The sequence below is a fragment of the Colossoma macropomum genome, unplaced genomic scaffold, assembly GCF_904425465.1.
Source record: "Colossoma macropomum unplaced genomic scaffold, Colossoma_macropomum, whole genome shotgun sequence".
Classification (NCBI taxonomy): domain Eukaryota; kingdom Metazoa; phylum Chordata; class Actinopteri; order Characiformes; family Serrasalmidae; genus Colossoma; species Colossoma macropomum.
The window spans coordinates 10,977,075-11,038,656 of NW_023494795.1; the positions used below are offsets into that span (position 1 = coordinate 10,977,075).

The 61,582-nt window shown below is 39.7% G+C and overlaps 2 protein-coding genes across 2 annotated transcripts in view; one reads left to right on the plus strand and one right to left on the minus strand.

The window, feature by feature from the left end:
• Positions 1-4,761, minus strand: part of mettl11b (methyltransferase like 11B) — an 11,502-nt gene extending 6,741 nt beyond the window's left edge. The window contains exon 1 of the mRNA XM_036582652.1: positions 4,587-4,761. Coding sequence (XP_036438545.1) covers positions 4,587-4,761 — 175 coding nt within the window. The remainder of the gene's footprint in view (positions 1-4,586) is intronic.
• Positions 4,762-13,843: 9,082 nt separating this feature from the next.
• On the plus strand, positions 13,844-60,523 carry kifap3a (kinesin-associated protein 3a). Its single transcript, XM_036581431.1, has 20 exons — positions 13,844-14,025; positions 14,485-14,616; positions 15,857-16,002; positions 16,766-16,824; positions 19,359-19,500; positions 24,450-24,549; positions 24,960-25,084; positions 26,833-26,931; positions 27,035-27,213; positions 29,707-29,869; positions 41,301-41,401; positions 42,884-42,992; positions 43,438-43,550; positions 43,638-43,803; positions 45,133-45,258; positions 45,367-45,465; positions 45,582-45,667; positions 47,672-47,858; positions 48,447-48,540; positions 57,513-60,523. Exons 1-20 carry the CDS (start codon positions 13,994-13,996, stop codon positions 57,622-57,624), a joined length of 2,370 nt encoding a protein of 789 aa, XP_036437324.1. The 5' UTR covers positions 13,844-13,993; the 3' UTR covers positions 57,625-60,523.
• Positions 60,524-61,582: the final 1,059 nt, after the last annotated feature.

Genomic DNA, 61,582 nt, shown 5'->3' on the forward strand with positions numbered 1-61,582 from the left:
TAATGCCTCTAAAGGCTACGTCACAGAAAGCTAGTACATGAAATAATTACAAATACTTTGCATGGTGCATGAGGGTTAGTTTAATGATAACTATAATATAAAAGATTGAATATTTTGTTTTCAGATTTTACTATTATCTATTATCATGTGGTATGTCAGGAAGTGCCTAAACATTTCTCAAAAAGTCAATGTTGGTGTCAGTGGAGCAATTTAAGTGTGACCTGGACCGCATGCTTTAAGCTTAGATAGACTAAGACCTTAGTTAGGCCATTATAATCAAACCGTGCACATTATCACATGAAACGAATCAGTCCAAAATGCTGTACATTCATTAGTAACAATTTTGGATATAATATTTTTTGGAAAGGTTTACCAGCTGAGTTTTACTGGAAAATGCAATTTCAAGTCTTCAGTATATTATACATGTTAGAGATACTTCAGTGTCATTTTAGTGTCTCTCACAAAGGTGGCTTTAATTATAATATAGCATTAATATCTCTTGTATGTGTAAAGGCCACTCCCAGAAACGTATATATTAAAGAGAAAGAAAATTCTTCAAAGTGGTCTATAATGTGTTCTGGAACTAAACCATTCATATTAACAATTTAATGTAGACAAAGACTAAATCACTGGTGTGCATGCAAACATAGTTAACACTGTTATAAAATGAAGACAAGTAAAAGTAGGTTGCATCACTAAAACCATTTAACTGTAGTAGCAGCCAGTAGGCTGTAAACGTAAGATGAAAAAATATTTATTTGAAAATAGTGAGAACTTGAACAACATGTCCAAATCTAGAAGCACTTGCAGGGCTGTTCTACAGCTTAGGCGACTTGTTCACAGTTGACAAATGGACTGAAACAGATGACCGGCCTGTTTGGGTGTGACTGTAAGAGAAGGAGCTTTGCCAGCAAACACCGAGTGGTGATGCAAGCTTCAAGACTCTCTTAGCATGACACAAAGACAGCAATATCAGCTCCAGCTGGAAGCTCTTCAAAGCTCTCTGCAGTCGTCTCCAAAATGGCCTGTTGCCCAGGAGTCCAGTGGATGAAAGCAGGGGTGGAAAGGGTTAAGTCAGCAGACAATCGAGCCAAAAGATTCTAGCCAGACGTTGCAAGAGTGGATAAATTGGTGAGGAGATGAGAAGTACCAGGTGACAAGACTGGCAGTATGAATGAAGTGTGATACTGAAATGTGAGGAAGCTGATGTGGAGGACAGAAATAGTAACACTGGCTGAGAGGCCTACTGAGAGAGGAGCTTGAGCGATCACCTCTATCATTTTATTTTGGTCCATTTATAGATTTGCCTATCCTCGGCACATGACCCAGTTATTTGATTTTCTCGCATTAACCTACACTCTTAGCAAACAGGGTTCTATATAGTGCCAAAAAAAGGCAATACATTTGGCTGGTAACAATAGTGGAACCCTTTTTGGTCTTATATAGGACCATTTTCAAAAAAGCTCTATATAGAACCACCTACAGCATATTCTCCATCAATCTGAAGAACCATTTCACGACGCAAAGAACCATTAAATCATGCATAGGGTTCTTTGTGTATTCATGGTTTTATATAGAACTGTTTTCTTGATTAAAGAACCTTTGAAGAACCATCTTTTTTGAGAGTGTATATGTCAAGACTGTCCTGTCATATATTATAATTAAACAATAGAACACTCAAGGTTGTGTGTTATCACGAAATAACATCATGGCTGTGATTCGGTCACAGTGGATTATCACAGCCATGATGTTATCCGCGATAACACACAACCTTGAGTGTTCTATTGCTTTTATACAACAGTTAAATAAATAAAGTAAGAAATTAATAAACTGGGCTGTGAACGTGGCGTTTAATATGTTTTGATGTTCACAATTCCTTACGCCAAATTATAGTTCCTTAACAAGCAGTTTGTTGCTACGTCAGAGTAATGAACGTTCACTCGCTGCTCAGTCTGCTCTAAGCCTCACCTTTTGAAGTACAGACTGAGCCATAAAACTGCCACAATATCAAGTTCAGCTCAGTTTTGTCCATTTTTGCTGGATCAATATTAATGTTGTTTTGTTCCAGCCAGTCTGTAAAGCATCTTACAGCCTGTTTAGTTTGGCGAATGGTGTTGGGTTCATTTCTGGCTGATTCCAGGTTATTTAGCTGTTCTTCTGTCACAGCTGCCGACTGAAAAGCTGCTCAGTGGTGATGACAGTTTGGGAATTTAGTGTCATCTCATCTTCAGAGTCTGACCAAATCGGCTGTCGGTCAAATCTAATCTTAACAGTGTCCATTTTCTGTTTGTGGCAAAGTAAGAAGTAAAAACGTTCAAATGGCTTGAGCGTCTCCTACAGCTGTCAAAGTCATTGCCTAGCAACAGTGTTTTAGCAGAGCGATACAGTGTTTGTGAAAAAACTGTGCTGTTATGGCGAAATAACAGCACGGTTAGAACGCTTCTCAACCATTCAGCTTGCGTTTCCCAGAACAAACTGTTTTATAATATCACGCAGATTTCAAATGAAGAAAGGCTCAAGCAAACTAGCAATTCATATTGTGACTTATTTTGATAAACATTTGATCAATTATTAATTATTTAAATTATTTTAACTAAAAATATTAAATCTTTTTTTGGTTATCTGCCTTCTCGATGTATTCATGTGTTTGTCTAAGTAATCTACCAGAATATACGTGGCGTGTTAGTGAGTGTTGCGCTGGTATGATTGGATCAGGCATGCTCACTGCCCACTCTAATATGCACACCAACCTCATTGGTCCAACTTGTAGTTGATAACTCAACTGTTGGTGCACAGTTTGTGTTGGTCATCCTCTAGTCTTTCATCAGTGGTCACAGGACGCTGCCCACAGGACGCTGTTGGCTGGATATTTCTGGTTGGTGGACTATTCTCAGTCCAGCAGTGACACTGAGGTGTTTAAAAACTCCAGCAGCACTGCTGTGTCTGATCCACTCAGACCAGCACACCACACTAACACACCACCACCACCACATCAGTGTTACTACAGTGCTGAAAATGTTCCACCACCTACATAATACTCTCTGGTGGTCATGTGGGGGTCCTGAACATTGAGGAGCTTGGTGAAAGGGTTTTTTACCCACCCTTCCTCATAGAGTAGTTTTTTACCCACCCTTCCTCATAGAGTACTTCTAGTTCTGTGATATTCTTGGGCCATCTTGCATGCACAGCATGTTTAAGATCCACACAAAGATTTATAGTGATGTTCGAGTCAGGGGACCTGGAACCCAGCGTCCTTTCAGCTTCAGTTATTCGACTGACTGTGTCACATTTACTTCCAGAATTGGCTGATATTTAGTGGAATCTGTTCTTCCATCTACATGTGCTCTGTGATGCTGGCTGCAACACAACCCCAAACCGTACACTCTTAGCAAAAAAGGTTGTTTGGTTTGTAACAATAGTGAAACCCCTTTTGGTGCTTCATAGAAATCTTTTCAAAAAGGGTTCTACATAGAACCATCTACAACATATTCTCCATCAATCTGAAGAATCCTTTCCCAATGCAAAGAACTTTTTAATCATGCAAAGTGTTCTTTTGAGTTTTAATGGTTCTATATAGAACAATTTTCTTTGCTACAGAACCTTTGAAAACCCCTCTTTTTAAAGAGTGTAATAGATCCCCCCTTTATGCTCACAGTTGGCACACTGTTCTTTTCATCAATCATTCATTGAAGACAATGAATTTTCATCAGCTGACAAGTCTTGACCCGCCTAAACAGTCTAAAGCATCAATTTAGGCCTCATGAGGTTTTCAAGTGTAAAGGTGCCCATACTTTTGCACACGCCACAACCATTGCTATTTTATTTTTTTCACTCTTTTTTCAGTTGATCAAGTATTAAGAAGTGCAGTAACATTTGCAATATTTTGCTGCTGAGGTTGCTTTTATATCTTTTTCACTTCAAAAATCAACAATCAAAACTTTAACCAAACTTTTGAATACATCAATTCACCATCCGTCAATCACACCTCAAATGCAATAGAAATGCATGCATGTATAAGCTTTCATACTGTTTTTCATAGAATAAAGAGCTTTTGCTTTTGTTGTTTGTGTTTTTCTTTTTGTATTTGGAAAACAATTCTTTAATCATGTTGTCAAGCCAAAGTTTTAAACACGTAATATCAACATTCTATAACTATATTATTAAAGCTATATATAATAAACATTATTATTAGTTATTATTAAATAACTATATTAATAAAGCTCATACAACAATAATAAACAATAACAGCTATGTTGTACTAGTTCATATGCAATAAACCATAATAGCCATATTATACCAGCTCATATAGCACAAGAAGCCATAATACCTGTATTATATCAGCTTGTATATTGCAAGGAACTGTAATAGCTATCTTGTAAAAGCTCACATGGTGCAAAAAACTGTAATAGATATATTATAATAGCACTATAGTGCTGTGCATACAGTTTTCATGACTGGGACTTAGAACTACTGTTGTTATTGATTTTAGCATGCACCTGAGACTTCCCAGACACACACACACACACACACACACACACACACACACAAACATACACACACACACACATACAGCACTCTGTCTTTACCCAGAGGGGTCTGCTCCAGCAGGTAAAGGTAGCTGGCGAAGAACTCCTGTCTCAGCGTGTTGTGCAGGTTTAAGGACATGCTATGTCTGCACATGTTGTCATCTGTTTTGGCCCAGCGGTCGCAGAACGCCTGATGCGTGCCACTGAACTCCATGATGGATGTGGACTCAGACATTCTGAACTGCTAGTGTCAGAATCTGTCAGCAAACAGGCGTGGAGCTGGTGTGTGTGCCTGCACACCACGTGCAAGTTCTAAGCACCGAGGGCACCGCACCACAGTTATATCTGAGTGAGACGCCTCTGACAGCCCCGGCTCGTAACTGATCAGCTGAGAGCCCTTCTCTCAGGAGGGGGCTGAAAATGTCTGTAGGATTAACAGATCACCTGCTGCAGGCCTGGGCCAGAGGTGGGAAGAGTAGCATAAAACCATGCTACAGCTACAGCCTTATGCAAAACTTTGGGTCATATTATGGTTTGTTGATTTTCTAAGTGAAAATAATTGATGCACAATTATTGTTTATTTGCTTAATTGAATGAACATATTGGAAAAATAAACATAAAATGTGGACTAAACAAAAGCTATGGGACGTTTTTCCCAAATAAACAGAAATTGTTCACCAAATTTGCAGAAAACTACCGTATGTACATGTGTTCTCTGTAGAGGATATGTTAACTTAGAAAATCAACAAAGCATGTTATTTGATTGGGGATGTTCAAGCATCCCATTAGAAATGGCTTAACTTCAATGTAATAACGACTTAAGACGAAGTAGCAAAGCATTAAAAAAGTAATTTAGGAATAAAAAATAAGGTAAGTAAAAGAAATCTCAAGTACTGAGTTTCCTGTAGAGCTACAGTTCATATCCGGCATCTATCAGCACAGAAACTGAAGTATGTTGGATACTTTGCTTCTCTTTTTGGGATTCTTTTCGTCTATATAGAAGCTAGAAATTGACTAATGTGAGCAACAGCAAAAGCAGTCCAAATGCTTCACCAAAAGCAAAAAGAAAGACCCAAAAAGAGACGTAGTACCTCAATATGAATGGCTAGTGGAACTGAGCAAAGAGTATGTTAATTTAATCACAAATATGCATAATACAACCAAACCAGCATTCGATCTGTGCTGTTATTTGTGGTAACAGCGGGTTTTGTTCACTATAACTGTATGATTTATACTGTTTTACTGAGCTGCATTGCAGCTGTTACTAGATTTTATTGTAGCATGTATAAATACAGAAAATAGATGTATTACATAACTTCCTTAAGATAATAGTCAAGTCAAGTCAAATTTATTTGTATAGCGCTTTTTACAACTGATGTTGTCACAAAGCAGCTTCACAGAAATCCATTTAGGACAAAGTTTCAACATGAAATGTACATCCTCCAGGTGAGCAAGCCAGGGGCGACAGTGGCAAGGAAAAACTCCCTCAGAGCTGAGGAAGAAACCTTGGGAGGAACCAAGGCTCACAAGGGGGGACCCATCCTCCTCTGGTCAAACTACCTACAAAATTATTATACTACTAATATTAATAGTAGTAGTAGTAGTAATAGTTAGGAGTCCACTTCGGTGTAGAGTGGGCAGCCAGTCCAAGGCAGGTGGTGGTGACTGGGGTGTGGGCAACTGGTCTGAAGCGGGTAGCCGGAGAGCTCTACAGACAATCATCCAGCAGTGTCCGGCCGGACAGGTGGGCAGTCGTTTTCTCGGAAGAAAGGTAGGGAGATGGAGCTGGTTTTGTTCTGTATGGGTGTTTGTATAATAATATGTAAAACATTTCCAGAGTGTGGCTAACGACTCCGGCAGATCTGACTATAACAGCTTAACTAAAAGGAGAGAACCAAAAGGGCACACAGATACAGGAGCACCCTGAAATTTGGCATCCCTCCGCTCCACCGTCCACAAACCTGAGTGATCGTGTGCGAGCGGCGGGACGACAGCACCAGCGTCTCAGTTTACTATAATTCCCTGCGTCCATGGACCCCTGGATCTGCTGCCTTTATCCAAGGGGAAACATTAACTACCAAAAGCTAAACTAAACAAGTGAGTTTTCAGCCCAGATTTGAATATTGCGACTGAGTCTGAGTCCCGAACATTTTCTGGAAGATCATTCCAGAGTTTGGGGGCTTTATAAGAAAAGGCTCTTCCCCCAGATGAAGCCTTCTGAATTCTGGGAACTATTAAAAAGCCAGCACTCTGTGATGTGAGTAATCGTGGTGGCTCGTAATGGGAAATGAGGTCTTGTAGGTACTCAGGAGCGAGCCCATGTAGGGCTTTATACGTCAATAAAAGAAGTTTGTAATCAATACGGAATTTAACAGGCAGCCAATGAAGTGATGATAGAACTGGACTGATATGATCAAATTTTCTAGTTTTAGTGAGAACCCTGGCTGCAGCATTTTGAACTAGTTGAAGTTTACTTAAATTCCTGTTTACTTAAATTCCTGTTTACTTAAGTTCCATAATATATGGTCTGCAGCAATATCAAATTCTGAACCTGTTTTAAACAGGTTTTCTGGTCAGCAGCTGTGATGGAACAACTAAACAAACTAGAATTATCCAGAACCTCACAGGCAAGCAGCTGTGAAATGCCTTACTGGCTGGAGCAAAACAAGAAGTTTTAAAAACTGAGCTGAACCTGATATTGTGACAGTTTAATGGCAGAAAGGTACAGCATTTGTACACACTCAAAAGAATGTAAATCAATCAATATTGTACTTACAGTAAGTACGTAACTGAATGAGTTTAACCAGTTGCAGTAGCACGATAACACCAGAAGGAAGATGGTGCCATCTGTTCCAGAAGCTCTTTCTCTGAAGCACTGCACACTTCCAGAATTGCATCTTGACCTTGACCATGCATGCCAGCATGCTCGTCAAGGGGCTACTCCTTCACCTCAGACCTGACAAGCAACTCATACAGTGGCTATTCTTGGAATAGCCTAGTTGTGTTCATGTACATAGTGTCAATTATGCAATGGTGCTGTGAGGAGAATATAGACACACTAAGACGAGGCGAATGCTGGCTTTGTGCGCGGATTGGCACTTGAAAGTTCTGGTTCATTAAACTGCTTAGCACGTGTAAAAATATGCCGCTGCCTGTCAAAGGTTTGGGGACACCTAGCAGTTGAAAATGTTTGTAATAAACAAGAATGGCTTTTACCAAAAATGCCAAAAGGTAATATAGAGTGATCCCACAGATGCTGGGGTGCTTTGGCCTGCTTGTGGGCCCTGAGGCTACAGGCAATCAAAGGCCCTATGAGTCTAGTTACACACAGCATCCAAGAACCTTAAAACCTATGTTTTAAATTAAGGTGCAGAGAACACTGCCGCCCCTCAGCGACTTCTAGCACTGCCATTCATCATCTCTACACTACTGAACAAACCCAGAACCAAAGCACTAAAAGCTATAGACTGCTTGAACAATCAGTGCCCCTGGGCTTCAGCCCAGGTAAGCTCTTGCATTAAATCACACCTACATAGAAGAACCACGTTTGGCTCCCTAAATAACCTTCCAGTTGACAGTTCTTTAAAGATTTTTAAAAATGAGATGGGCAGTCGTGGGCTGGAGGTTAGGGAACCAGCCTTGCAAGCGGAAAGTCGCCGGTTTGATCCCGAGCTCACAGTACGTGACTGAGGTGCCCCTGAGCAAGACGCCTAACCCTCAACTGCTCCTCGAGCACTGCCGACAGGGCTGCCCACCACTCCGGGCAAGTGTGCTCACTGACCCCTAGTGTGTGTCTTCACTAGTGTGTATGTGGTGTTTCACTGCATGGATGAGTTAGATTGTGGCGGTGAAATTTCCCTGTTGTGGGACCAATAAGGGTCTCTTAATCTATGAGTGTAAAGAATCTTAATGAGATTTAAAGAACCTCCACCTAATGTAAAGGTTCTATAGTAATTTAAGGTTTTCCTACAGCTGTTCCTTTAAGCCAAGAAACATTTAGAAACCGAGTTTATCAAAAAGCCCATATACTACTTTGTTCTTGTCCACTTATAACATTTGTGTGGTTTTATGAACCAAAATGATCACAATTATTTTTTATATGACCATTTTCCAACCCCTCTTTAGCCTTTTTGAAACATCCTTTTTTACTGTGCCTTCAGTATTGACATAAGATAAATAAGCTATGCTCTGATTGGCTGTCCTGTATTGTGCCTCATTCAAAAAGCACTCTATCTCTCCTAGATAAGATCATTTTAAAGCTAAGGTGCTTTTGAGAAACTGTTTAGATCTTAACATTTTCCTTTACAAAAACTGCAAAACTTAATAAACAACTGACAATAGTGCTTCTTTGGGAATACTGACAAACCCGACACATTGCATACCCTTGTTGTGACGTCAGCACTTACAGTTTTTTTTTTTATTTCAAAATTTTCAGGTGTCCCCAGACATTTGGCAGTGCAAGTACATGAGCCAGCTATCAGTCAAGGGCTTCATCATTATGCCACCTTAAATCTAATGAATGATCTGTGCAAAGGTTATAATCTTCTTATTCAACCCTGTTTCCAAAAAAGTTGGGTCGCTGTGCAAAATGTAAAAAAAACAGAATGCAATGCAAACCCTTTATTTAATTGAAACAGTACAAAGACAACATATCATTTTTCAATTTCAATTTTTTAATATATGCTCATTTTGAATTTGATGCCAGCAACACAGAAAAAAAGTTGGGACAGGGTCATGTTTACCACTGTGTTGCATCACCTCTTCCTTTAACAACACATTTAAGCATTTGGTAACTGAGGAGACCAATTTCTGTAGTTTTGAAAGTGAAATGTTTTCCCATTCTTGCTTGATACAGGATTTCAGCTGCTTTAAAGTTCAGGGTTTCCTTTGTTGTATTTTTTTGTTTCATAATGAGCCAAATGTTTTCAGTGGGTGACAGGTCTGGACTGCAGACAGGCCAGTTTAGCACCTAGACTCTTTTACTACAGAAACATGCTGTTGTACAAGCAGAATGTGGTTTAGCATTGTCTTGCTGAAATATGCAAGACCTTCCCTGAAAAAGATGTCATCTGGATGGCAGCATATGTTGCTCCAAAACCTGTATATATATCATTCAGCATCAATGGCGCCTTCACAGATGTGCAAGCCACCCATGCCATGTGCACTTATGCTCCTCCATACCATCACAGATGCTGACTTTTGAACTGTGCACTGATAAAAAGCCGGATGGTCTCACTCCTCTTTAGCCCAGAAGATGCAGTTTCCATGATTTCCAAAAAGAATTTTACATTTCGATTCATTAGACCAAAGGACACTTTTCCACTTCACCTCAATCCATCTTAAATGACTTTGTGCCCAGAGAAGGTGGTGGTGTTTCTGGGTCCTGTTAATATACAAATTCTTCTTTGCATGGTAGAGTTTTAACATTTGTGGATGCAGTTATGAACTGTTTTCACAGACAGGAGTTTTTAGAAGTGTTTCTAAGTCCATGCAGTGATTTCCACTACAGATTCATGTCTGTTTTTAATGCAGTGCCACCTGAGGGCCAAAAGATCATAGCCAGCTAACATTGGAGATGTTTTCTGGATTCTCTGAATCTTTTAATGACAGGATGTACCATAATTGCTGAAATCCCCAAGTGTTTTGCCATTTTATGTTGAGAAATTCTTGAAGTGTTGCACTATTGACCTCTCCTCATCCTTACTTCTGAATCACTCAGCCTCTCTGAAATGCTCTTTTCATGCTTAATCGTTTTACTGACTGGTTGTCAATTAACCTTATTAGTTGTGAAATGTTCCACCAGGTGTGCATTGCTCCAATTTACCAGTGTTTTGTTGCTCCTGCCCCAACTTTTCTGTGTTTCTGCTATCAAATTCAAAATGGGCATATTTATTAAGACAACATTTCTCAGTTTCAATGTTTGATATGTTGTCTTTGTACTACTTTCAGTTGAATATAGGGTTTAAATGATTTGCACATCATTGCATTCTGTTTTTATTTACATTTTGCACATTGTCCCAACTTGTTTGGAAGTGGGGTTGTAGTAGAAATGACTGATCCTAGATCAGCATTCTTTCACTGAGACTCTGGGACCTCCATTACAAATAGTACAAGCCCAAGGAAAAGCCATGACCTAATTCTGCTCCCCAGTGGCACTTTGTTGTTGAATGACAAGATTTCCAAAGCTCTCAGTTTCTGTTGTCTCAGTTACTGTCACTCATATGACTGTTGGGTTTTTGAGATTTCCACCAAAACACAGCAGTCTGCCAGTGATGGTTGGTATACATCTGACATTCTACAAGCCAAAATCAGGCCGCTGAGTGCAACCAGAGAAAACTCGCATTAGCCAGGAAGTTAAACACCCCATTTAACATGAGTATGACAAATGATCAACCCTGGGTCTATTTATGGATCACAGAGTCCATGATCAAATTTACCAGTTAAGTTACAAACCACGATTCCAAAACAAATTGCCACGGTATGTAAAATACAAATAAAAACAGAAAGTAATGATTTAAATTCACTTAGACCTGTATTTAAATGAAAACAGTACAAAGACAAGACATTTAATGTTTTACCTTATCAACTTCAATGTTTTTTTTAAACTGATATCTGCAAAATCTTCCAAAAACACTAGGTCACTGTCTGTGATGCATAATATCCAAAGATTCAAGGAATCCAGAGAAATCTGTGTGTATGGGCAAAGCTGAAAACCACAGTGGAAAGTCCATGACCTTCGATCTCTTTAGACGGCACTGCATTGAAAACCAGCATGCTTCTGTGATTCAGATGACAGTGTGGACTCAAAACAGTTTGATAAACTGTTGTCAATGAACACTGTTTGCCTCTGCATCCACAAATACAAGTCAAGACTGTACTATGTACAAATGTCGCTGGCTTCTCTGGACTTGAGTTCATCTTAAATAGATTAAAGCACCGGTAGTTGGTATTGTGGTCTGATAAGTCAAACTTTTAGATTGTTTATGGAAATAATACCCAAGAAGGGCCAAGAAAAAAAGACCATTCAGATTGTTACTAGCATAAAGTTCAGGATCATGTTACGGCGCTGTACTAGTGAGCACGGCACCACTTGCACATCTGTGAAGGCACCAAAGATAAATATACATTTTGTAGCAACATACGTTGCCTTCTAGATGACGTCTTTTTCAGGGATGTCCATGCTTATTTCATCACTGGATGAAATGATGTCCCCCTTGCTGCAGTGACAGCCTCTACTCTTCTGGGAAGGCTTTACACTAGATGGAACATTGCTGTGATGATTTAATTGTATTCAGCCACAAGCACATTAGTGAGGTCAGATACTGATGGTGGATGATTAGTTCTGGATCATAGACACTGCTCCAACTCATCCCCAAAATATTCAATAGTGCTCGTCACTCCAGAGAACACAGTTCCTCTGCTCCACAGCCCAGTGCTGGAGGGCTTTATAAGCCTCAAGGTAATGGTGACATTGGGCATGGTGCAGTATGGTAAACTTAGGCTCATGTGCAGGTGCTGCAGAGAATCCCATTCCATTAGCAATGCTGTTCTATGGACATTATACAGGCTGTGTGTGCACAAACACCTGTGTCGGCAACGACTGCACCCTAAAGTAGCTAAATTCATTAATTAGAAAGGATGTCTAGATAGTGTCAGTCATATTTATTTCACTCATTGGAGATTTATATCATTTGAGGTGTAGGTGAGTGGTTTTGATGGACTATTCTCAAGTGAAACTTTCAGCAGGCCCTTATTTTGTCTGATCTATAGCTCATATACTCACTGAAAATACTGGTAGAGCTGAAAACACATGGTTACCAGATCAGACAAAATTAAAGACAGCAGAGAGGAAAGAAAGCCTGTTGAAAAAAAACATATAAAACATTAAGTTTGCCTGTTGGTTCCTGGTGGTTTTGTAATGCGTTCTGGCTTTTTAATGGGTTGATATCACAGGGTAAAGGATCCTAATGGTTTAACAGGTGATCAATGGCTGATTCTAAATGCATTTGATGGTTTCCTAATGATATCTAAAGGTGTTCTACAGGAAAGTAGTGGTCTCTGCTGGAAACCAAGCCAATTCTCATGAGACAGCAAAACCATTGAGTTTTAATCATAGATACATATATAGATGCCACGTAGTCTGTTGCTCTCTATCTGATACTTGGATACTTGGCTTCCTATCTGCCAGCTTCTCGTTCGAGTTTTCCTGTTCCACCTTAAATGGTGCAGCTGTCACTTTCTGGTGCCTGAAGCTGCATCATTTAAGGTGGAACGGGAACATTCAAACAAGAAGCTGTCAAATAAAAAGCTAACTTCAGGTTCGTGTAAGAAGGTGCCAACGTTAATCTATTATGAATTATGGATTAAGGAATGCTATAACTTACCTAGCTACAAAGCATTAACCATCATTGTAAAAAAATAACTGCTACATAAAGTTAAGATCCTACGGAGCCCCGCTGGTGACATCCTGTATAAATAAAAATAATGCCTGGCCACGCCTTATTAATGCATGGGAATGAGATCCTAATGCATGGCCACGACTTAGTAAGGTGTGGGAATGAGATGATTAAGTCGTGACTATGACTTAGTAAGGCGTGGGAATGAGATCACGGCTTACTAAGTCGTGGCCACGCATTAGGATCTCGTTCCCACACTTTACTAAGTCGTGGCCACAACTTAATCATCTCATTTCCACACCTTACTAAGACGTGGCCATGCATTATTTTTATATATGTATACAGGATGTCACCAGCGGGGCTCCGTAAGATCCCCTGAATAGACTATTAAATGAAATAAGCTTAATATAAGACCAGAGGAAAAACAATCATATCAACAGGTTCTCTGTGCCTCACCAACCTCACGGCCATGTCCATAAACATCACACAGACAATACAAATCACATAAATATGAGCGTGGATCACTGCGTTCCCTCCGTTATATAATCCTATCCCACTTTCTGAGAGCAATTTTCTTGAAATAGTGTAATTTTGGACAGTATTTTTCTTAAACTGCCGCTCTGTAATGGTACTGAATGCAGTCCAGCAGCGATGCTGACCGCCCCAAAATGGCGGCTCAGTTGACGTGCCTGGACCCAACGCGGCGGCTAGGTACGCATATGTATCTTTAATCATAATGTTTTTAATGGTCCCTTTTCAGCAGGGTCTAATTAATCCATATACTCCATATACTACTGTCCACTGTAGAGAACCGGCAGCAGGAGCTTCTTAATTTGGGATCCAGAGTGAGTTTAACTGAATCCTCCTCACCTACAGATGGCGGTGAAACCGGCTGTCGCCCTGCTCTGCATCATGGGAGATCGGTTATACGCCCTGGCAACACAAACATCAACATTTGTGAGGGCAGCAAACAAAATAAGATGATTAGTTCACAAAATTACTAAGGTTATAGAAGAGATATAACGTTAAAACAGTCGTCGCACAGTCTTGACAGGTTTGTTAATAAAAACAATGCAGGCAGACGACGTGAGATATTTAACGCGGTGAGTGTTTATGATGCTGTTTTGCTATTTCGTTATAACGGTGACCGGTTTTTGCTGCTCTTATTGCGGGTCGACTCGCAAATTGGGGATTAAAAGCAGTGGAATACATGTCAAATTGAAATGGTGGTTTGGGTGAACTAGCTAGGTCTACGGAGTGCATTTAGTGGCTGTCATAAGAAGGTTTCATGTCAAATGAGTGCCGTTATTTAGCTAACTAGGTTAGCTTAGCTAGCTTAGTCAGCTGAGATGACTCACTCGTTTATATGATATGCTCATTTATGTGATATCTTTTTATGGGTCGCTGTAATAAAGCATAAACCACATCACTCTGAACTGCCTCCCAACAACCAAGACTCTTCTTCAGGTTTTTGTACAACAAAACAAAATGAACTTCTATCAACCAATTATGTATTCAATATATAACTGAGTGTGTACTTGATGTGACTTTGTGTCCATTAGGAAAGTCAAGGGAGGCAGTCTGGATGTCCATCCTACGGAGAAGGCTCTTGTTGTACACTATGAAGTGGAAGCAAGGATTTTGGGACAGACGGGGGATGCAATGCTGGGAGAACGCAAGTCCTGTCAGAAAATGTAAGCAGTGTTATCACCTACTATAAAAGACCTCTAGGTGACAGATATTGTGGTGCCAGAGCTTGCTGTGGTTCCTATGATGCTTTATGCATGCTTACTGTATTTAGTTCATCTTTTAAACTCCTTGGGACCACCGGTGGTTCCAAAACGCACTTCGTCATATTCTTCATAACTTTCATATTTCATAAGCTACATTCAGAAGGTGGGGGTCGTATGAGAGCTGTAACTGTCTTCTTTCCAGTCAAATAGATGGGTAATGTATTTTTAAACCCTTATAATAAAAAAAGCTGAACTAATTTTTTTGTCTACTGAAAGTCGACCCATTTTTCCACAAATCTGGGCTATAAACTATAAACAGATGGCGTCTCTTCAGTGATCTGCTCTGTAAAAATTATTTGTATAAAATAATACAAAGAGCGTCTAAGATTTTTGGCTTTCGGCAGTAAATTGTAAGCATATAGCAATATGTGTGATCATAAAACACACGTTCTGTTAATTTGAGGGGAACTTTTACAATAAATAAATAAATTAAAAATTTTCATTTATTTCATGCAGTTACTGAATAATTTGCCTTACGATTTGGTCATGTGAATTCAAATGGAAAAAACAAAATATACCCACAAGCCTAAGAGGTTAAGAAAAAAACAGTAGAGGAAAAGGTTTTCGGTTGCATGTTCAGTATGCATTGTAATGTTTACGGGTTATGCGAACTGTTGAGCGGGTTGGGTGGATACAGGGTTGTGAGAGTGCAGTTAGTTGTTTCCTGATTAGTAACCCCAGTCAGGGTGCTGTAGCTGAACACGGCCGTGCTACAAGTTTAAAAAGCATATTTCCGTCTGAGAAATAAGAGGAATTTTTCTCTCTAATTCTCTGGCAGATGAGTCAACCTAAAGCCTGTGTTATTGGCATGAACTTTGAGTTGTCTAGAGATGCCACTGACAGAGATCTGACGACAGCTATCAGTACCGGCCAGTATCAGCAGAAAATGCTAGATCAGATATTGATAGGAAGAGAGAATGTATCCTGTCCAGTCTTTTAACATATCTAACCTGGAATAGCACACACTGACGTGATCATGTCGTGTTATTATGTATTTGAGTGTTTGAGCAATAGTAGATTTTAAAGAAGAAAAATCTGAAAGTTGTCAGGATTATTCGTCAGTATCAGCTGGTAGTCAAGAATCCTATATCGATATCAGAAGAGTAAAGGTATTACATGAGTACTCTCTCCCCTCTCTCAGCATTCGTCTGAAAAGCCTTAGTCCCAACACTGACGTTGGATCTTTAGCGCGGAAGGTGGTGGAGGAATGCAGGCTCATTTCCCCGTCCAAACTTCCAGAAGTGGAGCAGCTGCTCTTCTATCTGCAGAACCGCAAGTCTCCCACAGGTACGGGTCGGCTGGAGGAGTCTGTTTCTGTCACTGAGCGCGTTTACGTGCACTCAATAATCCGATCATAATCGGATTTCTGCAGTCATCGGATTATTCAAATTGTCATGTAAACACCATACTCTGATCTAGAAATCCGATTAAGAAGTCCGATAAAGAGAGCTGGATTTTACCTCAGTAATCAGATTTCTCAGTGCATGTATGCTCGGATTTCTATCGGATTTCTCAGTGTGCGCATGCTTGAGAACAAATGACGGTACCAGAAATAAGTAAGCAGCGTTGCTGTGAGACGCAGCAAAACACCTTTGGAGCGGCGCTGAAACCAAACACACAAAAAGGATTTAAATGTCCTTCATCTTCTAGATTACCTCATATTTTCAGGTAAAGTGGTGCGATGTTTTAAAAAAAGCCGCAGCAATGAAGTTCGAGATTTGCGTTACATTTACGTCACGTCTTCTTCTGTGAGTTTATTGGCTGATTGCAAAGCAGAAATCTGATTACTGTCTGACTCATGTAGACCTGGAGTTTCCCCATTATCTGATTACTCAAGTGCATGTAATTGTGTTGATCTGATTACTGAAAAAATCTGATTTTCTGCAGTTATCGGATTATTGAGTGCATGTAAAGCACTCATTGTTGTCAGTTTTACAACAGAGGGGAGGGAAAGGAAAAGAAAGTTGTTTCTTTTGCATGTGATAAATAAAACATGAACAAATGACCCTCTGGTTATAGCCTGTTTATATTCATGTTTTCAAATCTTCAGAGAAAAAGGAGAAGAAACAGATTAAGCCAAGGGATCCTACTCCTTTCGAAGGGATGGAGGTATGACTTTGAAGATTTCTGTTTTATGTGCAGTGTAAGGCCCAATCCCATTTTACCCCTCGCCCCTACTACTTCGCCCTTAGCCCTCTGTTTTGCGCGTTCACGTCTAGAGTTAGGGTGTCCTGATTTTGTTAAGATAGAGGGGGAGGGCGAAGTGTTACGGCTTCATGTCCCTCCAAACGGAGGTGTTCTAGAGGCACAGTCCAAATAGAGTTAAGAGGAAAAAAGATAAAACAGCAAGATGGCGGCTCGAGCGACCAAAGAAACCCACAAATGTGAGAATTTTCTTGTTAAAAATTACGATAACCACTGTATTATCTTAGTTTAATGTCGTTTCAGTGTATTATGGTCGTTTTCTTCATAACAAGCATTAAAAATCGCTAATAGTATGCTAATGTCTCGCTAGCTTTCCCGTTCTACCTTAAATAGTCCAGCAGTTCTGACACCTGAAGCGCCAGAATGTAACTGCTGCACCGTTTAAGGTGGAATGGGAAAATTCGAACAAGAAGCTGGTGAATAGCTGACTTCAGCTTCGTATCACCAAAGAATTAGCAGAGGGTGATGATTAATAGTTGTCCCCCTCTTTGAAAGCTACTGATGCCCTAATTGTAACTAAAGCCCAGCAGTGAGGAGCTGAACTTTTCCCTTCTCTGCTATCACTGAAGACGGGCTGGGTCGCCTACAGAGCAGCGCTAGTAGCTGTTAATGAAGCAGTGTGTTGAAGGTTGTCCCATTTTGTAGGGCAAGATTTCAGCCACTACCCCTTGTAACCCAGTTCCAAGGGATTAGGGTGACACTCGAAAACAAGGGGTAGGGGTAAAAAAAAGAAATGGGATTGGGCCTAAATGTATCTGCTACTCACCACCAGTAGTCATTCATTTCAGTAGTCATTGAACTAACTGCTGACATTATTAGAAACCCCTGTGTTGTAGATTAATTTTGCTAGTGCACAGTTAATTTGTGTTAACACTTGGATTGATGAATGAACTCTGGTGTGATTGCTGTGTGCTTGGTGTGGATTGGTTGCTGTATGAAAGTTACACAGATGAAAGACGACCAAATACAGATTCAGAACCATTATCTGCATAGCTTTTTTTGCCCATGGAAAATATCTGATGCTGTTTTGACATGTGCCTGTGTTTTATCAGCTCTCTATGAACCCTGAATTGGTAATTATGAAATGGATAATTTTGGGTTTTAAAACATGGCTGAGGCACATATGAAGCCATTAAAAGATACTGAGTATACACGTCTGACTGCACACATTAATTGTATTGTTAATGGACCAGATTTCCACTGTTTTATAAAAGCATTTAACCAGTTGAGTCTACAGTGTTGCTGTGACTTCATCCCTCTTTAAATCTTAGGGAAACCACCATAGTGCACAGCTTCTTGTGACGTATTGGTCTAATATGTCACAACACAGATAAACCAAAACATTCATAAATTCCATACGCTCATTTAGGCCAGAGTTACACTGTGGCTCAGAGAATCGGGTAGATATTAGCCCAGTTATGGTTAGCAAATATGCATCGTAAAATCTGGCTAATTACTTGTGACTTTTTAACCATATGACATTTGTGTACATCTTTTGCTTCAGTGTCAAATATGTCTGTGTGAACCCAAAGTGAACGAGAACTATAATGCACCAATGCATCATTTTCTTCTTTGGTCAGAGCCAAGGGACCCTCCAGATATAAATGCACCTTTAGAGACTGTAGTTGACTGTGTTGATGGACAGTTTGCATTAGCTATCCTCTAGACCTTCATCAGTGGTTCATTTTTGACCACAGAGCTGCCCTTGACTGGGTGTTTTTAAGGTGTAAACACTCCAGCAATCCTACTGTATTTAATAAACACATACAAGCACTATACACACTACCATACCACTGCTATGTCAATGTCACTGCTGCCACCCCCAAATAATGTGTAGTCAACAGCACAATGTATGCATGTATAGTGGACCTATGAGGTTGGTGCAGCTTGCAAAGTGGGCAGTGAGTAGAAGCCCTTATTTGAGCTAAGCATAGGTTTTGTAGTATGGTGATGAGTTAAAGGGGAATCTTCATTGAGATGTGAACATTTTGAAGTGAAGTGGTTCACTGTAGAGAAACTTACAGACTCTCTATGGTGTTGATGACAGGATACAATACATTGTGTACAACACAAGTATACTCATTATATTTACCATCCAAAACCACCACTTATGTTAACAGTTGTGAAATAGTGGTATATCTTGGGGGGAAAAAAGTTTTCTTTGGGGACTGTTTTGCCTTACAGTAATCTGCATGTATTTCTACACCATGAATGGGTCTTGTAAAATATATTATTTCTCAAACATTCTCAAAACCATCATAAAACAACATTTCTAGAAAAAGATTTCATAATCATTCTGCAAAGTAGTTTTAAGAGGCATCTGGTTCAGCACCACTGTGAACAGTTTGTACTCTAAGTTTCTCTAAATGGAGCATTTCAAATCAAACCACTCTGAATGGAGTTTCACATACTGACATACTGATGTTGTGATGTTGCAGCTGGATGAGGAGGCCAACATTAACAGCATTGATGATTACGTGGAGCTGTTGTACGAGGATGTCCCAGAAAAAATCAGAGGAGCTACACTTATCCTGCACCTGGCCCGTAACCCCGACAACCTGGAGGAGCTGCTACAGAACGGTACGCTGCATCAACAAAGTTCGGGGCAACATGGACTTACTTTGGTAACTTTGGTAACTGTATACAAATGCTCACCCTAGGGTTGCCTTAGTTAGACTTAGACCTTTGTTCATGTTTATTTGGGGAGTTTTGAAAAGCAGAACTTGTACTCACAGTCTCTTCATTGTTACGAGGCACCACCCAAAGAGCTATAGGCTTTGTTCTAAAAGGCCAATTAGACTTCCATGATTATCTGGTGCAAGTTCAAATCCAAGGGGAGAACAGTAACTGAGTATGCAGCATTTTTTTTGTTGTTTTTTTGGGGTTTTTTTTGTTCGCATCAGAATAAGTAAATCAAGCTGCATAAAGGGGAATGACTCCCCCTTTCCTCTTGCCAAAACCATACAAAATGGAAGTATTTTTGCCTGGCAGCTCTCTGGTTGAACTCCTTTTTTTTGGCTGAAAGGACAAGTCCTTGTTTCTGGCATTCATTTTGTGTCCAGTAAAGATAGATCTACAGCAGTGGTGTCGAACTGAACGAGTAAAAGGGCCATATTAAAAAATCTCACCAAATGCGTGGGCCAGATAAAAAATGTTTTTATTTTATTTTTAATTAATGTTGTGCTATAACCCAAACTGGCCACTGTTTATTCAAAATATGCAAAAACTTAAGCAGTAAAATATAGGCACTTTGTAGACTTTGTAATGTTACATGAATACTTGAAATGTTCAAAATTTAAATGCACCCAGGAGCTCAGTCTTTGAAACTTACCTATTTGCTTAAACTAGACACCTGACATCTTTTCTTTACTGCAAGTTCAGGCTCAGTTTCAGAGTTGCTGAGCTGGCATTAAGTATTTCCGTTGGTTGAACTGCAGCTGAAACGCAGCTTCAGTTCTTCTTTATGCCTATTGTTGGGGAAGGAGAGTTGGAGCGTACATTATGTTGCAGTGCATGCTGGGGACTGTAGTGCAGCACATTGTGAAACAGGCTAATACTAATTGAAAATGAAAATACTTTTGCAGGCTGGATAGGATTGTGTCTGATCTGGCCCACAGGCCTTGTGTTTGGATTTACAGTATTCTTTATGATCTGAACACTATAACGGGGTCACGGCGGGATCCATACGGAAACGAGAAGGCCCAGGGGGCACAAGCTACAGCGTAACACGCATGTCCGCTCATAGAGGAAGTCTCATTTCTAACACCCTGCATGTGCGTCTCTGCCATGAGTGTATTTTAAAAGATGCATTTTAAGCCAGAAAGCTTCGCAACGCTATTGTAAAGCAATGTCTCGACCATCAGGCACAGATTTATTACAGTTTCATGTTGTAACTGGTAATGAGTTTTCTTTGCACACTATTTTGCATTACAACACCCTGCAGGTATCTCTCTGCCATTTAAAAATGCAGAATTGTATTAAAATGCGACGTCTGGGTCCCATCACCACCATTGTGAACAATTCTGACTTTGTACGTTTCTCTGGAATGAAGCATCTCACATCAATCCACTATGAATTATTTTGTATAAATTTTAATCCTTTAATTCTGCAGAAATTCCCCTTTAATATCCTTTCCAGTAGTTGCTAACCACTTTAGTATATTTTTTCAGGGAAATAGTATCCTACCTTATATAGCAGGGGATCTCATACAGAGAGAAGAATAGTACTAGAATGTAGCATTTGTGGTATTAGGGCCTGAACCTGGACAGAGAAATGGACACTGATCTCTCTTGTGCAGGGCACAGGTGCTATCTACTAGCCAGCTTTAGCTTTAGCATTTGCCTCTGCATATTCTGTACACCTGTTGCACTCTGCAGACATTCCTCAACTGAATTGTGCCTGAAAAACAGTTTGATGATGACCTGAGGTAAGCTCTATCCTACAAATCCAAGCTAGCACCTTGGCTGTATCGATTAGCCTATAGATGAGTGGCTAGCCTTCAGGCTTTCTTGAGTACTGTCCCAATGGTTATATGACACATTTGCGTAATGCCTATTGGGTTTTGTAGTAAAAGTACACTGATGGACAAAAAACACAAAAAATAAAATGACAGAGCAGTGAAATTGTACACTACAGAGTTCTATAAAACCTGACAGATAACGTATTAATTGTTCATTTATTTGTTCATGGAGTTTGTTGCTAGGTGCATTATACTGTCATTATTGTTTAAAAAATGCTATACAACCAGAAACATTTGTGATGTTTACTCTGCAGGCCAAAATTATTAAAATCATAAGGAGGTTTCAAAGGTATTTTACAATTAGCTCACTTTACCAACAGCCAGCACAGTACATTTTTTTTTATTTCAAAAATATTCCATTGGTTTGCAGTTTTGTTTTCTTACCATAAGGAAAAAAAAATAGAAATATAAGGGAAGAAATCACAATGAATGTTAAAATTTCCAACTGATAAGTCTTTAGCCATATCTCAAAGCCAAGGCTGCAGCCAAGGAAGACTGCATTTCTTGGCCGATATGTCACGGAAGGCTGTCCCGCTTTGTAGGATCCTTCAAATGCAGCAAAGAAATACGTCCTTCAATTGAAGGACTCCTTCAACTGACCTTTGATCACCCTCATCCTTCATACACAGTGCAGAACAGTCTGCAACTTTGAGACAAGCCTATTGGCCAGTTTTTGATTATATACAAGCTCCTAACTGAAAACACCTGATTCTGTTCACCAAGCCTTCAGAAGCAGCTAAATGTGAGAATCAGGTGGATATGATTACAGCTTCAATAAAACCCTGCAGGAGAATCACCAGGAGCGTTATTAATCAGTTAGTCATACTGCAGACATTAAGTCAAACTCATTGTCTCCTGAGCCCATGTTTTACAAATGTAGTGTTGCTTCTAGACTTTTGTTCTGGAGACTTTGTGATAAGTTTAAATTAAAAATTGGCCAGCCCCCCGAAAAACTTTTTCATGCTATCAAAAACCATGCCTGTTAAATTAGGGTGTGTACAGTCTTGACACTTGCATTTCCCATGGTCAGGCCATAATGCAGTACAAGCCCCCTCTCTCACCTTTTATGCATGTATTCAGAGACTATCCCTTTTCACTGACTATTTCCCAACTGTGTTCTCTCTCTGCATAACAACACCTTTGCTGCCCTTCAAAACAACACGTCCTCCGTACATCTCTCCTGTCACAGTGCATTACATCCTCAGTGAACCTGTCAGAAGACATTACTGTTATTGTGCTTGGAAATGGTGATAACACTATAACGGGGTCACGGCGGGATCCATACGGAAACGAGAAGGCCCAGGGGGCGCGTGCTACAGCGTAACACGCATGTCCGCTCACAGAGGAAGTCTCATTTCTCATGCCGCAAGAGAGACGACCTCTACTGCCTCCTCCTGCCTCTTCTGACCCTCTTGCCCTCCATGCCTTCTCTTCTCTGTAACTGAAACTCTGTCCCCCCTCTGTGTTGCTTTAACCCCTCTTCCATTGCTTCCCTCTGGTTTGGCTTGCGAAACCTCATCCCCCCCGTTTCTTTCTGTCCCTCACTCTCTGCATCCTAATGCTGGTTCCCCCAAACATCAGTGCTGTGGTACTTGACCAACATTTGTTTGACTTGCTTTTGATGCTTCCATACATGCTGACTGTACTCTTTCACCCAGCATAGCTTAGTTTCTTTTAGTGCTAATAGCTTACTCACTTTGATTTAGCAGATCAGAAGGAATGTTAAGGAATCCACAATGAATGTCCTAAATCTAACTCACCTAACAAATGAGTTAAAAGAAGCAATAAGGATCTAAAAGCCATGTGTTACAGTGATTTTACCATGGTTAACAGATGTTGTTAGGCACAAGACAAAGCAGAGTGAAAACAATACAAAGCATTGCATCAAGAGGCTTGTCACTTCTGTACAATGCTGTCAAAGTGGAGTCTAATAAAATACACCAGTGTTCAATCAGTAAGGCCCACTAATGTACATACTTCTTTTGCCGAGCAATGTAGTTTGTTGATAGTAGGCTGTAGTTGCCAAGTAACATAACATTCTAAGATTAGTCCATGTACAGTTCAGTAGTTTTAATAACTCGACGTAGTAATACAGAATTCACTTGATTTGTGGATTCATATGTAGATAGACATTTTACACTTGCCTCAAACGTGGCTTAGCCAATCAGATTTTAGCTGATTTTGAACTTATGATCACTTTGTTTTGAGGATGAAGTTGAGGATGACTGTCTTTTGCATGTCTCATAGTGGAGTAAATAAATATACCATGGGTTTGTTTCCTGGCCAGGGATTAAACCTAGTTCTGGACTATATTGTCCTTTCAGTGAAGAACCAGCTTTCAAATGCTGTGTAGTTCAGTATGAGTCTTAATCACTGTGCAGGAAATCCACCCCGGAAGTCTGCAAGTTTTTAGACACTTGCCTGTTGCTTCTTCTTAAATCAGGAGTAATAACTGAGAGTTTGTCCTGCATTTGCTGCAGTAACAGCCTCCACCCTTTTTGGAAGGCGTTACACTAGATGTTGAAACTGTGAGGATTTGATAGCATTGAGACAAATGAAGTTCATCTCAAAGGTACTTTATCACACTAGAGAACACAGTTCAGCTTCTCCACAGCTCAGTGCCCCAGTGCTGGGGGTGGTCTTACCTTACAACTAATGCTTGGTGTTGGGCATGGTGACCTTAGGCTCATGTGTGACTGCTTCAGAGCGGCCAGTTCTATTGGCAGTGCTTTTTTATTTTAGTTATACAAGCTGTGTGAGTGATGGTTCAGCAGTGGGTCTACCTTTATAGTTGCGTTCACTAATTACAAGGAGTGTCTGAATAATTTTGGACATGTTGTGTATGTATCTAGCAAATATTATATCGAACAAATATTAGTACTGTGGCCACTAAGGTTCAGCCAGGAGTTGATTTACTAAAATTCATATGAATGTACCTATAAAAGATGCTAAGCTTGAAAATGTATTTATCGGTTTTAATACTGAGTGTTCTGCATGTTCTCTTCTGCAGAGACGGCCCTGGGTGCTCTGGCCCGAGTACTGAGAGAGGACTGGAAGCAGAGCGTAGATCTGGCAACCACCATCATCTACATCTTCTTCTGTTTCTCCAGGTACGATGCAGCCCGCCTGTTAGGCGCACACTGCCTGCTCTATGTGTGTCTCTCCCTTTCTTTAGGTCTTTCTCGTTCTCTCTCATTTGACTAGCAGAGGCACTTTGACAGTATTCCATTTATGGAGGCTTGTTTTCATTTTGTGAAATAATAGAGCTAAATTGCTCCATCATAATACAGTATGTTGTCTACTGTCAAAAGCAATTTGAACAATGGATTGCATAGGTGACTGTGAAAACCCATAGTAGTTCTTGGCTCTGCTCCCGTTCAGTGTTTCTCTGCTGGACGGTAAAAGGGAATTGGTTCACATCAATCATAGTCTGTGTTTGACACTTACTAAAGCTTTATTTTGGCATGGCTGAATGTAGTCCAGGTCTCTGAGTCAAATCAATTAAGTGTTCCTTCCTCAGTTTCATCCAATTCCATGGACTGATCACCTACTACAAGATTGGCGCTCTGTGTATGAACATTATCGAGCACGAGCTGAAGAGGTATGACCTGTGGCAGGAGGAGCTGCAGAAGAAGAAAAAGGCTGATATCCTTTCTGAGTGACTGGTCAGAGCTTGAAGGGAGCTGGGGAGTCACACAGGCCAAGGGGTTAAGTCAGTGGTCAAAGAAAGCTTGCTTTTTTTGTCTGTTTTAAACAGAACCCTAGATTTTTAAAGGCTACATGGGTAAATCTTAACATATCCCGTTGTAACCCTTCAATTTGCGCATTAAGTGCCTGAGTGTTTGTCCAAACATTCAAGCACACTAGGCCAATAGCAACCCAACACTTGAGACCGATGCAAACGTTTGAGCTGTTTTGGTGAAATTGCATGTTTTGCATGGTGATTTTCTGAGTGAAAGGCACAACAAAGAACACACTTCTGCACATTTCAGTGCCAAATGCAACGATTATTGAACAACACACAATTTTTGTAGCTTCCAGAGATGTGGAGCCTATAGTCCGACGGCCACAGATGCCAAGCCCAGCAAAAGACCAAAAGTAACCATTCTGTGGTTTAGTTCGTGCTTTGTGTTTGCTGGAAGTAAATGGCATTTGGTGAAGTTACTTCACAGTGAGCATGATGACCATGACTGGCGTGTTATTTCAGCCGAGGATAATGTATTTGTGAATAGACTGTGTCATATGTTGGATGTCAGTTTGCCTTGTTTGAACTGCGCAGGAGCGGGCCAAAACGTTTCGGTTGCAGGTGGGAGTGGGATGAAAACTTGTGGGAGCAGGACTAAAAAAAAACAGTCCCGTGCAGACCTCTACCACATACCACAGGACACCTTCAGAGGTCTTTGGCGGCACGCGGGAGACCAACAGCATGTTAGGCATAATGTTTTGGCTCATCAGTGTGTAATAACACTACATATAATAATAATAATGTTGAATAAAACATCTAAATTCCTTTTGATGTCTAATTTTTTAAGATTTAAATTTATATTTTACAATTTATTGTATATATTTTCGAGACTGGACGCTGAATCTCGGCTCCAAAGTGTGCAGCATAGCGTGAAAGCCCTGGTTCTCAACGACCGAGAACAGACAGCAGACAGCAGGTCACATAGCACCGAGGTCTGGCCTCGCCAGTAGCGAACGAAAAAACAGATTAAGACGAACATTTGGAGGACTTATTCACATTTATAAGCAGCGCGGTTGGTTAAATCTGCAACGAGGGTTAAAAAAAGTTGCGAAAATGAACTCGCTTCTCTTTCGTATTTTCCCGTTCCACCTTAAATGGTGCAGCAGTTACATTCAGCGCCAAGGCAGAATTTAAGGTGAAATAGGAAAATTAGAACGAGAAGCTGGCGAATGAGAAGCGACTTCAGCCTCGTAAAACAGCCGGACCAGTCTTCAGGAGTCTGAAACGCTTTCTAGCCGGATGTTTTAGTGTAAGTACATCTGTCTCTCCAAGCCACAATTGACAGGCAGTACACATCCAAGTACATTACATTATAATGTCATCCATGACCGCGATGACTAATGCGTAGCCATAATGCACAGGAAACAGTGAACAATGCCATTCAAAATAGTGATTTTTGTGGTGGCAATTATTTTTTGGATAGAACAGGGGAAAAAAAGAGAAATGAGAAACAGTAAAGGCCTTTGGTTATTCTGCACTGATTTGCACATTAAATACTATATAGCAGTCTGACTAACTTGAAATGCATTTGACGAAGTGTAAATCTTATGCGGATACAATTCAGATACAAGTGACATAAAATGACCAGGTGTAAATGGAGCCTAAGTTTGTGGTAATAGTTAAGTTACAAATCCTTAACTTATTGAACGGGAAGATGACCCAGAGAACCAGAACCTGAAGAAAGAGTACGAGAAAGCTTTGAAGAAGTACCAGGGCCTGCTGACCAAACAGGAGCAGCTGCTTAGAGGTAATGCACTTGGGCATTGGTATGTGCACCTCTGTGGTGTTGGTGGTTTTTCCTGCAGTAGATAGAGTCTGGTAAGAGGCTTATATTTTTCTGCTTCAAACAGTGGCTCTGTATCTGCTGCTAAACCTGTCTGAGGACACACGCACTGAGCTGAAGATGAGGAACAAGAACATAGTGCACCTCCTGGTGAAGACCCTGGACCGGGACAACGAGGAGCTCCTGGTGTTGGTGGTGTCCTTCCTCAAGAAACTCAGCATCTTTCTGGAAAACAAGAACGATATGGTGAGGAAGATACAATTGCATCCCTAAAGCCGACGTACCTGATCAGTCTGTATTTGTGTTTCTTTACTTTAATTACCTGGTTTTTGTTTTATTTTTCCAGTTACATTAAAGGAATAGTTCAGTTTACACAATTATCCTTATCCCAAATGTAGTCAGTCAGCCAGGGTATGTTTGGTGTCTGATGTTGAGCTGTTCACTGGAGCTATGAGTCTAATGTAGGTAACCAATAGCGGACTTGGAAATGAGTGCTATTAGCGCTGCACACTAAATTGAAGTGTTACCTTTACCACGGTATGATTTTCTACGATAAACATATCTCAGGGCTGCGAAGACAGAACGGATTAAATTACCCCACACACTTGGCACCAAAATCACATAATTAGATTGGTGGCAATGTAGTGTTACAAGGACTATGCTGTCTTGTGTGGAGACTTAGTAACTTAACCATTCAGGTAAACAGCCAATAACAAAACATGCACATGCATAGCTGAAAAACTTCTGCATCATCGTAAGCTTTTTAAAGAATTACATGCATATTTTTTTGTTTTTGTAGAGTATACACCGATCAGGCATAACATTATGACCACCTCCTTGTTTCTACACTCATTGTCCATTTTATCAGCTCCACTTACTAAATAGGTGCACTTTGTAGTTCTACAGTTACAGACTGTAGTCCATCTGTTTCTCTGCATACTTTGTTAGCCCCCTTTTACCCTGTTCTTCAGTGGTCAGGACCCCCATGGACCCTCACAGAGCAGGTACTATTTGGGTGGTGGATCATTCCCAGCACTGCAGGAACACTGATGTGGTGGTGGTGTGTTAGTGTGTGTTGCGCTGGTCTGAGTGGATCAGACACAGCAGTGCTGCTGGAGTTTTAAATAAATCAGTGTATATAAAAATAAAAATGTACTTTTTTGTGTTTAAATCGTTGATATTGGTTTTAAAAATTGTTGGCAACACATCAAGTTATTGATTAGTTGGCTTGATGTTTGCATTTCCCGAGTACATTGCATGATTGAAAGAGGGAAATACAAATATTGGAGACTGCAGTGCAGCGTTGTGCACAATCCAGAAAATCAAAATCGATAAAAATGAGTCACATTCTAAAAGGACATTTTCCTGTGTGGTATGTAAACCCGAGCGGGCAGCACAACCGTCATTTAATGTTACTTTACAGCTCAACTTATTCCTGCGCAAGTGTGCAGTGGTATAGTCTTGATGCTACAATGAAAGCATCAATGGATGCGAACAATCAGCGTTCTCAGTTAAAAAAATAAAATGTGAGAAAAACTGTAAGAAAAAAAAGCATATCATAAACACAGTCTAAATCAAAATTGCATAGTCTTGTCATTTTCATGTTGTCAGTGCTTGTAGGACAGCCTAGTCCAGTTTGGAATTACTGTAAATTCTGTTTCTGACAAAATAGGAGAGGTTGAGGAGGAGATGGAGAGTGACATTCAGCAGATCTTCATGTTCACAGGGCACCAACTTAGCCAGCTTCTCCGCTGTGTCAGTTTCAGCCTGGCACACAAGCACACACGTAAACACACATTAAATGCAGTCACCAACTGAAACTAAACTCAGACTTAAGCCAAAAAAACTAGTAAACATTTCAAAATGGTAATAACTCTCAAACCGCTGGAAGCTTGGTTAATGTGACGTTAACTGCATTAGCTGCCTTAGCTTTGTGCAAAACTAAAGAAGCGAGCTTCGGAGACCAAACATGTCTTGGCTCATCAACTATGTTTGGAGTAAAGGGACAATTGTGTAAATCAGATTTTTCACTGTACCACTGATCCTTGACTAAACACTGCTCTCTACTGTACATCTCGCTGTTTGTGCTCAGGGAAGGCTGAGCACAGTCAGAAAGCCCCTTTGATCTAATGACTTGCTGAAGAGACCACACAGAGTTCTTGGTGTAGTCTAACTGGTTATTGTGATGATGACAGAGGTTTGTATGTAACTGTTAGGCCCTGATTGTTTTGACAGATTTTTCTGATGGTTTTGGTGTGGACTGTGGTGGGATTCCTAATAAATGGTTGCAGTAGCAGTCATTAGCGTTGAAGACCTGGTTAAAAACAGGTTAGAGCCACTGCTCAGTGGCTGTAATGGGGCTCAGGTTTCTCCAGTCTTTGTGGCTGCGGCTGAGTGGGAGCACAGCTGTAGTGGTCCACAGATGTGTTAACAAGCCGGGCCGAAGCCACATCACTAAAACAGTGCTGCAGACCTCACTGCACATTCATGGGCCTGTGAAAAGGGGTGGTGTGTTTCTGCTGAGACAGACTGAAGGAGTGCAGGAGCAAGTAGTGAAGGTCTGGTTCACTTTTGAAAGCCTTATGCCAGTGTTTTCTATCTTTTATCATTTTTTTCCTTCGTGGTTGATCCGTCTTTTTCTTCACCCTGTCATTTCTCTGTCGTACTTTCTGGTGTTACACTGTTTTTATGCAATGTCCTTGCATTTAATGTGTGTTTATGTGTGTGCTTGTGTGCCAGGCTGAAACTGACACAGTGGAGAAGCTGGCTAAGTTGGTGCCCTGTGAACATGAAGATCTGCTGAATGTCACTCTCCGTCTCCTCCTCAACCTCTCCTTCGACACAGGCCTCCGCAGCAAGATGGTGCAGGTGGGCCTGCTGCCCAAACTCACCACCCTGTTAGGTAAGCCACATAGCTGTGTGTGCGTGCGTGTTGGGATTTGGGTGTGAGAAAGAATTGCTCTTGAATATGTGACTGTCTTAATTTGAAGAAGAACGGAAACCTCTAAATGGCATTTGGAACGAAATATTAGTATTGTTACTATATTTCCTTTGTATAGCTCTTATCCAGATCAGTACTAAATGTGTAGTGATATGGCTATATTGTGGTAAAAGGGTGTGCAAACCTAAAAATTGCATGCTAATTTTCCGTTGTTAATAAATAATATGTTAAGATAAAGAAAGATAAACATGTTGTATAAAGATATATGATAAAGTTTCACATCACTGAACTAATGTCTTTTTCCAGATCTATGCTTTATAATAGATTAGCAGTAATTTGATAACAGGTAATACAAAAGGAGCATGTGTTGTCGCATCTCCCAGCCCTGATTCTGTGTAGTCTCTGTATATTGAACTCATCTATACTTGGGTAACAACATTTGTGTGTAGGTGGGCCTATGTGTAAAAGTAATAGAACAACCATGAGAAATTATAATGCAATAATCTAGTCAGAATTTGTTGAGAGATACAGTAATTGAGAAACAAGATGGAAAGAAGCAAGTTTCGCAGGTCCTATACCAGTTAGGTTCACTGTAATTACAGTCTGAAACTGAGTCTGTACTTCATACAGATAATATGCTGGACACTATGTAATATCATTAAAAAAAGAAGGCTACAGTGACTGAGGAATTGTGTGCTATTACTTGCTTCTTCTTTAATAATTATTAATTATTTTGTATCAGTTTGAAAATTGGCATTTTATTTATGGGTAATTAGAATTATTTACCATTATTTTTACCAGAAAATTTGCATGTAATTTTTAGGTTTGTACCATGTGTTACCATTATTATATTATTACCAACTTCTTACTGCTACAATTAGTTATTTATAATTTGGTAACGACTAGAAAATATATTTTGCTAGCATAATATTAGCCATATTATTACCACTTATTACTGATCTGTAAAAGTCGAAATTTAATGATCGTTCATTTTTATGGTAGATTCTGATTTCTTCTCCTTTTTTTTTACCTGAAGCTTAAACTGTGTGGGCTAAATAAACACATGGTACACTCTAGCACATTTACAGTTTTTTCTGTTAGCCAGAGTTTCAATTTAAATAACATAATATCATAATAAACTTTCATTCGAAATTTGTAATTGAAAAAAATCAGATGCCTGTTTAAATAACATCAAAGTAAAAGGCAACTAGCTAATTAGCACTAACAAAGAAAATTGCAACACGGATCAGACAGAATCAAAACAATACATTGGTATTTAGAGCAAGAATCTGCCGATTCTGAGCATTCATCCCCCAGTATATATGCTTAATTAGTAATGTGAGGTGGTTCATACTGGCCAGCATTATTTTGACCAGAATAACTTACTGTTGTTGGATGTACGTGAATGCCTTGATTTATGACAACAGATAGCTCATTTGCATTTTGCAGCCTTCTGTAATATCAGCATTGCGGTGGCCACTGTCTGTAACACTTTTTTATATATTATTTTTATATAAATTTTATATATGGTGCAGCCTTAGTTATTATTTCCATCAGTGTCTGGCTGTTTGGTCATTCTAGTTCCATATCTTTTTGGTAGAGGAGAGCCTGAACTGCTTCAGAAACAGCAGCAAGTGCAGTGAAACAGTGCAAGGCTTTTGTGTAATTTAGTTTGACCTCTTAATGCTTTTTTAATGTAAATAAAAAAAATTACTGCACTTTTAAAGGCAATTTATAGTAGAGATTTGAATAATGCAGTAGCTAGCAAAACTACATGCCCCACATCAGCATACATCAGACACAGCAGTGAGCGCAGTCTGCAGACGTTGACTGAATTCTGCTCACTGGCTGGACAGGGTCCGGCTGTGTCCGGCTCTTACACTAACCGCTTCCTGAGATGAAATACGGCGTGTGATTGGTGCCTGCTCTGTACACCCAGATGCAGTTGTCTTTGGCACCCCTGAGTGTCTTTTGAAGGGTCTGGGGGGGTGTCATGTGTCCCGCATAATTAATATAATATACTTGTTAAAATAACACACTCACTCTTAAAGTAAATGTTGTTTTTCCAGCACGAGGGACGTCCAGTGTGGAGATATGTGGACACACACACACACACACACACACACACACACACTCTCTGTGAACTTCCTGGATCAGATTCTAATGGCTAATGGTCCGTTCATCCATCTGACCATTTTGTGTGCAGATATCTATCTATCTATGTATATATCTATCTATCTATCTATCTATATATCTATCTATCTATCTATCTATCTATATATATATATATATATATATATATATATATATATATATATATATATATATATATATATATATATATATATGCACACACACCGATCAGTCAGGCATAACATTATGACCACCTCCTTGTTTCTACGCTCATTGTCCATTTTATCAGCTCCACTTACTATATAGGTGCACTTTGTAGTTCTACAGTTACAGACTGTAGTCCATCTGTTTCTCTGCATACTTTGTTAGCCCCCTTTTACCCTGTTCTTCAGTGGTCAGGACCCCCATGGACCCTCACAGAGCAGACAGTGGTTTTCAGAAGTGTTCCTGAGCCCATGCATTGATTTCCAACACAGAATCATGTCTGTTTTTAATGCAGTGCCACCTGAGGGCCCGTAGGTCACAGTCAGCCAGTACTGGTTTTCAGCTTCGTCTCTTGCATACAGAGCTTTCTCTGGATTCTCAGAAATTTTTAATGAAATTATGTACCGAAGATGCTGAAATCCCCAAGTTCTTTGTTATTTTACTTCTGAAAGACTCAGCCTCTCGGGGATGCTCTTTTTCTATGCAGTGATGTTACTGACCTGTTGCCAATTACCCTCATTGGTTAATTAATTAATTAATTTATTTATTTTTTAAGGATTACACAACTTTACGAGCCTTTTGTTGCCCAGCTTTTTTGAAATGTGTTGCTAGCATGAAATTCAAATTGGACATACATTTTTCAAAAAACAAGTTTCAGTTTCAACATTTGATTTGTTGTTTTTGTACTATTTTTGAATAAATGTAGGGTGTAAATGATTTGCATGTCACTGCATTTTGTTTTTATTTACATTTTGCACAGAGGAGCGGAACTTGAGTTCCATCAAAAGACAATGGCAGATTTTCGCACTGCGTTGTATTTAGAGTATCTTATCTGCACCTGATGTTAATATACTTTACAACAACACACTTGTTGATACAGTGATGGCTGTATCTATTTATGAATCTCCTTTTACACATTTTGTGTGTGCATAAGTAATGAGTGAGTGTGATATAACAAATGCGTGTGACATTGCCGTCCTCCTATTTTAGCTTTTTTTTTCAACGTAAACATAAACACAGCATAATTTTTCCAGTGCACACTTAGCAGTTTTGATTTTGACTGTGTGTCTGTAGAGCTTTGTGCTCTAGTGCTGTTAAATAGTCTTCAGATGATGTTAATGTGATGTATGTAATCTGTAGCACATGCTTGTGAACATTTTGTTGTTCGCTGTTCATTTTACAGCCAGACGCTCTCTCACACGTGCCTTCATTATATTAATTATATAATATTGAGCACTGCCTATACTGCTGCAATTGTAATTATAAAATAAGTTAAATCCCCTTCCTTTTCCCTGTGCCAGCACTCCAGAGTTAACCACACAGTAATGCAGAAGCATCTATAACATTGTTTTAATTACTTATTATTTAGTACTTTTGGTGTGTTGTCATTGTATCATAAACATGTTTGATATATTAAGATGGACTGATTTTGCATGACTAAATGTCTTAGATATGCATCATGGCAATATGCACTTATGTGTGAGCAAACGATTTGGGCAGAATATCTAATTGTAATTTTTATGACGAACATTGTGATTTGTAATGTGATTTTCTACTGCATATTGAGTTCCAGGCCTTTTTTGGCCAAGAAGACCAAAATATATACTTTCTCATGCTGTAGGCTTGAACACAGAGCATAGTGGGTGGTTGTTTTTTCTCTTTGGTCCAACTTAATCTACAGGTGGTTCTCAAGCTCTGTGTGGTTAGGTTAAGTTTGTTGATAATGTAGGCTGTGATTAAACCTGCAGCTCTTGCAATTTGAAAATTGCACGCTTTCAAAATGCAATTCTGATTTAAAAAAAAAAGCATTTGTCTTTCAGCACTTTGTGTTTGTGTGTCTGTGAGGAGCGAGCAGGGATACACAGCAGGAGGTTTAATATCTGAGGAGGTAGGGGACTAAAATGTTTGTAAACCACCGTCTTCGTAGACGTGACGTATTGGTGCCATGCAATCGAAGAGCAAGTGAAACGCTTGCAAGCAACTGCTGTCAGAGAAGAGTAGCTACACCATTAGCACAGCGCAGGAGTCGCAGGACAACAAAATCCTAACATCGTATTGCATTAAGAAGCACTAAAGAAAGTAGGAGTGTGGGATTTGACTGGATGTGTGAGGAGTTTACGCTTCAATCATGCATTCAAGTGAAAAGCCTTGATGCTTAAAACACGTCAGAACACAGGGTCACGCATTTAGAGCAGCCGGTATGAACTCAAAACATTGATTAAAATGGAAACATATCTGTTCTGTCAGAACATTGTTGACTCCCACTGGATATATTTTGAATTGCAGTAATGTACATACAATACCTTGCAAAAGTATTCAACCAGTATTCATCAGATTTGTCTGGATTCCAAATGACATTTATACAGATAGTTCCAGACTGTACTTTCATTGACAACTAATATACTTTTGAAGTCTATTTTTAAGGCCAAAATGACCTTTTATCTGCAGATCTTCAAAAAAATAAAAAAATAAGTATTTTAACACCTTTAGACCTGTACTTGGTAGAACCGCCTTTTACTGCAGTAACAGCTTTAAGTCTGTTAGGATAAGTTTCTACCACCTTTGCATGCTTTTTGGGAAAGATTTCCGCTTGTTTTTACTAACAGATTTGCTCTATGCTGTTCAGATTGGTTGGATGATGCTTGTGGACAGCAGTTTTTAAATAATGACACGGATCCTCGATTGCAATGAGATCTGGGCTTCGATTTGAACGTAGTGGAATGATATGCAAGGGATCATTGTCCTGCTGAAAGATGAAGTTCCTTTCAAACTTTAATTTTTTTTGACGGAACCAGGTTGCCTCCCTGTATTTGGCACCTTACATCAGTCCTTCACTTTTAACAAGATGCCCGGTCCCTGCTGAGGAAAAGAATCCCCACATGATGCTGCCACCCCTGTACCTCACTGCTAGGACGGTGTTTGTTGAGAAATGGACAGTGTTAGGTTTGTGCCACACATAGCATTTAAATTGTTTTAGCTAAAAGGTTTCTTTTTTGTGTTAATTGACCACAAAATCTTATCCAGGATTGTAGCTGGATTACTCTGATTCTTTCTGGGAGCTGTGCTTCGTTTTTTCTTCAGTAATGGCTTCTTTCTAGCCATCCTCTCATACAGGCCAGTTATATCCAGAGGCTATGATATTGTTAACTGATGTACCTTCATTCCAATCTTTGCCACTGAACTGTAGCTCCTGCAAAGTGATTGTAGGCCTCTCTTAGGCTTCTTTCACGACTCGTCTTGCTCTGATGCTGAGTTCTGAAGGATATAGCTTCCATTTCCTCACAGTTGATCCAGCAGTGCTCACTGGGCTGTTCAAACACTTGGATATTATTTTGTAACCTTCTCCTTTTTCTTGTGCATATCTATAACTTTATCTCTTATGTCCTTGAAATGCTCTTTGGTCTTAATTTTCAGATTTCCTTCAGGTTCACATTCTGACCAGTGGTACTTGAATTAAGGGGGTCTTTAGATAGCCGACTGTAAGCCAGTTGTATCTTCTTCAGGGCAATGCCTTTCTTTTGTGTAAACTAGGAGCGTCTGCAGCCCAGGGGTTGAATACTTCTGCAAACAGCATTTTTCAGTTAGTAATTATCGTCGCAGCTTTTTAAAAAACCCTTAACATTTTAAATCAATCAATTTTGAGGGTCAGTCTTTTGAAATAAAATGTGTCATTTGTAATCCAGCCAAATCTGATGAATTTTAAGGGGCGCTGTAATTAAAATTATGGTTAATTATGTTAAGTGGATGTTATTATTTTTGGTCATTCAAATAGGTGGATATCCAAGTTCATCTTAGTATTCATTTAGTTTTTCACTGAGCAAGAGCGGTTAATAGATATGGATGTTAGACATATCAAGCTAAATGGAAACATCTAAGCGGAGCTCTATGTGGAAGTATTTCAAACAAAAAGCTGACAGATTTGTAAGTTTTGTGAATCCAACTTGTTGTGTAGTTCAGCTGCAGTCATAACTGGAGTCATGTAAAATTACCCAAGCCTAAAACACACAAGCCCTACTCAAGCTGGATTAGTTTTTGCTGGGGAGGTGCTGTAATTAAAGTTCTTACTGATGAGGTCTGTGATTTTACCCCAGTGCAAACAAGAAATGTCCACAGTCTGCTAAGTAATCATTCTGGAGTGAGGTAATTCCTATAATTCTTAATCCTTCTATAATTTGAACTCTGTTACTAACTCCCTTGGTGCCGCTATAAACCTAGTAATAGCGGCACCTCTTGGTTTTTTGACAGCTGGAAGACAAGGCGAACTGCTAAAGTGGAGCTTGACTTGGCACAGTCTCTTTATCCTCAAGTTTAAAACAGGACTACTGTATGTTCTTAGCTTAATTGAAAGTAAAATTATTAGATATCCTGAAAGTACCTCTTGCAAGGCCATGCATTTTTGGTCTTGTTGGGCTGCTTGAAGTTGAAGGAGCCCACTTTATTTGCCTAACGCTGTTCTATCTGACAAGTAACTTGAACATGAACGCCTGTGCTGTGACGTTTTGATCCGGGCTGTCTGAGGTAATTTGGGCAAATTCCACAGATATTTGTTGCATATGAATCGGCCAGTCACATTCCTTATAAATGACATTACTGGACCTCCTCTGGTAAAACTAAGCCAGGTTAAATATCCAAAAATAAATCAACCAAACCAATCACCTCTTCTGTGAGCTCTACTTCAAAACTACTCATTATTAAATGTGGGTATCCTAATAGCAAAAAATACCACATGTACGCGTGTGTATTATTGTATGCTTGTGCCTGGCTTTCCCCTGATGAATCTGCCCCTCTCATCTCTTATCTCCCCCAAGCCTGTCTAGCAGAGTGAGAAGACCACAGCCTTGCCTCCACATCCCTGCAGCCCCCACTGAGGGTCGCGACCCCACTGATAAAGATGAAAGTGAGGCTCAGTCTCCTCTCATCAACACTGCTTATCTCAGAGCTGTGAGCCCTTTGTCCTAGATCAGCACTCCAGACAACTGGAGCATATTTTTGGTGTGCTGCACATTTTATCACAGCAGCACCTTGGGAAGCACAGTGTAGATGAGTTTTATCGCTCATGTTTTTCCTCACTCATTTCATTACCACTGATCAGTGTTCCGTACTTTTAGCAGTGCAGCCTAGTTATGTAAGGTGCATAACCCTTGAGAGGTTGCAGTTATGGCTGGTGATAACAAAAACATAGCACAGTAAATTATTTCTCACCTGTAGTTCATTGAAACAAGCAGAGCAATTCTGTTAATGTTGCAAATTCTAAACTTTCTAAACCTTCAGTCGGTATCAGTCGACCCATATTTAGACTCTGAGTGCATCTGCAGTGTAGCTGAGCATGTGTGAAGTCATGTGAAGAAGGAATATAAATATAAATATAAAAAGTTTAGTCTTTTTCAGCATATTTAAATAGACAGATATACAGACCTGTTTGGCCAGTGTTGACAGATGAAGATGATGTAATTTAACAAGTGATGCTCTAAATTAGCATTGCCATCCTATATATAACTAAAATAAACAGAAATGCAGTTTCTCATGTGGAAAAGGTAAGTACACCCCAACATATATCACTACTTCAGAGGTGTCCAACTGAAATCCGGTGCACTCGATCAGGTGCTAATGCTTAGAATACTGTCAAAAAATATCTTGAAGCAACCTGTCTTATTTAAAGCTCAGATATCTGCACTGGTTTGCACCTTGTTATTGGAGTTTGATCTAAACCTAGATCAAAAGAGCTCTCTGAGGTCATCAGAAAGAAAGTTGTAGATGCCCATGAGTCTGTGAAGGTGCTCAAAAAGATTTCCAAAACACTGGAAATCAATCATTCCACTGTCCAGAAGATCATCTAAATTTAAAACCACTACCAACCCCAGCAAATTTAACCACAGAGCAGACTGTGAGGTCCTAAAAAAATTCTGTAAGTACATCTAAGTACAATTTTGAAACAGGCTATACGTGCAAGAAAGAATTCTGTATGCAGGAGTGGACAAAACTTTCAGAAAATGCTAGATAGTTATAGGAAACACCTACATAAAGTTGTTACTGCCAAAGAAATACCAGTTGCTGATGCCAGGGGTGTACAGAAGGCAGTGTGTTTCATGATCCAGTCAGTGATGATGAGTATTGTAAGGATGCCATCAGTGAATCTCCGAGCTGAGTGATGGATTGAATCTAAGGGTTTGATGCTATTAGCAAACATATGCCTGTAAATCACATCACCAGAATTGAGAATAGATAATAAATTTGCCTCAACATTCCTTTTCCTAGTCCCAGAGCTTTTGCCTTAATTTACTAGCAGACTTACTTATATGACATTTAAAAGTAAGTGTATCGTCCAGCCATGTGACTTTCATGCAGTGAGATATAAAACCAATGTTGAAAGTTTTGGATAACTTGAATATAGCTTTCTCTACATTTAAAACTAATTTATGCTTGTAGAGAGCAGTTTGCAAGGCATGGAAAGAGGAAACACTGTAATTTTTGAAGTACTGCATGTACAGAGTCAGCAGAACCATGTAAAATAGTGGCATCTACATAAAAATGGACTGAGGTGGAGGCATTTGTATTGGTAAGTAGAAGACACAATATTTTGTTATGACTTAGTTATTGTGTGCTCAGCCTTGTTTTGCTAAAAAAATAGAAAATTATTTCTTACGCATCATATATTGCATCATAATAATATACATATAATACACATGTTCTTGTTTTCCTGTAATTCTCCATCAAAATGTAATGACTTTGCCGCCTTGAAAAGATCTTCTGAGTTTTCATTACACTGCTGTGCAACAGCAGGTGGGGAAAAATAATATGAACCAATATACTCGTGTTTCACCTCCACCTCCCACCAACCCCACATTTCATCGAGCAAAAAATACTCAACTAGCTTAGAGATGTCACAGTATGGAAGGAAAATACGCTATAATTTCTGCTTCACGTTGACTTATGCACACTAATGCACACTAATCAGTCCAAACTGATCAGTACAACATGTATCTTCAATGTAAAATGTAATCCATAATGTAATCAGCCATGTAGTTGTGTAATTACCCTTAAATTAATATAGAGTTGTGTGCAAAAGTTTGGGCACCTCTGGTCGAATTGCATTAATTTTTATAAGTGAAAAAAGTTAATAAATCCTCTACAGGGACTGTTTAATTCTAAAGGTAACATATTGGACAAAAAATACAACTGTGGAATGTAAATCCTGTGTGGAACAAAACTTTAGACATCTGAGTAACTAAGTAAAAGCTGCTACTCAACTTTTGTTATTTATGTTTGTTTTTATGGTGTTTTTTAATTTCTAGTCATCTCTGTCAGCATCACAGCATCCGTCGTTCTTAACTCCATCCTATTTTGAAGCTTTGTTTACCTAAAAAGCTATTTGTTGTTTATTTGTGGGGAGGATGACCATTCTGTAATCCCCTCAGTAAAGGCCAGGACTGGGCTGAAGGCTGCAGCAGAGCTGACCCCTGGAGGAGTTAGTTTGATGGAGACTGGGTGGTTTGCATGGATGTAATTGAAGCATAGCTCTTTGCTTGCCCACTAACTGCACCCGAACAGCATAATTAGTTTCTAACAGCACTTTTTTTCTCCTCCTTTCCAGAGCTCCAGTAGGGTTTTGAACAATTTTAATAGGGGCCGATCTCCTCAGTGCTTGTAAAGGATCCACCGTTGTGTTCTCTCTACCTGCCGAGCAAAGCATTTATATACGTGTGTGTGCGTGTGCACTTCGCTAATGAGAAACACATGTGCGGGGCCGATCTGTGTGCTTACAGGGTAGAGCAGCGTGGCTTGAAGTTATTAATGGCAGTAAAATTTATGCTTCCTCCTTTTTTGCCAATTAAATGGAGGAGTCCTTCTCTTTCTGGGGTCTCGGGGAGCACATCTGGCTTCAATAGGCTGAGATAACCTAGCCCGAAGGGTCTGCGGCCGGCTCCGACCGGTCCCTTCTCTTACTCTCACTTTCACTCCCTCTCCCCTATTTCTCTCTCTTGCTCACTCTCTCTCTCTGATTAAGCTGGAGGTTTGTTTTGTGACCCTGGCCCTTTGGGTGAATGTGCACACGAGGCCCCCAGAGATATTCAGATCTGCCTGTTGCTTCTTTTAAGCACTAAGTGCAATAAAATGCTCTCTCTTTCTTCTTTCTTTCTTTCGACTCTCTTGTTTTTCTCTATTTTGATTTTCCTCTCTCCCTTCTTTGCTTCTGACCTGTATGTGTCTCTCTCGCCCTGTGTTCTGCAGTGTGTAGACTTCTGAGCTCATTTTAAGCACAATTGACCTGAAAAGACGAAAATGAGTCATGCTTACAGAATGCTACGTTACTTGGGCTCTTCAGTTTAAGTTTTGTAGTATATCTCTTTGCTGTGTTAAATCTCTCAAAAAGCGGAAACATTATGCATAACTTCAGCATGAATGGGCGGAGCTACACCTGCTGTAGACTGAATAGGCAGATATGTGTAAATGAGTTGGTTTTTGTGTCATTACAGAAAATCATACATTCAGATTGAGCTGTTTGTTTTTCAGAGAATTTTCCATATACGGCCTGCATGGACTGGGGTCAAACAGAATGTTTTGAATCTTTGACAGTGTTGACATACTACAAATTTCAGGCACTTTAATGTTAAAAGTGTTACTGGGTTTTCTCTGGTCAGAAAATTTATTTTATTTATGTATTTATGTAGGCATTTATTTATTATCACTTTTTGCAAGACACATTGTTTTTCTCTGAATTTCGATAGGTTAGAACAGAGAATAAAGCACCAGTATTGCCACATTTAAAAAATAATATGAAAAACTATGTACTATGTGTACTACGCTTTTCATTCAGTGTTTCATACACAGGCCTTCTTTTTCTCTTTATAATGATTCATGTAGTTGTTCAATATTCCTTAAGTACTGACGAAATTCACAATATCGTACAGAAAAGTGTATTGTGATGTAATATTGTTACTGTAAGGACAACCATATTGCCCACCCATAGATCGAGTCACGTAGGAGACATTTGACTGGACGTAAGTGTATTCATTTTTTTCCCCATTCAGTGTTTGTGTATGTGTCTGTGTTTCAGGAGATGAAACGCAGAGGCATCTGGCCATGCGCATCCTGTACCACATCAGCATGGATGACCGTTTCAAGTCCATGTTTGCCTACACTGACTGCATTCCTCAGGTAGGAGCTCAGCCTGCATTAAGGCCAGCCTCTGTTCCTCCAGCCCTGGGGTTCTGCATGAGAGGCAGCGCTACGCTACAACTGCTCTCATATGACCATGGCAATGACAGCTTCCTCTCGCTCTCTTTCTCCTACTCTCTCACTGTAGTAAGAGAAAAGGAACAGAGCATGAGTTTGGCTTGGAAAGAACAAAAATAGTTGAGTTAAAGTGGTAGTTCAGTGAAATTAATTTTACTTTTATAATAAATGTAATCAATCAGCTACAACATGGTTGGTGTCTGAAGTTTGCTTCTTTAGTTTTGCATAGGAGCTCTAAGGCTAATCTAGTTGACAATTAAAGGAACCTAATGGACACCAATTAGCATAATGCGAACTGCATGCTTAATTCACAGGCTTGCATCAGACAGCATAGTGCTTTTGAGTAATCTTTATGTGATGGACTTTAATTGATACAATGTCAGAAACCACTTAAGAAAGTCTCTGAGATTTCTTAAAAACCTGACACGGTGGTTTGCAGTTTGCACTGTGCTAATTGGTATTCATAAGCTTCAGTTATTTGTTAGCCACTTTAGCCTCATAGCCCCAGTGCAGAAAGAAGCTTTGGACACCAGTCATGTGTTAGAAATTAGACTGACTCACTCACTCACGTTTTGCAGGCTGAACATTCTCACTCAAATAGCTTTCAGTGTTTTGCATCATTGCATCAAAATATATATTTTTTTTTTTTTTGTTGTTTTTTTTTAGATTATTCATTTTTGGAAAGAACTTGGTGTATTGTCAATAAAGTTTCAGTTCAACTCAGTGTAGTTAAGATGCAAAATAGGTTGTCAAGCACATAGACCAGGAAGTGGGAGTATGGGATATGTAGTCAGAGTACACGCGCTTGCCTTGGGGACGTACAAAGACGCATTGGGGCGGCGGGTAAACGTGAGCAGGGCAGGTGCCAGTAAGTCTAGCCGCCGTGTGATTACGGCTCCAGGGCTGCTGCTACGTGATCCTCCAGAGCCGCGTGATTGCACACCGCTGCCTCCTCTCAAACTCGACCAGCCTCGCCCAGTCCTGTCTGCCATCCTGCTTAATGTTAATGTCACACACACATAGACGCACACACACAAAATTCAGGTTGCGCACCCGTGGCCTTCTGTTCAGATCTGGTCATGGAGATCGGATCTGAGCTAATAGAGAGTGACACGGGGGATACGCTTCTAAAATCAGGAACCGTTTGGGGAAAATCACAAACCCATGCATGTCTGGGAGGGAAAGGACAAATTGGGCGCAGAAGTCTGGAAAGAATGTCCCATGTCTGTTTGCACCATTTAGGGGGCTTTAGAGGAGAAAAGTGGGCTTTGGATGATTAGGATTGCTCTCTGGATGTGCACTTATTGAATTGCTTTGTTTGGGCAACTCTTGGAGAGGTGCTTGCATTTTTTATATAGCTGGAGTGTAAACTGTTGGCTATGAGGCTGCTTTGTTGATTGGCAGGTGATGAAGATGCTGTTTGATTGCGGTGAGGAGAGGATGGACCCGGAGCTCATCTCCTTCTGCATCAACCTGGCTGCCAATAAGAGAAACGCCCAGCTAATTTGTGAAGGTCAGGATATAATTGATAGTTCCCAAAAGGTGTTGCCCATGCCTCTTGACATATGCTTCAGTATAGTTACCTTTTTCCTATTTAGTTTTTCTGCATATAATTACATGCACAAACACATTATGTGTGTAAATATGATGTTGATTTATGCACTGGAAAGATATTAAATACCAAAAACGCAAGTCGCTGAATACTTGTTTCCCCTCATGTTAGGTTTACAATGTCTGCAGCCTATCTGTTGCTACATAATTTATAAGCCCCCTTTACCCCATCCATCAATAAAAAGCAACTACCGTAGAACCACCGCTGAGCACATATTATTTATTTGTCAATCATTCTCAGCACATCAATGACATTGCATCGTAGTGGCATATTTTTGTGCTGGTAGTTGTGTATCGGGTACAGCAGTATTGCTGGACTCTATCTAGCTGATATCTTCTCACTGCAGGTAATGGGTTGAAGATGCTGATGAAAAGAGCACTGAAGCTGAAGGATCCTCTGATGATGAAAGTGATCCGGAACGTGTCACAGCATGATGGGCCCTCCAAGAACCTATTCATTGTGAGTGTGACGCATTTAAGGGCAACATTTCGGCTGATCCACTTTGTCGGTTGTTGATTATAACAGTGCTACGCTGTTTTTTTGCAGGACTATGTTGGAGACCTAGCAGCTCAGATTGGACAGAATGAGGAGGAGGAGTTTGTCATTGAGTGCCTGGGCACACTGGCTAACCTCACCATTCCTGATCTGGACTGGGAGCTTGTCCTCAAAGAATACAACCTAGTGCCCTTTCTGAAAGACCATCTCAAACCTGGTGAGACAATTATTTATCTCACAGCATTGATGTGAAGCAAGGGTGCAGTGATTCTTGGTGATATCAGCATCAATACGATTCAGCACTAAGATATGATGCAGCATTAGCATCATACCTAGGTTTGCCGAATCTTTGGAAGTTAATCTGTATATTTTTGGGGGAATTTTTTAATTCTTAGTTTTATAAGTAAACTAACCTACCATACAAAAAAGAGATATTGTTATAGTTAGTAGCACTTATTCTCTGCATGTGTCATGGTGGCAGCATTGTGGGCTAAAGTAATTAGTAATACAGTATGGAAAAAGGCATAGATGAGGCTGAAAAGGTGTTCAGATTATGCTTTTTCAAAGTCTTTCGAGTCCACTTCTTGTCATTGTTGTTTATGAAGAAAGTGAGGCTGCATCCCTGTCCCTCATGGCCACATGGTGAGCAGTTAGATCCCATTGTTTTGAAGTAAATGTGTCCCAAAGTCTGAGAATCATTTTGTAACATTGAGTTGTTAATTGACATTAACACACATTTTCTGCGAAAACAATTTTGTGTTTTAATGAAAAATATCATGATTTTATGTATGTACAACCATTTAAAGATGGTTCTGAGTCACTCAATGGCTATGCAGTTTTGCTAAAATTGTCACTACTAAAACATTTGATAAAGTTGCAGTAGTGTTATGATTGTTTTGGTAGTGATGAAATAGAATGTCCAATTATTAATATTAATAAAATAAACATAATTAAGGTACAGGGTCACTCAATGCAAAAGATTTTTAGTTTAAAGTCCAAGTCAGTAAAAGAACTAAATGTGTTTTCAGGTCTGACTTTGAACCGGTTTGGTAGAATGATTGGTATACGTCAGTTTTAAATTGTTTAACATTTGTCTCGGTCTGGCTTTGTCTCAAATTGCCGTCTCGTCCAAAAACTCCCCCGTGTTTCTTTTTAAACACGACACGTCACGCGGCACATTAAAAACATTTTGTCTGAATGCCCCTATATTCAGCATAGCTTCAAAAGGCACTTTTTGTCCTGACCATATATATCAGTTTATTTTCCCAGTAGACAGTATAATTCCCTGTTGACAAGTATAATTGCTGTTAAAAAAGCTCCGAATAGACTAGAAATGAAAAATGAACAGGATGATTACAGTCAGTTTTAAATATTGACTGTATCTGCAGTCTAAGCTGGAATGAATTTTAAACTGATGTTTAGAAAAATGTGGAATACCTAAGCCATGCAAGATGTCTTTGCACACTTCGTTTTAGATAACTTTTATCATTATTTTACAAAAGCTCATTTGACTGTTAACCCTGTGGTCCTTATCTTTGACCTCCAGGCTGTGCAGAAGATGACCTTGTGCTGGAGGTGGTGATCATGATTGGCACCGTCTCCATGGACGACTCTTGCGCTGCCATGTTAGCCAAGTCAGGCATCATTCCTGCTCTCATAGAGCTCCTCAATGGTAAGATGTAGTCAAATGACCGAAGTTTGTTTTTTTGGAAAATTCTACTGTTCTTTAATGCAAAATGCTGAGAGCAGACGTGATCTTTGGATCTCTCTTTTTCTACAGCGCAACAGGAGGACGATGAGTTTGTGTGTCAGATCGTGTACGTTTTCTACCAGATGGTGTTTCACCAGGCCACCCGAGAAGTCATAATAAAGGAGACCCGTATCCTTCACCCTTGTGTACACTCTGTACACTCTATGGTGGAACCAGCTGAAATTAACCTATGCTCTTAATTCCATCAATCCCTTTTTGTCCTTCACCTTAACACCATTCCACAGAAGCTCCAGCTTACCTTATTGACCTGATGCATGACAAGAACACTGAAATCCGCAAAGTCTGTGACAATACATTGGACATCATTGCGGTAGGTGTTTATTTATTAGAGTCTGAGAAACTATAGCGGTTATGGTAGGGGTATAGTGAAGAGTAGACCATTTGAAAATACACTTGAGTGGATGACTGTGGTGGTAAATGCAGCGTGCTGTGCTTCTTGATTTGCTGGGGATCTTTCAGCTCAGAGTGATCTTTCCCAGGCCTCAGATTAATGTAATTAGGTCTCCATTATCCTAGGTTTCTTTTGGAGGCCAGGGGAAGTGTTCTATACAACTGATCAGGCAGAGCTATTAAAGCTGGGAGCCACATCAAAGGGACTGGAGGTGTCTGGTTAGACTCAGATAGGTATAGAGGACAGAACACAGGTCTGCTAAATACCACACACGCTCACCCTTAGTCTTGTTCATTTCAGAGGTTTTTGTCGGCTAACTGAAACTTTCAGAACTTTTACTATACACTGCTGAGCAAAACTGGTGACTAAATGACTGTTAGGTACAAGTTATTCATATTTCAAAGTCAGAAAAAAACCTTTTTTAACTGAAAATTACACAACATCCAACACTAACTATGTCAGACTTACCAGTATTTAATTTGACCGCTTTTTACTTTTGTGCTTCTGCCACTTTAACTCCTTCCAGTCTTAAAACCAACAAGTTAAACACACATTAGCTGCCTTGCAAATTTCTTTCTGACGTGTATCTAAAATGATTAAAGGAGATATTTCTGAGGACCTTAGATATAAGATGATCCACTTATATAAACAAGGGGAAAGTCAAAGGAAAAGTCAAAAAACAGGAGTTTCCAAAACTGGAGTTCAAAAATGATAAAAAGAAAATCAGACTCCTAACAGCTGCGCAAGACCTGGTAGACACCAAAACTGTTACCATCAGATAAACAGGACTTTCATCTTTGAGAGAGGAGAAAATCCAGCTCCGCTCTTGTATGAGATCTGAAAAAATGTTTCTGTCCATCCTTCCACTGTGGGAAGGTAAGTCTGTGTGGGTCTGAAAGGATGGGTAGCTGTCAAGAAGTTGTTACTGAGAAAAGGAAAAAGAGCTGCTGGTGTTCTCAGAACAGTGAACTGGCAACCAACTTCTAAGATGATCTGTGGAGGTGTAGAAAAATGTCCCTGCAGATTTCTTTGAAAAACTGAAAGCAAGTCTCCTGCAAAAAGTCTACAAACTAAATACTGAAAAAATATGTTTAGTTGTGGAGGCTTCTGTGAAATTTTTTAGTTAAATATAGTTTGTGCTTTTTTTCCTGATGCTAAAAAAATAAATGACTTGTACTTAATGAGTGTTTTAATTGGAAATTAAATAAATTAAAGGGTGATCTCTCACATTTGCACAGTATTATATGCTTCTCATTCTCTTCAATGTCACACTGGCAGTCCCTGAAGCTGTTTCAGCCCAAACGAAGAGAGGTCGTTCGTAATTCATTTTTCAGCACTCTTTCTGGGTATGCTTAAAGGTTTTACAAGATTTGTTTATAAAACACTCAGAACCCTGGTTCACGTCCACCGCTATCCACGCCGCTCGGAAATGTCACAAGCTCTGTTGTGGTAAGATTGATTAGCCACGCCATTAAACCTGTTCCCTGCCGTAACTGGCCAAGAAAAGCCAGCCGGGGCACTCGCGAAGCTGTTTAGCATTTGATTAATTCGTACATTGACAAAAAATGTCAGCTTGGCTGCAGGTTTGGCCAGGTCTGTGACAATGGGCCTGTTTTAGGCCTGGGCCTCAGGTGGCCGATCATGCCCATGGGTTTCAGCTTTGGACTGGGATGATTAATCAGCCGTGCTGGGTGCGTGGAGCTCAGTGGAGCTTAGCCATGTGCAGAGCCTCAGAAAGAGGCTTTATCAGCCACTGACCCCAAAGAGAGAAGAAAACAGCCACTTGGCCAGCTATACACACCACTGCATCAGCTACGTCTTTATTAAAAGAGATCTTCACCTAGAGCTGCTAATGCAGGCTGCAGAGAGGGTCCCACTGTGTTTTAAATGGTTCTGATTCTCTTATTCTCTACTTCTTTGCAGGAGTATGATGAAGAGTGGGGGAGGAAGATCCAGAACGAGAAGTTTCGCTGGCACAACTCTCAGTGGCTGGAGATGGTGGAGAACCGGCAGATGGACGAAGCGGAGCCCTTCATGTACAGCGATGAGGGAGAACCCTTCTTGCAGGGAGGAGACATCCTGGAGCGTCCCGACCTCTTCTATAGTGCAGGTCAGATAGAGCATGACTGAGTCCCACAAAACCAACAAGACAGACGTCCTCCAAGACCAGTACTGTGCAAAAGTTGTAGGCACCTGAGAAAAATGTATTTAAAAAGCTGTTTAATTGGGCATTAAGTGTTTATTTGCTTAGACGAAAGCACTAATACTAGAATAAATACAAATAATGCAGCAGGTAGTGATTTTATTTATGTTAACATGTTCGCTTAACCGCTTCCAAACCTTTCCACATGGCAGCCAAGTATTAATTGTAGATATCATCCAGTATCTGGTTTGACTCAATCACTGCTTTATTAAGTTAAATCGGGTGTGCAGGTGATGGATTTGAACATATCTATGTGATAGCTGGTGGCATCAATGAGAACTCTGAAGCCAAACCTGTGTTCTTCTGACTAGCCAACTATTTTGAACACAAAAACTTTTTACTGTATTAATGTTTGTTTGCACTTATTATAATGTTATATGGTGTTTTTACAAGCTCAGATAAATGGTTTTGCACAGTACTGTATTTCTGGTTCATCTAGTGGTTTAAATAGAAGCAATGGGTTCTGGAAGTGTAACTTCTGTATTCTCCCTGCAGATGGGATAATCACAGCCGACAGTGCCATCAGTCCAGAATTCTTCACAGACTTCCAGAACGGAGATTTTATAGGACCACAGGGTTTCCCCAGCAGGTAAATATACAAGCTCTGAATCAGGGTGTCCAGTTCCATCACAATTTGGTTATTTCCCTTCTTTACCACGCATACTAAACTCGCTGATGGGCCAAATTAGGTGTATTTGAATGGGAGATCACCAAACTGTGCTGGGCTGGGGCCCGCTAGGACTGGAGTTGGACACGACTGCTGTAAATACTGCAAATACCTGACCCTGTGGGTTAGAATAGTTCATTTTAGCTGGTTCAAGTGAATGTGCATGTCTGCCTATAGACTCTCTATGAGGCAGCTGTACCAGTCTATGCTGTTGTTTTTAGCACACTCAAAGCTGCAGTGTCAGAACATTCTCCCCCTGCATCCCTGCATGTACCACCACTCCTCCTCCAACAGCAATAGCTTTAGCTTGGAGAACAAACAAGGCTCCCCATCCCTGAACTCTCCAGACCGGCCTATAGTCTCCCTCTCCTGCTGCCCTGGCAGCTCAGCAGAGCACAAACGTGACGACTTGATTGATGGAACAGCCCCCTGTGCGATAGCTCTGTTTAATAAGTGTTTTTGTTTTCCCAAGTCCTGCAATCCCACACTGCAAAGCAAACGATCGCATTAGGGGCAAAGCCAGTGATGGAGCTGGTTGCTTTTATTAGCTTTTATTAGCTCCTGGGATGTGTCTCTGTTTATGTGTTGGTCTTGGCTGTGGTTTAGAGAAAAAGCTCTTATCTGAGTCTGAGACAGTAGAAGCTCTCAATTATAGACAGGCATAGAGAGAAAGAGAGAGATGGAGAGTTGGAGGGGGTTGCCTTTAAAAAGGAGGAGTGGGCCTGTTAAAAACACAGGAGCAAGTGAATACAGAGGAAGGAGGGCTATTTTTTTCCCTGCCCTTTGTAAGCGATAGCTGTAAAGTACACTGAGAGCGCATGGGGAATTAGCCGGCCTGAGAGTTTGGTTTTCATTTGGCCGGAGTGGTGCGAGAGATCCAGGTTAACACAATAATGAAACCCAGCCTGCAGGAAGCACACAGCCAGACATGCTGGGAATGGCTTTAATAACACTTACTGTTATTCATACAAATAGTACAATGTGGTTCTTCATCTGCTACATTAAGTAGCTTATTTGCAGCTGATAAAGAGAACACAGGAAGCCCACTGTACACTTCACTGGTACCTACAAACAGGCCCTAGTGGATCATTCAGATGTTAAGAGTATGTGAGCAGTTGAAGATCAGGTGTCGTTCACACAGAAAAGCTGATAAAAGATAAGATGTATCCATTTCATATTTATTGTGGTTACTGTAATCTGAAAAGGTCGAACCCACTTAAGGACAACAGGCACAGCTCGGTGAATGTTATGTGGCCTAAACTGTTCAAGAGTGTAGAATCGCATGAGCATTAATGATTTTTTGTTATTTTTTTTATACAGTAATAACAAAAGCTACAAAGAGGTATTCTAGATGTTTTACTAATCTGTACTGCATCTACTTCAGCCTTTTTGTTTGTCAAGTTACCTGCCTTGACATTTGATCATGACTTTTAAATCCAAGACATTCTGAATATTCATTTATTATAGCTTCATTCTCATTGCACTACAACTCCATTCGTCATTCTGAAAATATATTTTTTTTATAGCTTGCAAAACACAGAAAATTCAGAATTAGATTTGAATATGATACAGTGGTGTCTTGATTCCATATGTTTTCTGATATAACAATAAGGAGTGGCTGAAAATGTGCGTTATGTTAATATAATTAATTATCATTAAATATTAATGAAATATTATTAATTAGTATTTCCATTTTCAGTTTATTAGAACATTCAGCATTATATGAGTACAGTATTGGAAACAAAAGCTGTGCTTACTGTGTCCTGATCTAATGTACTAGCCTCTAGCTAATATGTTAGCCCCAAGTTCCTTTAAAGCTACGCTGTGTAAGTTTTGGGGATTTGGAGACCTCTCTGGTGGAAGTGTGTAGGTGCACACAACATATAGAACACTTATGACGCGGTCCTGAAAACAAGAGTGCACAGACGCCATATTTTAGCATGTTTTTTCTCCTGACTCAGTAATACTCCTTCTTTCACATTAACAAAAAAATGTCTTACATAGTTCAGCTTTAACCTGTTGTCCAAAGTCGCTGCCCTCAGCATTCGACTACACAGTAAAGTTTTGTTCTTTGTTACTGTTCATAATAAGTCATACTGTGTCCTGAAGCACACTGACAAGTCTACATGACCTTAATGAAGACCTGGACGTGGTTCATGTGGGTTAATAGATGTTTTGGGAGGAGACTTGGATGACTATTGACTTCGTGTGTGTTAGCATCATTAGCCTCATAGCTTCAGTGCTAAACTAAAGAAATTTGTCTTGACTGATGACTACGGAAAATTGTGTACATTTAATTTTTTGTCAAACCATTCTGTTAAGTCTAGCCATTAGTTTACATGCCAAGCGGTACAGCACATTATACAACAGTTAGTTCCGGCCACACAAGCTGATTGGTTGAGAAGCGTTCTAACTGCTGTTATTTCGCCTTAACATCACGTTTTTTTCACAAACACTGTATCACTCCGCTGAGACGACGTTGCTAAGCAATGACTTTGACAGCTGTAGGAGACGCTCAAGCCATTTGAACATTTTTACTTCTTACTTTGTTCACAACAGAAAATGGATACTTTTAAGATCAGATTTGACCGACAGCCGATTTGGTCAGACTCTGAAGATGAGACGACACTAAATTCCCAAACTGTCATCACCACTGAGCAGCTTTTCAGTCGGCAGCTGTGACAGAAGAACAGCTAAACAACCTGGAATCAGCCAGAAATGAACCCAATACCATTCGCCAAACAAAACGGGCTGTAAGATGCTTTGATGATTACAGACTGGCTGGAACAAAACAACATTAATACTGATCTGGCAAAAATGGACAAAACTGAGCTGAACTTGATGTTGCGGCAGTTTTATGGCTCAGTCTGATTTGGTCCGACTGAAGATCAGACTACACGTTTGGCGAATGGTACTCGGATCATTTCTGGCTAATTCCAGGTTGTTTAGCTGTTCTTCTGTTACAGCTGCCGACTGAAAAGCTGCTCAGTGGTGATGACAGTTTGGGAATTTACTGTAAGGAGCTGCAGAACGAACTGCCGGCTGTGCAGCGAGTGAGCGGAGTTCGTTACTCTGACGTAGCAACAAGCAGCTTGTTAAGGAACTATAATTTGGTGAAGGAGCTGCGAACATTAAAACATATTAAACGCCGCGTTCACAGCCCAGTTTATTTATTTCTTACTTTATTTATTTAACTGTTGTATAAAAGTGATAGAACACTCGAGGTCGTGTGTTATCGCGAATAACATCACAGCTGTGATGATCTACGGCGACCAAATCGCTGTGATGTTATTTCGCGATAACACACTCCCTCTCATGTTCTATTGCTTACATACAATATGATACACTGCCAGTCAGTACAGTTCAGTACAATACAATACATTGTATTGTTACATCCCTGCTTTCTACTAATAATTTGAAACCTGTGAAGTTGCGTATTAAAATTACTTAAAAAAAAAAAAACTTGAAAACATTAATTCCAAACTTTTGAACAGTGGTGTATCTGATTTCCAGCCTTGTCAACAGATCTAACACAGTTCTTTTGAGCTCCTGTTGCTATTGTGACCCATTGCAACAAAACAGCTGGTCCCCCACAGCATGGAAGAGGCACTCTTACAGTCACTCAGTCAGGAACAATAAAAAAACGAGTGGAGAAGAGGATAGTGCACTGATTTAGTGACACAGTAAAAGGGCGATGGGGGATAGCATGAGGAGCGGCGTGGGCTGAAGATCAAAGTGCGGACAGAGCGAGGAGGTGAAGCGAAGACTGCTTCCTGTTTAGAGGTCCCCATGTGTGTGTTTAACAGGCTCTCACCTCAGCCCTACCTCTACAGGGGCCAGACTGGAAACACTGCAGCCTTTTGTCTGCCTCCAGACCTCTCCGGATTCCGCTCCCCATCCTGTGTGCACATAGAAAACAGCTCTGTGATGAAATGGATCGTGTTTGGCTTTCAGTGAATCTGCCTGAAGGGACGGTTTGGAAGCGTTTAGCCCATTTAAGAGATAATTTTCACTTTACTTGGAATTACACAAGTTACACGGTGATCGATCTAGTACACCCCCAAGTCTGTCTGCAGCCTTCTTCAGCATTTGCTTCAGCATCTTTTCTGTTGTGAGTAATGTGTACTGTTTTGGCTGAGTGCTCACTTGGCTCATCCTCAGGCTTCTGACTGTCTCAGCAGATGAATCTGTAGAAGCTCTATGAAGTATGTCAGAATGAGAACGTTCTCTGGTTCAGGCCATGTCTCATAGCAGTAAAGGCTAAAATATGAACAGGAATAGACTTGGTTTCCAGACAACTTTGCCTGGATCTGTTGAAACCACCAAGCCAGAATCAGTTGTCCTGTTTTGTTTAAGAGGGGCCGTATTTCAAACAGAACTTTATTTTTTTGCAAAGCAAATTACTCCAGAAGGATGACAAGGTGTGTTTTACAGTTTTCAGCTGTTATTCCAGCATTCATGGTGAACACCACCAATCACTCCACTCAGTTCCACAGTAAAATTTTACTGTATCACACTTCCTTTTGCAACTCAAGATGGCTGGAATAAAGACTCGAGGGAGGAGGTGGCTCCAGGAACGGCTGGAAAATGGAATTTTCTTGCATGTAGCCGATCAGCTAATGCATGTTTGGTGCCTGAAGCTTATTTCTTTAGTTTTGCACTGGAGCTACAAGGCTGTTGTAGTTAACAAGTAATGGCAGTTCATACCCCACCAACTGGCATCATGTAAACTGCCCCTGAGGGGGCATCATGTACCCCCTCAGGTTGTGTCAAGATGTTAAAGGAGAATTCCCAATTTTTTTTTAAGATGAAGAAGATTGCTTCATAATTAAATAATTTAGGTGTAAACAAACTCAAGTGGTGTTTCATCACGTGCACCATTCTAAAGAAACTTGTTGAGTCAGAATTGTTCACAGTGCTGGTGATAGAAACCAGACGTCTGCATTTAATGCCTTTCAAAGCTACCTCACAAAGCTATTACATGAAATTTTTACAAATATGCCTTGTGATTTTTAAGGTTTTGGTCTAAAATGTATTTTTTTAAATGCCATGGAGGTTCATGCAGGCAAAAGATGTTTGAAGGCAAAGTAGCACCTAAAGAAAACCAAAAATATTTTTTTCAGAGTTACCTCTGTTTTACGGAAGGAACATTAGACATAAAATCTCAGGGGACACATTTAGGTTCACTGGTCATTTTAGATATTAGATATTAGATGTAAAGAAATAAACTGGCCATATTTGCATTATGGCTATGCAAGACATTGCAACACCCTGGGGCCTAATTTCCAAAACTTTTCATTTTATATTTGTTGTCAAAGTGAGTTCTCAGCTTCCGCATTCAATTGATAAATAGCAAACCTTAAGCATGTAGCACACTTGAACTGCAGTTCATGTTAGGTTGGGAACTTGCCTTCATCTACGCACATTTTCACATTAGTTCTACATTTTATATGTCACAGTGTAAACACAGTGTAACTGTCTTCTTTCCAGTCAAATAGATGGGTGATGTAATTTTAAACCATTTTTTTTTGTCTACTGAAAGTCGACCCATTTTTCCACAAATCTGGGCTATAAACTATAAACAGATGGCGTCTCTTCAGTGATCTGCTCTGTAAAAATTATTTTTATAAAATAATACAAAGAGCGTCGAAGATTTTTGGCGTTCAGCAGTAAGTTGTAAGCATATAGCAATATGTGTGATCATAAAACACGTTCTGTTAATATGAGGGGAACTTTTACAAAAACATAAATAAAATAAAAATTTACATTTATTTCTTGCAGTTACTGAATAATTTGCCTTACGATTTGGTCATGTAAATTCAGATGGACAAACCAAAATATACCCTGGAGAATAAGAGGTTAAAGATTAAACCTGTGAGTACGGATGTTTTATTAATGTGGCCTGTGGTTTCTGTCAACATCATTGTTAAAAAATCACCATTAGCAAGTTTTGCTGCGGTGCACATTTCACACCACATCATTCTAAATAAATTTGTTTACATCTTAATGATGGAATAATGGTGAAATGTTAAAATACAAGAGAAATAAATTTTTAAATATCATAAAGTTATTTAAAATGGACAAAACACAGGATTAAAGACGCCTGCAGCTACTACTGTTTTACCTGTACAATGTATTTTGTCCATTCTTACAGACATTATTTCTTACAGTTTTAAAAAGAATTAACAGAATAAAAAATGAACAGCTCGGTTTACGGCAGCTGTGCAGTGATTAAGGCTTGCAGTTTGCTTTTAACATCTTCATTACTGTCTCCCATTAGAACTAGTTAGTATTAGCCATCACATCAGTCTCTACTTAAACAGCCACGGTGCTCCTCGGACAAAAAAAAGAACATTTTCAGGCCAGGGAGGATTGGGAGGGGGCCGTTAGTGGGGGAAAAGGCTGCGTGTGTAAACGATTGCATGGAAGTGATTTTGGCTAAAAACAACACAGTATTATGGGAGCTGGTAGGGGCAAAGCAAACAGCTCATATTTTAAGAGGACGGCGAAGCCAACTAGCACTGGAGCTGAGATAGGAAAGGGAGGAGGCAGTAAAAGAGCAGGATGAAGAGGTGGTGGTGTTCATTCAGAAGCACCTCATACATCTTTCAAACCCGTAGCCATGCAGTGGTCTTCTTGGCCTGTTGCTTGGCTAACCGTCAGAAATGTATCTGGGTCTGAAATGAGCAAATTAGTTTATTTTTATCACTTTAGCGCTCATGTTCTTAATCAAGAGGTCGCAGCTGTGACTCGCAATTAATCTAGTTGTATTTGCTCTCTTTAACTTAGAAAATGCACAGTATTGTACTGATTGAGGAGACTTCCATTAACTGGCCCAACACACTGCAGTGTTTGTGTGGAAATGTGGAGGGTTTTGCAGTGATTTATTGCGCCTCGTTTTGCTTTTTGAAAGTTTCATTGGCGTTTCCCATTTGCCACGGGGTAGAAGGCTGACCCCCACATGAAATATGGAGACAGCTGTGCTAGTGCTGGACTTTTAGCAGTAGCATTAGAGTGCCATCTAGTGGTGCAAAATCCTGATTTATGCTTTAGGGATGCTGCTTTACAGATGTGAATGTACTGAGACATTACATTTGAAACATCATGCTGACTTATTTGAAGTACTATAGAACTAATACACAAGTAAAATAGTATAAATAACATAAATAATGTTGACCATTCGACAGAATTATTTCAAACCACAGTCCCACAGTAACACTTAAAAAAAAAGAATGTAGTCAGACCTTAGTTATGATATTTATAAGGGCTATGTTATGATCTTTTTAAACTAATTGAGATAGTAATAAGCTAAAAATATATATAAAAACATCATTTACAGTTGTGCATACATGAAATCATAATACTTTTTTGTGCTTTATTGAAAAATAGTATGATTTTATGTATATACAACTGTTCAAAGCTGTGTTTGCGAGTCATGTACTGGCTAGCTTTTTAATGCGAGTTATGCACAAAATCATCTAGAATTGTCACCACTTATACATTTGGTGAAGTTTCTGTAGTTTTATGACTGTTTTGGTAGTAACAAAATGGAACGTTCAAAGTGAGGAATCAGCTTCTGTTCCTGAAGTGAAGCGCCAGCCCACCAGTATCTCATTTACATACCATTTACATGAAGCACACCTAATTAATGTAGATGTTTCAATAGGAAGCCAATAATACAACAGCATTCAGCTGCTCCTGAGCCAGTGGCTGTGCTCGCAGGCAGTTTGAAGTTGAGCAATGAGTGCACAGCTCCCCCTACTGACCAAACTTTATAGTGTTAAAATAGTGACAACTGGGAAAAAATAAAATGTGAATAAACAAAATGTCTTTTTTAAGATGGTAGAATGATGTGTTTGTGTGGTGTTATTATTTTTCTAAACTAACATCCTGAAATTTTATATTATTGCAGTGTATGAGATGCTCATGCTGTGTTTTGTATTGTTTATTTTTAAGTAGGATAAAACAAAAGCGCAGTGTGATACGTCTTGAAATGGAACCTGGAATAGTTGCAGCCTTTGTTTGTACCAACGTGCATGGAAAATACATACATACCTACATTTTTGTACTGGATTGTCATGTTCACAAACAATTAGTATTATTTTTATTTTTCTGTTTTTTGCTTGTCATTGGTATCATAGATATATTGATAATGGTTTTGGTTAGTAGACAACAAATGTTGTTTTTTTTGTTTTTTTTTCCCAGGTTAATAAATAGTTATGCTCAAATGTACACACACTTCAACCAGACGTGAGTTTGATCTTACAGGTGAAATTGATGTAAAATAAAACTGTGAATGAAATTTGCAGATGCTCAGATTTGACTGTATGCAGTTTTGATCAACAAGGGCCATTTTTACAATAGTTTTCAGATCAAAGTTTGGCTTAATTTCATTTTATTATTATTATTTTTTTTATTTTATTATTATTATTTTTTTTAGATATATTCATGGCAGAGAGGTACATGCAGGGCGTTGTGTGCCAAAATAGTCCCCAGAGAAGATGTTTTTTTCAGCTTTATTGTTTTACTATCTTCAGCATTATATATAAAAACTAAAAAGACGTGTAGGTTCACTGGTCATTTTGGTTAGTTCATAAAATGGCTATATTTGTGTTGTAGGCATTGCGGGCCCTGATTTCTGTCACCACCACTGTAAAGAAATCAGTCATTAAGGTTTTCTACTATGCAGCATTTCACACCAAACCACTCTGAATGACTTTGTTTATATCTGAACATGAACTATGCAGAACTTTAGAACCTTTTCAGTGGAATTCAAATGGAAATGAAATGCACTAAACCACATAAAAAAAAAAATTATAAACTTCTAATATTTGTGATCTTGTTTAAATGATGTCATTTGCTTACTGTGCTGTTTATCCTTCCCCCCCCCACAGTGCTGTATCAGACGGGTTTGGCCAAGTGGCTGGAGGTCCTTTGCGTCCTACGACGGCCTACGGCTTCCGACCGGATGAGCAGTACTACTACAGCTACTCAGCATCGCGGTAGAGTTACTGCAGACCACCCTGACAATATAAAATAAATCAGTGGTGTTACATTTGCTCATCGTCTTTTTCAAGTGAAGTCAACACTACTCATTTTATTTATTTGCTCCATTTAAAACATCACTCTTAGTCTAAAGTGTGGGTTGGACCATGTTCTCGCTGGTTTCATTAAGTCAGGGGTTTCGAGGTTTTCATAATGATACTTTATGATATCATAAGCAGTCACTTCAAAATGTATAGTACAGTTTCAGTGTGTCTTTTACCCTGCAGTGGATCCATTTGAAGTTAGAAGCATTGCTGTATCTGTTCAGGGGCACCACAGTGCTCTTTCAACAGCAAAGGCAGGACTTCATATTTGCATGAAATTTCAAACATTATAGTTCAGTTCAGAGGTCCAGTTATTACACATATAGCAACCGTGTTATTCTTTACATTGCATGGTGTTGTTTCGTTTTTAAGAAAGAGTAGAACTCATGTAGAGCTTTGAACAACCAGGATTCTGTGGTCAAACATTTTAAGGTGTTCGTTTTTTCTCAGTTATTTATATGTATGGCAGCTTTGCTAACAGCAGAACAGAAAACTTGCAGGCTAAAGTAATTCTAGTCACTGGCCACTTTACCAGGCGCATTTGCCCTATCGCTTATTGTCTGTTTTATCCAGCTGTGCTGAGCATAATACCTGCTCAGTGGTGGTCCTGTGGCAGTCCTGACCACTGATAAACAGGGTAAAGGAGGACTAACAGATTATGCAGAGGAACAAATGGAACTTAGATCGTCATCTAAATTGTCTCAGTAAAAGATACAGTCGTGATACAATATCAGTTACAAAGTACCATGTGAGCATTACAGAGCCTTACCCTATAACTTCTGTTTACCCTGATAATAATATAATTACCATATAATTAGCATCTAATATGATTTAATAATTTGATCATTTATGATGGGCCTGTTCGGCAAAATTTTGTTTTCCAACCAAACGAACATGGATGTTAACAGTACTCGGTGTTTTCCCTCTAGATGTTTTTCAGGCTGGGTCATGGACTCTTTACAGTTACCAGAGTTGTAATGCGTACATGGTTTCATCGGAAGTCAGGTAATTTATAGACGATACAAAGTTAACATTTGACTGAATGCTTTACAGTCTATAGGGTTCGATAATAATTTGCATATGTTCCTGTAGGAGGGTACAAAAATAGTCTTCTGCAGTGTTAACAAACTTTTTGGTATCAACACTAAACTCTGTTTGGACTGTCTGGTCTGTAAGAAATCCAAAATAGTTCTGTATTTGATTATAAGGCCTTGCGAATAACACCAGAGGACGTTGACTGTCTGCAAACATCCAGCAAGGGGAGCTCTCGCAAAGATGAAACACTTCTTTTATTGTTCTCTTTTCAAGAGTAGAACACAGATTTCAAGAAAACTAAAACTACTCCAAACTAATGATACCAGATTGCAGGAACAAAACACTTTTAATGAAACTCTGTGATTAAAGATTACTGTGATGAGATGCTAGAAGACTACGCTGCTCCTTTGGCACAAACCAGCTCGACTCTGATGGGGTCCGCAGTGTATGTGGGTATTTAAATTTGTAAATAGATCACCCAAAACAATTTGAAAGAAGATTATTTAGCCCAAAATGGGAAAAAAACAACACCAGAAGCAAATGTCTGTATCTCAGCTTAGTATGCTAAACTGGGTTTGGTCATAGAGGAGGAGAGGGTCCATCAAAATCAACAAACGGGCGCCCTTGTTCTGTACGAGCTTGTGCATTTTACTGTCCACTGTGAAAGAGAACGAAAGAACGATAAGTTGCATAATATTGGCGTTTATTTAAATTATCGTGCCATTTAATTATATCCCAAAGCTACTACAGTGTGTACCTATAGGGCAAGTGGGCCTGATAAAATGGACAGTGGTTGAAAATAGACTGTATGTGTACCTAATAAAGTGGCCAGTGAGTGTAGATGTGATTGCACTTAAAGAATACCCTCAGGAGAAGGTGTCACCAGTCGTACTCAGACAGGCCTGGTGTGGCTGCAGGTTTTCATTCCAACCTCATAGAACCAGTTGTTTGAAGACAGACCAGCTGATTAAACAAGCAGAATCAGATGAGCTTCTACTTGATGCAAATGAAAACCTGCAGTCACACCAGCCTTTTCTGGATAAGACTGGTGATTGTTGCTGTAGGACATTCAACCTGGAATCACATCCTAGTTAAAACACTATTGTTGCACCCTGCACAGGTCAGTCTGCTCCTATAGAGGGGCATTCATCTTAATTCTTAACACCTTAAAGCCTAAGGGCTGTGGGTCCATGCTTCAGTTCCTCACTTGAATAACTGCATAACCTTCATAGTAGCTACCAAGTAAGTGTGGTTACTGATTAGTCTTAAGTCTTAAGATTAATGACTGAACAATAAGCCTAGGGTCCAAGGAGTCGACTCCATTCTTCAGTGATATATTTATCTGTGCACAAACGCAAACACAGGTATTTCAGTTACTTACTGAAGCCTGAACATTGCACAAACTATGTACTGGTGGAAATATTTGACACTAGCTGAAGGGTAGCTGTGTCTTAATATGTCTATTTATTTTTTTGTATTTGTAAAATGTCAAAAATAAGAGAAAAACACTGTCTATTGCCTTGTATCTGTTTCTGGTGAACAACTGCTGTGCAGCTCAATATCGTGCACTGTTGAACATTATGCTTTTTTTGGGAAATTGAAAAAAGCTGAAGTGAATGTTTAGAAAATATATATAGCTTTTTATTTGAAGTAATGCTGTTAAATTTCACTACATGTGCTTTGTCTTTTTGGTGCCTGAAGATCGTCTTAACTGCTGTTTTATATAAAATATCTTTTTATTTCTGTGGTGCAATATTAAATGTAAACAAGTATGACGTTCATTGCTCGCCACTCGCTTTGTTATTCAGTGAAAGATTTCAGCGCATAACTTATCAGCGCCTTCATTTCTCTGTATTGTACTGAATCTGACCCACAATGTATCAGTTTCACTCTCATTCATGTGCGTTCGTGTCCATGTTTCAATGTCACATCCTTTGTTTGCACAGAAAGCCCAGGGGGCTAAGGGCTTCTCATCTTGCAGAGAGACGTCCCTCGATTAATAGTGACAGATTGTTCTGATGTTAAATGTGCTCAGACTTCGAAAGTCCTGGAATGCAGAGAGATAAAGTCCATTATGTTATCCAAGCGTTATCTAGTGGCCTGAAAACTGATGGATGTCTCCCTCAACGTCTGTCCCTCGCTTTTATTTACTTTCACTCGCTTGTCACAAAGCGGCGCATTCCATTCACATTTTCTCATACGGTTCCGTCCCCATTCTCAGTTATGTAGTGCAGTCAGCTCAGCACTTAAAAAGGAACTGCACTTTTGACGTAATTCTGTTCGCTGGCAGAGTTTGTGCCTCTGTGAGACAGATACAGATGCAACATGCAGATGACTTGACACAAAACATCATGACATCACAGCAAGAAAATGCAGCTTTATATTTGTTATTTATGTACAAAAATATAGGCAAAGCAACAGTTCTTTTTAACCAAGGTCTACTAAAGTACATCTTTGTTAAAAGCGAAAACAGACATCCCGGTAACTCATATACAGAGATGTACATAAATAAACCCGTCACACAAATATTTTGTAACCACTTGCACTGTAAGTGTACTTTGACTGGCACGTCACTGTAAAAGTAAGTACAACCTAATGAGTTCTGCCTGGGACAAATGTGACGGAACCAGATTCCAGAGAATCTAAACTGGTGAGTCTTGTTCTGCAGGTTGCAGTTAATGCCCAATTTACTGTTGGGTACTATTGCCAGACATGATCTTGAAACAAGAATGTCGGGGGACAACCATGAGAGATTTTGGTGAAAACAAACTAAGCATGAAATTTCTAACCCAATCCAGGGCCTCATGAAGGCGGAGCTTGAAGTAGGGGGAAATGATGCG

What these genes read in the sequence shown, in the direction of transcription:
- kifap3a (XM_036581431.1), top strand. Translation starts at nt 13,994, where the DNA reads ATGCAGGCAGACGACGTGAGATATTTAACGCG. An exon ending in ACACTGACTGCATTCCTCAG is followed by an intron (nt 41,402 to 42,883) that starts GTAGGAGCTCAG and finishes GTTGATTGGCAG; the next exon opens with GTGATGAAGATGCTGTTTGA. An exon ending in ATACATTGGACATCATTGCG is followed by an intron (nt 45,668 to 47,671) that starts GTAGGTGTTTAT and finishes ACTTCTTTGCAG; the next exon opens with GAGTATGATGAAGAGTGGGG.